This window comes from Mus musculus, chromosome Y, assembly GCF_000001635.26.
Source record: "Mus musculus strain C57BL/6J chromosome Y, GRCm38.p6 C57BL/6J".
Classification (NCBI taxonomy): domain Eukaryota; kingdom Metazoa; phylum Chordata; class Mammalia; order Rodentia; family Muridae; genus Mus; species Mus musculus.
The window spans coordinates 43,926,579-43,998,667 of record NC_000087.7 but is presented as its reverse complement, the minus strand read 5'-3'; the positions used below and the strand labels follow the sequence as shown (position 1 = coordinate 43,998,667).

General features: G+C 37.9%; 1 protein-coding gene across 1 annotated transcript; it reads right to left on the bottom strand.

Moving 5' to 3' along the window:
* Positions 1-21,029: 21,029 nt before the first annotated feature.
* Gm21241 (predicted gene, 21241) lies at positions 21,030-45,049 on the bottom strand. Its single transcript, XM_017318704.1, has 6 exons — positions 44,941-45,049; positions 39,569-39,635; positions 38,923-38,957; positions 23,990-24,107; positions 23,149-23,236; positions 21,030-21,113 (listed from the first exon to the last, which is right to left on the bottom strand). Exons 1-6 carry the CDS (start codon positions 45,047-45,049, stop codon positions 21,030-21,032), a joined length of 501 nt encoding a protein of 166 aa, XP_017174193.1.
* Positions 45,050-72,089: the final 27,040 nt, after the last annotated feature.

The window sequence follows — 72,089 nt, the reverse complement described above, 5'->3', positions numbered from 1 at the left end:
ACAGACTCTTCTGCGTGCAAATCACATCCGATAGCACCATGTTCACATAGGATTGGATCCAGACCCTTCTTTACAGATGGAATCTGTCCTAGAACATCTTTTGAAGATGTCTCATATCCATGAGCCATTTCTAAAGATGGGACTGTGGCTAGAACTCTCTTCTGTAGATTTATCCTGTCCTACAGTCCCTTTATGTGATAGAGTAGTATGCAGAGACTCCTGTACAGGTTTTGGAAATCCTAGAAACTTGGACATATATGGGGAATTCTTCACAGCCTCTAGTGTGCCCAGTGGCAGCTGAGAGGGTGATATCCTCTTAGTTGTGTATTCTACGACAAATATTGAAATTGTTTAGCTCACTGGAAGTGTTTTGGAATAATCTCTCAGGTGTTTGGGGCCTGCTGACAAATCACGAGGGCTCTTTTGGCTGATAAGAGATATCTGAATAATTCTTGATCAGATCAGGACTTTCTGAAGACCCATTGTTTGGACAGAGCATCTTTCAGTCTTCTACTAGAATGACAATGTTTGTGTCACATTTCATAGCAGGAGAATGATATAATCTTCCTTTCTGTGGTAGAGAAAACTTAAGAACTGTCTTTGAATCTGTTCCATAGAGGGGGATAATCTTCTTGGCCCCCTGACAGAATGAGAATTTATCATAACCCCTGGGGAAGTTGCCTATGGTTCTAGTTCACTTTGTGCAGAAGTAAAGTAGAGTCCCTTTGGAGGACTTAAGTGATTCTACCACATCTTGAGTATGTGTGGAACACTCAAGTGCAATTCCATGAATGGCAAAGTACTTGAGCTCCTTGTGGAATTTTTTTCTCTCTGCTTGGGCAGGTATGAGCTGTGTGAGGCTCACTTAGGAAGTTGTGCATTTAATTCCCTTTTACTGTAAGAGATGACATGAGCCCATTTTATAATGATAAATGACTTTGAAATCCCTCTTGGTTTAATGGGGAAGTTTTGAAACCCCCTTGTTCAGCAGGGTCCACTCTCAAACTCATTTTACTAAAAGCAGATTGCATATGGCACTTTGGGGGAGAAAGGGAACATCTTTGGCTGTCATTTTGAGAGGACTTAGCCCTCTGCCCCGCCTTGGCATCTGTCAAACATGTTGAATTCTCCTGGGAAGAGGAGGTGGGACTTGATGCATTAGGGACTAATAAGACATCACTGACATTACCGTTAGGCGAAGAAGGTTTGGAGCCCTCTTTGTCTGATGGGGCCTGTTGCTTGACAAGAGAGTTCTTCTCCAAAATGCTTTGGAGGAGAATTGGAAAGAATACAGTTATGTAGGGTAGGGAACAAACTTTTGAACTCCTTCTGGAAGAGGAGGCATTTATGAATTTCTTTTAAGCACACGTGGGAAGTCTATGGGATGCCTGGGCAGATGTGCAATGTCCCATAGAGTCTTGGAAACTTTGCGTTAGTTCTCAAAACTTTTTGGTGCATAAGGACCTGCCCTGAGAATTTGAAGATCCCAGATCTCCTTGGTTAGATTGGGAAGGGTGTAGGGAACCTTGAATGTGTGGGGAAATTACCTGTCCATGTTGTCCAGCAGACGATGGCCCAGGCACTGTGTTATCTTCTTTGAATTTGTGACTGGTATCTCCAGCCCTGTGTTTGGAAGATGCTGCAGGCACTCTGGCACCCGACTGGTCAACATCCCTAGGTTCTTCAAACCCAGTGGACATAGGCTGACTTCTTTTCACCTGTCTATGCATGGACACAGCAGATGAGGCCACTCATTTTCTGGTGGAAGGTGGTAAAACAGATTGTCTGGTACCCTGCTCAGTGGGTTACTCATGAACTCAGGAAACATCAGAGAAAGTGTAACTGTCTTTTTTTTTTTTGTTCTCTTTTAGCTCCTTCAGAGGGCCCAGGGTCGTGTTAATGGCTGAACGCTTTATAAGAGCTTTGGGTTTCTGTAGCTCTTCTGCAACATGAGCATCAGATTTTTTTGAATGTGTGGTCTTCATAGGGCTTTAGGCACCTGAACTTGTGCCGTTTCTGTATAAGGAGCCCTGGAGTCACAAAGTCCCTCGGGTCTCTGCTGGTCAAATGCTTCCCCTGTTGGCTTAAGGTGTTAAATACAGCTGGGGGTCAGTGAAGTGGGCCCCAGGCTATTCCCCGATTGGGGTAGGGTATCACTATTCTTTGGGCGACACTGAAGGCAGTACCAGGCTCTGGAAGCAGGGAAACCTGTGGTCTGTGGTCATAGGGTCAAGTCTGTGCTGAGGCTCGCTGCCATCTCTCCACATGTCTTGCCATTTAATCATTAAGAAAATTGTTCAAGAAACATGAAATGGGCGACTGACCCTTAACGGGGCAAGGAATGGACTTGCCAATGGTGACTTGCAGAAAGAAACAATGAAGCAGCATCCTTTAAGAGTGATGCTCTCTCCTGAAAATTTTGGACATATCGTAAGGCAAATCGCACAGAATATAAGTAACAGTGGTCTCAGGAATCAAGCAAATTTTGAGAATGGCTGTCCTCATGCCTTCTCGGGCCTGTCCCGAGCCTAGATAATGGCTATCCTCTTGCCTGCACAGGCGAATCTGGAACCTGTAGATTGGTTGTCCTTGTTCTTGCACTGGCCAATCCTAGGCTGCCTCACTTTGCAGTTCTGCTTCAGGTAGCACGGCAATCGCCCAAAGTTTCTGAATGAGGAGGGACCCCGAGGACTCTTCTTTAGGGTTCAGAATGCTACCTGGTCTGGTGCCCACTCTAAGGGGTCATGACAAGGAATTGTTGAAGTCAGAGCATGATATGAAATAATGGACATGTTCTTAGGAGGCTGTGATCTCAAGTCCATTTTACACCAGGATAGATCCCTATAACCTGAGGTAGTCAGTGAGATTTTCAGTGACGTCAGTTTCCATCTCATAAATGAATGGGTAAGTTTTATCCATACAATTCCTCCTCAGAGGCTATGGGGATAGACAAACACTGGCATACTTGCTAGGGAAAGAACAGGTGATAGTATTTGAATAGAGCAAAGAATGCATGGAATTGATATCACAGATATTATTCTGTATTTTAAAAACGACCTCTCCTAGATAAATTTGTGACAACTGTGAGTCTAACTGGATGCTGAAAGACATCTCTGAATGACTAATACTTACTGAAATATTACTGTGCAATTAACATGTTATTGTTCAGAGAATAAGGGCAAAACAGTAATCTATTTATAGTACAGATGCAAGTTTTATTTCCAATATTTTAACTGTTTTTGACTAGATTCAGAACACAGACAAAGTTGGACTCCTGAATGTAGCACTAGTGGCCTTAAAGAATTGTTTTGTCTGTCACAGTTAGCAAGTTGGGTTCTTATTCATTTTCATATTTGGATTGCTTGTTGAAGGTCATATAAATCTCCTGAAGCACAACAGGATAATGGCTCACATCAGTGGCAACACATGGAAAATTCAGTTTGAGTCCAATGATGCAGCTGGAATATAGTTGCACAGGATTGTTTATTAAACACTTAGTCAAGCTGATTCTTTGAAAGGTCATGTTTTATAGAAATTGGTACACTGAGAAAGTGTAAAATTGAGGCTATAAGTGAAGATCCTACTTTACTGACACAGAAACTTGTTTTGCCTGTTTTGTACACTTTGCCAGTTTTCTAAGAGCAGTTTTTGATCTTGCTAGATGAAAGGTGTTTATTTGGCTCCTCTCTTTGATTTTTGTGAAAGATTTCTGTTTCCCTTTGGCTATGCAGCAATAAAGGCTTGCATTATTCAGAAACTCAGGGACACTTTCTATCAACCAGTTATTTCCTTGTGCCATTGCCTCAGTGCTATGCCATAAGTTCTTTCTTCTTGGAATTCTTGAATGCTTTACCACCCCCTCTCTTTTTTTTTTTTAACTCCAACTTATCTCAGGAGTTTATATTTAAAAGCTATTTGCTGTCAGAATATCCACTCTTCTCCTACAATCTGGGGTAACTTGTATTCCTGGCTAATTCTGTATTAACTATTCTTATCTGAATTTCTAGTTGGTCTTTTGCTATCTCTGAAAACATTGAATTTAAGTAACAGAACAATCCTGCTAGGCATGAAGAACTTGCTGCATGGTAAAATGGGTAGGAAATTATATGTATCGATTCAGATAATATACACCTTTTTCTTAATGTCAGAACAAAATAGCTTTCTGGATTTAAGTTACTGTTACTATGTTTCTTTCAGATAATCTATAAAGGCAAAATGAGTAGTGGTTTATAAATGGAGAAATGCTTGTTTTAAGCATGGTGATATTGAAAAGAAAGTTCAATTTTTCACTTTGAAATTAAATCTATGAAGGTGATTACTTGACTTATGTTTTGAAAAGTTTTCGGTGAATTTTTCTAAATATTGGATATGTTTTTAAACATATCATTATTAATAACAGCATTATAATGTTGTTCAAATAAAATGACTTTTATGCATTGTAAATGTAATAATGAAAATAACTGAATAGGTTTGTAGCATTTAACACAGTAATTAATATTCTTTAATAAAGCTTTTAAAATCTATTCCTTTTCTTAAGTTTATTCTCTTACATGAACAAACAACTGAATGACCAGGAAAGACATAAGACCAAGTCTTTTTGTAAACTAAATTAATATCTTTTGACATTTGGCATGTTAAAAGCTTGACACTGGAAGTCAGTCAAACAAAATGTTGGTTTGGATATTTAATAGGGCCTTGGTGTACTTTCTTTTTCATGACTGGAGCTGTATTGATGACACCATTGTGCTTTTATGCTATTTCTCCTAGCAGAGTTTTGTGGGAACAGTAAGACACTCTTGTTTGTCCTGTCTTAATGTTTTCTTACAATTTATCTTTTATGACTCCTCCTCATCCCTTCTCTCTTTCTCTCAGTCTCTGTCTTTCTGTTTTTCTGTCTCTGTCTATCTTTCTCTGTCTCTCTGTCTCTGTCTCTGTCTCTCTCTCTCTCTTTCTCTCTCTCTCTCTCTCTGTGTGTGTGTGTGTGTGTGTGTGTGTGTGTGTGTGTGTGTGAGTGTTTGTGTGTGTGTAGGGTGGATGAGGGAGAATGGAGGTGGATCTTAATGGCATGTATGTATAATGTTTTTTCATGTATGAAGCTTTACATATATGTAAGTGTATATGTTCATGTGTGTGCATGTGCATGTACAGACCACATGTTAAAGCTGTGTAATTTGATGACTTTCACTCTGTTTACTGAGCAGGGTTTGGGTTGTCTAGCAAGGCAGCTTGACCCAGGATTTCCAGTCTTCCTCTGCTCAGAGTATAGGTGAGCAGACACACTCACTCAACACTGGGTACTGGGTTATCTGAACTCTTTTCCTCACATTTGTGTGGCAAGCACAATATCCCCTTAACTATTTCCCAGCTCCTATTATTTTTAAAAAAAATGTTATTAGGAATTGGCTTTTACTTCCTTTATTTCTTTCTCAGCAAGTTCATTGATGGCATATATAAATATGTTGATTTTTTAATGTGACTTTGTATCACTCCAATTTGCTGGAACTGTTTGTATATAAGTTTTCTGTTGAAAATATTAAGGACAGGATTGCATTTTCTACAAATAGGGATCAATTGACTACTTCCTCTCCCATATGTATCCATGGTGGTATGTAAACATGGGCAGCACTGTGTAAATTAGTACACTGGTTTTCAAAACTAGACTTATGAGATAGTCTAGCTGTCACACACCAAGACAAATACTTAAAGATCCCACGTCCTACATCTGATATATGTTCAATGCATGTTTATTGCAATATTCACAATAGCTAGGAAATGGAATCGTTTCTTTTCCATTATGAACTTAATAGATGAAATGTGGTATATAGGGCCGGTGAGATGGCTCAGTGGTTGAGCGCTCTGACTGCTTTTCTGAAGGTCCAGATTTCAAATCCCAGTAACTACTAGGTGGCTCACAACCATCCATAATGAGATCTAATACCTTCTCCTGGGGTACCTGAATAGAGCTGGAGTGTATATATATATATGATATAATTTTAGTCAACTGAAAGGTAGCTTGCCACAGACAAACCTCACTTGGGTCCTTGCTCCATGGGCATATCTTGGATTCTGAGTAAAGGTGGGCAAGGATTTAACAAGAAGAGAGGCTGAGAAACAGACAGGACACAAAGGAGTGTGGATCTGAATGTAATTTGTCTCAAAGGGAGCAATAGTCTTATAAGTGACTTTTACACAAAATAGAGGAATGCCTACAAAGGACTGGCAGGGACCAATTGGGATAAAATTCAATGTTAAAAACTGGGATCAAAAGTAGCCTTCCCTAAGGTTTGCTTAATCTTAGAAGTCATAGGCAATGGTTTTGTGCCCTTGCAATAGTTCCTCTTCTAGTCTATCATATAATACCCCGGGCCCCTAGGTCATTGCAAATTCCTGTGTATGTTTGAAGCTCAACTATCTATAGTTCTAATTATCTATTCTGGTTTCTTCTTATAACACAACCTTTCTTATTCCTAGATAATAGTAAATTCTTGCATATGGTAGTAGTTTGCCCTGAGAATTCTAACTCTGTGGAACAGATAGTAATGCCTGATTTCTTTCATTATCTCTCTTACAGTACTAGAGGTAAATCTGAATGTCACTGAATAGGCAGCATCCTAGGTGAATTCAAAGACCATAGTTTGCTCAAGGAATGCCTAGGACAGGAATTCCTAGATGAGGTATCTAACTTAGCAATATGTCAAAATCAATCCTTAGAGGCACTTACAAAAAAGCAATATTAAGGGAAAGCACACAGATCCATTTACCGACTAAAGCAAGGACATTGGAACATTCATTATACAGGTTACCATGAATACAGGAGACTAAGTTTCCGTGAAGTTTTCGCCTCGGGACCATGTCTAGGCTTTTCGGCCTGTCAGGTGGGTCACTACTGGTGTGTTTGTAGCAGTAGCTGAAATCAAGGCATTTGGAGGAAAATGGATGGAAGGAGAGTGTTTTGTTAGGTGAGTTAACACAGATTTGGAATAAGGTAATTAACATAGTTTTGCTCTCCTACGGGTTTGAGGCCATTTTTATATAATTTCGTGCATGTGTGAGGTTGAGTGATAGTATTCTCTTGCAGAAAGATAGAAAACCTAATATATTACTTATCATAATGAACATAAAGGGGAGTTAGCAATTGCTGTATTATTGCTGTGATCAACCACTATTACCAAGTCAACTAGTAGAAGGAAAGCTTTTTTTGTCTTATCATTCCAGAGGGATAAGACTTTATCATGATGCCACAACTCTTCCCTGCAGCAGAGCTGGTGTTCCAGAACTCCTCCCACATACAGAGATATCTTGACTACTAAGAGGTCTGTCATAGCCAAGCTCACAGATGAGATACCGCTTGCCACAATACTGTGCCTACCTGGGACCTCAAGGGGCCCAGTGAAAGCAATCCATATCTGTCTTGCCCTGGTAGAGATACATTTTCCTTCTGGCCGAAAACTGGGCCTGGGCCAGAGCCACTGCTCCAGATCCAGTCCCACAACCATCGACAACTTTGATTTCCGGAAGCTCCACCACAACCAGTTCACAATCAGCTCGTTGGAGGAACAGGATCGGGTCAGAAACAATAAGGCCAGTAAAAATCTGAGATAAACAAATGGTGAGAGGCAAATATAAAAATTGTAAAAGACCCAAAAAACACTGAAAGTTTAAAAAAATCAAGAAAACCAAAAAAAAAGAAAAGAAATATATATATATGACCCTAAAGCCCTAACAAAATATACCAAATTTCTAAAAAATAAAATAAAATAAACAATGACAAACAAACAAACAAAACAAAAGCCTTAAAAAAAAGAAATTAAAAAAATCCTAAACTCCTTTAAAAGCCCTAAAAGACCCTAATACCCTAAAATACTTTAAAATTCAAAAGAAATCAAGAAACATCCATCCCTCTCCAAATATAGACCTCAAGAAAACCCTAAAATCCCAAAAAATCCAGAAATATTTTTAAATCATAAAAAACTAAAACCCTACATAAAATCCCTGTCATTCAAGCCCCCCATCCTAAAAACTCTAAAATACTTAAAACTCCCTAAAAGACTCCTAAAATCTTAAAAAAGAAAACCCTAAAACACTTTAGAATCTTTAAACAAACACTAAAAGAGACCTAAAAAGCTTTTAAAATAACCTAAAATACTTTATATTTATCTATCTACCTATCTACCTTTCTACCTATCATCTACCTACCTACCTACTTAACTACCTACCTACCTATCTTATCTATGTATCTTATCTATCTATATCTATCTATCTATCTGTCTATCTATCTATCTATCTATCTATCTATCTATCTATCTATCTACCTATCTACCTACCTACCTATCTATCTATCTATATACTTTTTACGGTTTTTCAAGACAGTGTTTCTCTGTGTAATTCTGCCTGTCCTGGAAATCACTTTTTAGACAAGGCTGGCCTTGAAATCAGAAATCTGCCTGCCTCTGCCTGCCATATGCTGGGATTAAAGACATTGGACATCACAGAAAGGAGACCCGAAAATACTTAAACAAACAAACAAAACAAAAAATAAAACAAAAATACAAAACAAAACAAAACAAACAAACAAACAAAAAAACAGGAACTCTAAAAAGACCATTAAAAATTCTAAAAACACTTTAAAAATGCCTTAAAATTCCCCAAAATCTCAAAAACCCTAAAAAGACCTTAAAAATTGTAAAAGCAAAAAAAAAAAACAACAACAACAAAAAAAAAAAACAGAAGAACAAAACAAACAACAACAACAACAACAACAACATGTCTTTAAAAAGTTGACTGAAACACTGAAGAAACCCTAAAATTATTTTTATATGAAAGAACCTTAAAAAAAAATCCTAAAAGCCATAATTAAAACTTTACACACCCTAAAGAAAAATCTAAAATTCTAAAGAGAATTCAAGAAGTCTTACTAAAAAAAACAAATGAAACAAATAAACAAAATATAAAACAAACTAATGAAAAAAAAAACCTAAAACTCTAAAATAACCTTAAAAAAAATAGAACCCCAAAAAAGACACTAAAAACCGCAATGCCCAAAAACCCTGTGTACTGTGGCATGAGAATAGGCACACACGAATATATTAAATAAACAAATGAATTTGAATAAATAAATACAAATATTTTGACTTTAGGCCATGTTTCTGCTATAAGCATTAAAGTTGGCAAAATCAGAGCTGGCAAGAAGGCTCAGCAAGTCAAATTTCTTTTTTTGCTCCCTGGCATCTGGATTTCAAGGACTGAATCCATATGGGAGAAAGGGAGAATTTCACTGAGTTATTCTTATACACAATAAACAAGCAAAAATAATCAATCTGTAATAATTAAGGCCAAATGTTGGCTATTGCATTAACTGTGGTGGAATTAGAACTGGTTATGTTATAAATGTTGCTGAATTCCAAATTGGTTGATGAATGAGTTTTACTGGGATTCCTTACAGGAATATGTGTGAGGGATTACTTACAGGAGCAGAAATGACTCAGGGACAGCTGTACCACCAAAGCCCACCCCACTATGGTCCACAAAAAACGGGAACCTGGAGAATAGAGCAGACAGCTCAACAGGTTGGAGAGAATCCTTTCAATGTAGCTCAGTGGATCTAAACCCCTTCCAGGCAAGGTAGCTCCAGCTCCCTCTTGTTTCTGCTTCTTTCAGACAACTAGTCTCAACTTCACCAAGACTCTGTAAGACCCCCAAAGCTGGGCCTCCACTCAAGTCCCAGGATGAGCTGCCCAGCACCCCAAAGACTCAAGAGAAAACCACACCTAATGCAAACTGCAAGAGGTTTTATTATCAGGTAGCTGAGGAGGAACTCCTTCTGCCGTGCAGGGCAGGGGAGTTTGACCCTGAGCAGTAAAATTACTGGACTTTAACAGCTAGCTGAGGAATTGGAAGAAGTTGGGAGGAGAGTTGGCTATAGGTGGGGGTGTAGTGGGGGAGTAGTCTGCACCTCCTCTCTATATCCATATCCTTGTAGGTCTTCCTACAATTATCGCATCTCTGGCTGTAAGGCACAGAAACAAAAAGCCTTTTGCTGGCAATAGAATACAAAGAGCTTCCTTCTGATGTTTATTTAGAGATCAAGGGAAAAAAAAAGGTTGGGAAATGTCCAGGGGCTCTTCCTTCCAGGGATAAATGCTATAAGACAGGGTCTCACATACCCTACTCCTTCTAGTAAATAGTTCTAATATTAGAACTAGGAAAATTAAACCTCTGGCCCAGCTGTCAAATAAAGCCAACATGAGGTCACATCTTCAGAATTTGTTACATTGAGAGCCCCAGAAGCCCTTTAATGAGACTAAAGAGTTTCTCACCAGAGGTGGGATGGAGGGAGGAGGTTCAGTTCCTGAGCCAAGCCCAGTTAGTGCAAGCAGGGCTGGGCCAGTGGGCCTCGGTGGGGCCAATAGGAGGAGCCAGACACAGGCTGGAGGAGCAGCAGCAGAGCTTGTCACAAGAACCAGTTAGGGTCCTTTTCATCTGGGTTTATGGTTGTTAGAAAGGTGGTGTCAGGCCAGGATAGGATGCTCTATTTGAAATTGATGTGGTCCCATTGTGGTTCCTGGTACCTATGTATTGTTTGTTTGTTTGTTTGTGTGTGTGTGTGTGTCTGTGTGTGTGTCTGTGTGTGTGTCTGTGTGTCTGTGTGTCTGTTTTTTATTTTTTTTCAGGAATTCCCAGGAATCATTTTTGATCAGTTATAGGGCCTTCAAGTGAGCTGGCAGGGGTTGGGAAAAAGGAACACCAGGGTCAAACATTCTCCCTGCTTCATTAGGTCTCCCATGGAGGAGTTCAAAGGGTGTAAGTATAAATTTCCCTGGGAACTAGGAGAAGGTTAGGAGTGTTGTTTAATCTTTTCTGCTGGTCTCTAAAGCCAATCTAGTTAAGGTTTACTTTAATGTTCTATTTATCTGCTCTACCTGTCCTGAAATCTGGGGTCTATAAGCAATTGTCTTATCTGAGCAACGAAGGAGGGGATGTTGTCTGATGAAATTACCTTAGGGATGTCAAATATTGGGAAAATTTCCTCTAATATCTTCTTTACCATGACATTGGTGGTCTCCTTCTTAGTGTGGAAGGCTTCCATTCACCCTGAAAAAGTGTCTAAAAAAACTAATAAATATTTATTACTGTACTTGGCTGGATTAACGTCAGTAGAATTTATTGCCCAGTATGCCCCTAGCAGGTCACCTCTTAGCTGCTTTCCCGGGGTGAAGCCTGAATTTTAACTGCTAGCAACAGAGTATTCCCAGAAGACTGACAAGGGAATAAAACACCCAGTTCTAAGAGCCTTTTGAGGTGAGGTCTGATGCCCTTGAAGGCCTCTTTGTTCATGGGGTATTATCATACCCCAATAGGAGTCGCACCAGCTTTGAGCATCACAACGATGGGGGCACCCTTTTTGTCATTTTTATACCTGCAGTCTCTGGCCAGGCTTGAGGATATCTCTCTAACCAGTTCCCTTCTAGCACTTTTCTCTAACAGGTTTGAGGCTCACTTTATCTATATTAGTTTTCTGATTTTCAAGCTAAAATTATAGAGATGGTGGAATCCAAGAGACTGAAGTTCCTTCTGAAAAGAAACTTATGTGGGCTTTTATTTTGATAGTAAGTCTCTCCCCAACAATGGGGTGGAGCATTCAGGAATGATGAGAAAGTAATGAGTTACTTGGCTTCTTCTTAAATCAACTTTATTATCAGTGGTCCAAGAGTATGGATTCTGACAAGTAGCCACTATTACTACAGTTTTCTTGTTCTTCAATTTCCCCAGTGGCTCTTTCAGAACTAAAAATTCTGCTCTGGTATCAACAAGGAAATATGTTGTGGTCGCCTCCACAGTTAGGATTACCCTAGGCTCGGGGAGGGGGGCCTGAGGCCCATCTGCCCTAGGCATTGTCATCTGGGTTAAGGACCTTGGGAGGACTGATATCTATTTTTTTTTGGGGGGGGGCAGTCTTTTGCCCAGTGTCCATTTTTTTTTATTGGTCCTTATCTAGAGGTGGTTGCGAAGGTCCTCTGGAGTTTTGACATCTTTTTGGTGCTGTGTTACCCAGGTACACTGTCTGCCTACATCCTCCTCCCTTTCTATAATATTCCTTATCACCTGGAATTATATCCAAAACCCTAGTTAAATTTCTTACAGCCTTCTATCTCGTATAATTTATCTTTTTTCAGACTCTCTCTTTACTCTTTCTCTTTTTTCTTCTCCAGTCTCTCTCTTATAGTACACTTTCTCTGTCTCCTTAACCAGATCTTTCAAAGATAATATTTGCAGACTCTATAGACACTGTAACCTTTTAATGTCAGAAGCATACTGGCCAATGAAAGCCATGGCCATCGCTGCATGCTGGCCCTCTGATGTAGGGTCAAAGTGAGTGTAAGGCCTGTATGGTTCTAAGAGGTGCTCAAAAAAACACTGCTGGGTGCTACTTTTCCTCTTGTAGGATCCCTCTTACCTTGGCCAAATTAGTGGGGCACCTGCCAACTCCTTTCAGCCCTGTTACTAGAGCCCAGAGGAAAACTGTCAACTGCCCCCTACTGTGAGGACTTTTAGGGTCCCAGTCAGGACTTGTCAGAGGCAAGCCTGCATCTATTTCATTCAGAAGATGTGACAGCCATTCATTGACCCCTAGCATGTTCTTTCTTGCCTCCAGCAGTATCTTTTTTTTCTCCTCTGTGGTGAAAAGAATGCTCAAATTCTGTTGACAGTTATCCCTAGTGGGCTGATGAGAGAACATGAGAGATTACATTAGATGAGTATGGCTAGAGGGGTTTCCAGAAAAGGGGGCATGATATGCCTTCAAATTATAGGATCAGTAGAGGAAAATGGCCAGTACTAAAGGGACTGCAGTTGTCTGGGTTCTGATGGAGGAGGGCCATAAGTATATAAAGGCAGCACTGTGCAGTCTGTTTCCTCTAGGTTCCGAACTCAACAGCCTCAGGTTCCAGCTGCTGGTCCCACCCCCACATCTCCAGCGGCACCTCAGACATGTTGAGAGGTCTGGGAGGGGACGAGTTGGGGATATGGTGGTAGGGTGTTATGCCATTGTGGAGGTTCTTCTATCTCTGGATATATCTTTGTGGGAGCCAGGGTTGCAGTTCAGACTCCACTATTTTTATCTCGTTTTTTTTTTTTTTTCTCTGAGTGGCAGAGAGTTAGGTCTCAGGAGTCTGGCTTTTTCCACTGAACTCAAGGTTTCAACAAGGATGGGGGGGGGGGTCCTTGGCTAAATTTTTTTAGATGAGATTCTATGGCACTTGATTTGGTTGAGACCCTGGTCCCCTCTGCCTAAACAACATTTTAAAGGGCAGAAATCACAATCAAATCAAGAGTGTCCTATGGTGTTAAACCAACACCAAAAATGTGCCATTCCCTAGAGCAGAAAGTTCTTCAAAATCTCTTTCTGACATCTACAGACAGGTTGTGAATCCTAGTCTTAATTTCAGTCCAAATCCCAAGACTCATACGAGGGGAGTGCTAATAGTCTGTCTCATTGTCAGAGTCACATTCAGGGAGACAAACAAGATATACACACAATAAATTACGATAACTGCAACCAGTACCCAATCAGACAGCCGAGTAAGCACACTCTTAACTTTGCACCCAGTAACAGAAACAGATGACTGAGTGAGCACACTCTCACTTGGCACCCAGTAACAGAAATGGATTGCTGAGTGAGCACCTTTCAATTGGCACACAGTAACAGAAACAGATGGTTGAGTGAGCACCACTCAATTAGCACCTAGTAACAGAAACAGACGGGTGAGTGAGCACAGTCTCAATTGGCTCCCCGATGGGAAATACCCAGGCATCCCTGGAGCTCCCTCAGACCTTCTGGGATGTCTCCCAGGTTGGCAGGCAGTTACTCCTGACACATCTGTCAGTAACCCTCCCCTCCATCCCAGACAGGGAATTTGTTGCTCTCATGTGCACAGGCTACTGTAAACTAAGAATACAAAATTCAAAAAAAGCCTGCAGACAAAGACATAGACAATGACATAGACAAAGGCAGGATCTTACCTCTCAGCGGGGATTTCTGAGAACTGGGGTAGGCCACAAATCTCAGCAAATGAGCACCCACATGTAAGACCACCAAAAGCTGGGCCTCCACTCAAGTCCTAGGATGAGCTGGCCAGCACCCCAAAGACTCAAGAGAAAACCCCCCCTGATGCCAAATTCAAGAGTTTTTACTAAATCTAGCTGAGGACAAACTCCTTCTGCCTTGCAGGGCAGGGGAGTTTGACCCTGAGCAGTAAGAACAGGGGGTTTTAACAGCTAGATGAAGAATTGGGAGGAGTTGGGAGGAGAGTTCGGAGGAGATGGGGAGAGTTGGGAGGAGTTGGGAGTAAACTTGGCTATGGGTGGGGAGTAGTCTGCATATCCTCTCTATCTCCATATTCCTATAGGTCTTCCTACAATTATCACATCTCTGGCTGTAAGGCACCGAAACAAAAAGGCTTTTTGCTGGCTATAGAGAACAAAGAGCTTCCTTCTGGATGTATTTTAGAGATTAGGGAAAACAAGGTTGGGGATTGTCCAGGTTTTTACCTTCCATGGAGAAATGCTCTAAGCCTTGGCCTCATATTTCTATTTTGTACCTCATCTTTCTGCATATGAGAGGGACTCTCAGCTTTTATTCCTTTCTCTGGCAGGGAGAAGCCTACTGACTTTTGTCAGTTTGAGGGACTCCTTGAAGCTCTTTGAAGGTGTTTGCCTTCCTGCTTAAAGAGCTTCCTGGATTTCTTTTGAGTTGTTTATCTCTCTGCTTAAGGAGCTTCCTATAGGGTGGAAGGTTTCAATCCTCTGAGGATACTATTATACAAATGTATATTAAGGGCTTTTGGAGTTATAGTAGTAATAAATTCAATGTTTCTTGTATGTACAGTTAATAATTTTATGTCACAAAATAATATTATACTAATAATTATTTAAACTGTGTCTTATACTGCTAATATGGTTTCACATATACATGGGAGTTTGGTAGCCTCAGGACTCTGTCCAGGTAGCTGGATCATGTTAATGAATTTTACACTCAGATTGCCATTCATTTTATTTTTAGTTGCCAATTTCAAGGGCACACCATTTACTTTGCGACTACCAGTACTTTAGATTTTTTTTTTTTATTTTCATGACAGGGTTTCTGTGTATACCCCCAGCTGTCTTGAAACACACTTTGCACAGCAGCCTGGCCTCGAACTCAAAAATCTGCCTGCCTCTGCCTCCAAAGTGCTGGGATTAAAGTCGAGTGCCACCACCACCTGGCTAGTACTTTAGATTTCTAAATGGTCCCCTCTGGTAAGTTGGAACAGGAAGAAAATTGTACAGCTAGTCCCCAAAACACACAATCCTGATTAGGTGAGAAAAAGTATAATCGAGGCTGTGTACCCAACATATCCAGTATAGCCCACAAAGGGCATGGTACCTGATACCTGCATTGACATTTTTTTCGGTCCTGTCAGAGATTAGAGAAACTAGACAAGGAATAGATGTTTTGTTCAAAGTGGTTTGGGAATCCACACCATTGAATTTCCCAAGTGACTGCATTAAAGAATGTTTGGCCCAGGCATGTGGGGCTTCCAGCTGAAGTTTAAATCACCCTTCCATTAGGTAGGTCAGTTTTCCCCAACAACTTAAGTATTAGTTCAATTTTGGTTTTGGTTTTGTCCAGGATCTCATTATGTAGCTCAGAGTAACCTGGAACACACTGTGTAAACCAGGCTAGCCTCAAAATCACAGAGGATTCTGACTCTGGAGTGCTTAGGTTTAAACACAAGTGCTATTACCACTCCTAGTCCCAATAATTGAAGTTTTAGTGAGTCAAGATTTGTAGCAGGACCGGGGAACCTTGTCTCATACAAAGGATTACAGGAATCCAGTTCTTTTTTTTTTTATCTATCCAGGCCATAGTTCTTCCATGTTAGTTTTTTCACATGCATGGCCAAAATACACCCTTAGCTACTGGACTAGTGTCTACCAGGATGCCGCACATGCACACTGTAGTGAAGTCTGCTTGGCAGTCCAAGAGACCTGGAAGCACTCATAAGTCAAAGAGTTTCAAAAGGAACTCAACTCCTGGAGCTTTGGCATTCTCATAACCCACATATTCATACCCTATCCCCTTGTTAGTCTGGTGTACAGATCCATGTGCTCTCTTTTAGTAATATCTTATCATAAGTGCCCTTTAAGATTGATTTCTGACATAGCTAAGCCTTTGCCAGTGTTCCAATGGCCTAGAAAGTCCTTGAGCTGACCATGGGTTTGGAATTCAATGTTGCCTATTCAGTGACATTCAGAATTGCCTTTGGTATTACACTATCACTTAGAATAAAAGCCAAATCACTCCCACATACAGGAATTTACAATGGTTTAGGCAGTAGATCTGGCTGTGGTTTTAGGGTAATGAGATGGTTAGCTAGAGCCAAACTCCCTAATTAGAAATATGACTTGGGTGTGAAAGCCATTGCCCTAGGAGTGTAAGACCTCACACCTGGCTTCTAAGACTTTAGGTGACCTTAGATAGGGCTGACTTTGTCTCAGTTGTTTTATTGACCAGTTCCTGCCTGTCTTTGTGTTTACATTCCTCTGTTTTGTGTAAGAGCCATTAAGCACCCAGTAACCTCATTTGTACTTTGCCAATGTGTCACCTAACTTCCCTATTTTCTTGTGTATAAAAAGTTTGATGCTCAATTTGACAAATGACATTCAGATAGTACACAATCTCACGTGTTCATCTTTCTGTCATTCGCAGACTCTTTGCCCATCTCGGACTAGTGACTCTTTCCATGCAGAAAGAGGGACCCAGAGGGTCTGTGGCAACAGGACCAAAAACAGATTTCTTGCTATGGGAGCAGTGAGAAATGGGCTAATTTTTATTTCCTCATGAAAAGAATGGAAGATCTGGATGTCACTTAATGCATGATAGAAACTCTCTTGACATTTAACACAGACCCTGTGATCGTGCCCTTTCCAATCTGCTAGCCAGTATTCTGTCAGGGGTTTCTTAAGTTAGTGATATTGAAATTAGAATGTTTCCAGGTCCCTAGTTGACAGTCTGATGCAGAAGGCTCCTTTTGAAGGAGTACCATTTTTGCACTTGTAGTGCCAGGTTGTTCATAAGATGTGTTTCCAGTAGGAAATGTAAAAATGGGCTTTAGGGGTACATCTGGCCAGAGTTGAAGGATGTTCACATATATAGTTATCATTTAGCCTGTATGCCCACTCTGAGTGCTGCCACTGACTCAATGAAGTTGATCAGCCATAATCTAGGTTTGCAGAGACATATAAAATTATTGACACTGGTTGTCCTAGGTTAGAGAATAGTAACTTTTGGATCATTTGTCCCTGTCCTAAGGGATGGCTCTGGTCTTCTTGTCATTCCACTGTTGGGGAAAACTGCATATCAAAAAATAATGTCTCCCATGTTGGTAGATGGAGTATGTGATTTTTTTTATACTTGAAAATGGATGTGACAAATGAAGCTGGGTCCAAGTAAATCCTTATCCCAACTGAGTCAGACAAATACAGTAGATAACAGAATTAGCAGGGCCCACAAAGCAGGGGAAGATCACTCCAAGCAAGTAGTAAAAAAAAAAAAAAATCTGTTCATGCTGTAGGCAGCCAGCACCTAAAAGATGGTGCTGGTCTCAGGTACACCATCGCAGTAAACAACACCACTGAGCAGGTGCTAGACCAAATCTGGCACCAACCCCTCCTGAGTGGGTGCATGCAAATTAACATGTCTGCAGACTGACCAACCCTAGCAGGACGCATAGCCTTCCTTTACCAGGAAGAGGTAGGCGAAACATCACCCCAGCAATTGTGTTCCTCTTTTCTTGCCTTTGGGAGGGCCTCAGCAAACCTAGCGCTTTCTGAGCTTCCTAAAACTTGGAAGTTTTATTTGCTTCTGAGTTGTAGGATCCTCCATCCTCCTTATAGGAAAAAATGTATGAGAATTTTGCTTCCTATAAAAACCCAGCAATGTTATATGTGTAGTTTTTTTTTGTTGTTGTTTTGTTTTAATCTCATGTCTGTCCCCAGCTGCAGATAGTTTTTGTTTGAAATTCTAGTGATTCTTGAGAGTGTATAAAAGAAAGAGCTCCTGAGAGGACCTAGGGCAGATGCTGCTCCTGCTGCACCTGCTTTTGTTATCACAGGATTAAATGAGCAATGCTCTTGTCAATGGAGCAAGTTTGTGGATTTATTTGTGTCAAAGGGCACTGATGGACATACATTGCTGCAAGGAGAAAAACAAGTGCATAATTTAGCATTCTTAGTGATTAGGTAAGGTTAGGTTATCTGAATTTATCTGAAGGCCAAGCCAAATGAAATGTTGTTTTGATTCCTTTTTGGGAATACAAAAATCCATGTCTCAAACTAATATTTATAGATTTTGTCAGTTGCTTTTAATGTGTTAGTGTTATGAAATATTACATGGCAAGGGAATACATTTGCTGGGCCCATGCATGATGTGACCTTCAGAAATTACACCACGGAACAGACCTGGTATAAAGGGAATGATTGGGAGAGGGTAGAGGAATGAGGAAATGGGGGAGGTATAGAGGCTTAGAGACAGAAACAAAACCATTAGTCAGAAAAATATGGGGCAAAGAACAGATAGAGGGGAAGCTGAAAACAAAGAGAGAGACAGAGCTATAGAAACAAGAACAATGGGAACAGAGAGGTTGGGCCTAGAACAGAGAGAGGGGGCTAATCAGTCCTTTTATCCTGCCTTGAAGTTAGCAGTTTAGTTTCTTTCAAGAAGAAATATACTTTCAATGAATTTTGTAAGTTAACAGGAAATATTTTCATCTCTGAGAGCAATGTTAATTTTAAAGTGTTTATAGTACATTTTTGTGGGACTACTTTCTTAAGAACAATATAAGCCAGGTATGTTGTCATATACCTGTAATAATACCTACATGGAATGCTGAGATCACCTGGAACCTAAACATTCTAGAACTTCTTGGACAATACACAACATACTATGTGCCTATTTCAAAAATGAAATGAAGTGAAATAAAATCAACCCAATGTACCTTCTTTATTTGTATCTCTTACCTTTGGAAACTAATAAGATAATGAATCAAAAAATAAATAAATTTCAATTATCTGTATGGATGAAAACAATTTTAAATGTTAAGAAGGTTAAAAAAATCACTACAGTGATGGGGAGGAAAGAGCCTGGGTGGGAAATGGGACAAGAACGTGAACATGATCAGGTATTGTGTGTGTGGGGAACATAACTGAAGTGCTGAGGAAAAGCAAAAAGAATGGAAACAGGCAACTTTTTGAGGTTGGAGGTGAGAAAACCCTCGGTTATATCAGAGACCTGGGAGGTGAGAGACCCTAAGGACTCAAAGGGAGGGACCTTAGAAGAAATGCCCTACAGTGGGGAGAGGGAACTTGTAGAGTCCTCCTCCAGTGGAGGGACAGGACATCAAGTGGAAAGATTGAGTTACCATCCCACAGTAAAAAGCTCTAACCCAGAATTGTTCCTGTCTGAAAGAACTGCAAGGAAAAAACATGGAGAAAAGCCTAAAGAAAAGGAGATCCAGTGACAAGACCAAATTGTGATAAAGCTCAAGGAGAGGCATCAAGGCCTGACACTATTACTGATGCTATTCTGTGCTCACAAAAAATGGGCTTATCATGACTGCTCTCTGAAAGACCAAGCCAGCAGGTGAAAGAGTCAGATGCTCAAATTTATATGCAACCAATAGACAGAAGCTGGGAACCCCTGTGGATGAATTGGGGAAAAGCTGGAAGAAGCTGAGGAAGAGGTCTACCCGGTAGGAGGACCAACAATCTCAAATAACCTGGACCTCCCAGGATGTCTCAGACACTGAGCCAGCAACCAGGCTTCATACACCAGATGATATAAAGCCACCAACACATATACAGAAAAGGACTGCCAGGTCTGGACTCAGTCAGATGAGGTCCATCTAATCCTCAAGGGACTTCAGGCCCCAGGGAGCAGGGAGGTCTGGTGGAGAGGGGACAGGATGGTGGGGACATACTCTTGGAGATGAGGATTGTGGGCTTGGGGCCCTGGGAGCATGGGGGCATGTAGGCAGGAGATATGGGGTGTGGAACAGTAAGAGGGGGAACTAGGAGAAGAATAAAATCTCGACTTTAAAAAAAAGTATAAGAATAAATTTTAAATAATTCAACTATATTAGCGTGTGGAATTTCAGTCCACAGGACTATATACCATTCACATATTCATTTAGATTTCCTTTGGAAGTTAATATAAAGATGCACTTACACTTAAACAAGAAAATGAATAAAGATATTTAAAAATAAAGAAGTTCTATTTTGACTCTAAAGGTATAACTGCTAGTTAACTTTGTAATCACATCACTGGGATTAACTTCCTTCTCAGAATCATCAGAATAACAAGGATTAAAGAAGCTTTAAAACTCTGTTTCATAGGAAACAAAAAAGTTAGAGATTTTTTTATTTGTTTTATATATATATATATATATATAACCAGCAAGTGAAATTTTTTCATGCTTCATTTTTCTGAAGATGGGAAAGTAGAAGAGTACTTCAGATTATTCTCCATGATGGCTCTTTTAAACATAGACATTTTTTTTTCTCAGTTCACCATCTACACCAAAAAGCATATCTTAGTTCTTGGTCCCCAAGTTCATCAAAACCTAAAACAGAAAAGTACCTCTTATTAAATTAATTCCCAAGGATACAAATATGAAAGATTCTGTGCAGATGATGTATAGGGTAAAGGTTAAGGTCAGGATTAGGATTAGGGTTAGTGTTAGGGTTATGTTTAATAAAGCAGGATAATTATAGTGTTATTAAAGTATGAGGTACATCTGAGGTCAAATTCCCATTTTATCATTTCATATCTTTAATAATTCATACAAAGCCATTAGGATTTTATGGATAATAGCAGTCATTTCAGTCAGAAATAATTCAAAATAATAAGTAGTTAAAACTTTATGATTATTAAAACATATTTAGATTCCTAAGGTCATTTTATGGACCATGTGCAACATACCTCCATGGACTTCTCATGCATCTTTAACTGCTTCCAGGGTCTGGTTCTGACTACATTTGGACAGTTTCAATGCTTGTTGTTCTTTTTGACAACTATTCTACAAATGTAAAAGGAAAACATTAGTATAACAATTCTGTTTATTTTTGTTGTTACTGCCATGCAACATGCATGGTAGTCTAACAATAAAACACTAAATGTATATCTAATACTAAAACATTTATGTGAGCAAAAATAATTCTATATGAAAGTTAAAAGGAATAGTTTTCCAACTGATTTAAAATTTTAACAACTATTTTGACTAAATATATGTATATTTTTACAATAACATGAAATAAAATTATGCTACCAATTGTGGGGTAGGAATTTTTTTTAATGTGAAAGAGTTTTTCATAATGCACAGACTGGCCTTAGCCTCTCAAGTTCTTATGTTTATAGGCATGCACCATGTATACATGAACTCGGTAAAATCCTAGTCTTGGAAGCTTAGATTGGTTTTCTCTAGGTTCCAATCTCAAGCAACATATAGAAGTAGTAACATAAAGTTCTCATTGTATTCTTTAGGGTTGCACACAACCATGATAATTTGCATTTAAAAAAAAAATTAAGACAAGCCCTTTACACCTTTTCACCTTGGGCTACTACAATCCTGTTTTGCCCTTTATTCACTGTGATCAATTTTTTACCTCACATTTGCACTCAAATCATCATAATTAAGTAAAATTACCTCTAATTTGCAATGCTTATCTTTAAAAAAAGTGCACCTGCATACATTTGGAGACAAAGGGTTAATATTGGGTGTCATCTTTGATTTCACAGTACTGTTTCAGAGACAGAATCTCACTAAACCTAGAGCTCATCATTTATGCTACACCTGGTGGCTACAAAGATCTGGAGATCTTCTTTTCTCTGAACTAAATCTGAGATTGGTTGTTTTAAAATGCTCACAACCACACCAACTTTTTTTTGTTGTGGTGGTGGTGGTTTGTTTTTAGTTTTGCTAGTTTGTTGTTGTTTATTTTGTTGTTGGTGGTGGTGGTGTGGGCATTCATCCCAATGCAGGGAATATAAGCTGGGGTCTCCATGCCTACACGGGAGAAAGATTACCAACTAAACCATCTTCCAGCCCTGTAAATCAATCTTATTGGGCCCACATGCAGCATATGACACATTTAGGGATCTTTTCTTCTTTAAAACTTTCCTTCACTCATGGTAGTTTTCTTTCTACCAGTGGTTCTCTTCCTTTACTGGCTCCCTCTCACCAGCTGCCATATGCAGAATTACAAATCTTGAAGTACCCTGCTGTTCTGTCTTTAGACTCCTTATTTACAGGGATGATCACTTTCCCTTGAAATGTCATCCAGAGTCCAATGTTTAAAAACTGTCTTCAATTGGAGTATTTATTATTTATCTTTAGTTCCTATCTCTTTCCAGAACTGACTCATAATGGCAGGTTCCTCAATGCCTTCTGAGGCAAGAATGAATTTGCTGTTCCTTTCAAATTGAATACTTTCCAAACTATTAACCAGTAAATAAAATAAAATAGTTAATATGATTATCGTTGTCTCAGATCTTACTTGGAAACCATATGATGACTACAGTGATTGGTAGAGTAATGGAGGCATGATCTAAAATTGTTTGCTGATATGATATTCTTCCACAGGAAAATACTTCCAGGGCTGTTGAGATTGTTTGTTTCCATCCTCTGTTGTTACTAAATCTTTACTAAATTTAGGACTGTAAGAACTGATTTACCAAATTGAGTTGGTTTTTTAATATAAACAACAGAGTCCAGGTGAAACCAATAAATAAGCTTTCTCTCTTCTTTGAACTCTGATATATTGTGTTTTTTTTTTTTTTTGTAGTCACTGGTAATCATCTCTTGATCTTTCTGCAAATGTCTGCCTCTTGAAAATTTATGATCTGGTATACCATAAAATGCCTATTCGTTTTCATTGATAGAGTATGCAATCAATAGTTTATATCTCAGTAAGACTAGAACAGAAGCAAGGATAGATAGATAATGGAACTTAATTTAGTTTCATATGCTGAACTCAAGGCTAGTTGTTCCATTCCTACTTAGTAATACTAGGTTAAATATTAAGTTTTTTTATGGTACCAACCAGTGATTTTTCTTTTTCTTCATTGAATTTCTGTACATCCATATCAGACTTCTGAAATGTAGTTATATACTGCTCACAAAATTTGTTGTTGATGTTCTTCCTGTAAAGCACAGTAACAAAAGCAGGCACATTTCATACCAATATGAAAAAGAACACTCAAAACAAATTCAATTGAACATTTCATACTATAAAAAGAAAAATAGCAGTATAAAATATCTAATGGGAAATCATTATAGATTTTTCCCCTAACATATTATCAGAGAGGTTTTCATTTACGTTTTAGCTTTTCAAAATTAAAGAAATATAAACACACACAACACACACCTAACACACACACACACACACACACACATACACACACACATATATATACATGTACAAAATTTAATTATATTTCAATGTGGTTTTTTTCATTATTTTCTACCAAATATAAGTTCTAATTTATTTTTCATACATTGCCTTAGTAAAGACAGTGCAAAACATGTCAACTAAAATATACAAATTGTCTGCATATGTAATTGTAGTTGTTCCTTTTGAATATTGTTAAACATAATAATCCATAAATTATATTCCTAAGACTATGTGCAAGACTTCTGTATTTCCACAATGAATGTAAATTAAAATTTAAATCTCATTAACATTGACTTAAAGCAGAAAATAAAATTTTCATAGATTTCTATGAATTAGATTTAGTTTGCTTGAAGGCATGATGTTATAGGGTTAACTGTTTAGACAAAATCAAAGCCAAACATTTTTACTAAAGAATCAGACATGATATAATTTTTTTTAAACTTCAGCCACATATAATTTTTAAAATGATACACATTTGACCCTACAAATATAACAACTCTACCTCTCTCGTTCGTTCGTTTTGCAAAATCTTTCTAATTTCTGGTTGCTGCCTTTGAAAGATTCTTTGACATAAGTTTCCATCCATTTTCTCTTTATGTGAAGCGTCTTATAAATGTCATCTATATTAAAAATATAGGGTCATTTTGAAGAAAAAATAGATGATTCCATGTATTCAAGTAAAAATAGATATAGATAAATTTCATTCAATAATGCTATGGAAACTTAAAATTAAATGATAGATATCACAAACATGCTTCATACTTTAGAATACTTAGGGTTTGGTATGTTCAGATGAAGGATGTTCAACCTGTAAAGTCTACAGAAATGTTCCACAATATAGAAAAAAACAGTCCATGTATTTTGGATAAGAAATATCTAATCTTATCTGAATTTTAATTTCTGTAAGGAAAATAATTTTGAGCTTCAAGAACAGTTTTCAAAAGAACAAATGCACAAAACAAAGGATCAAAAGTATACTTAATTCTTCATAGGGAAACACTTTTAATAAAGGCTAATTCTTTTCCAAATCTAAAAAAAGATGATGCAACTGAAAGAACAAACTTGACTGTGGAACTGTTAGACCCATTGTTTAAAATATTCAATTAAAATAAGAGGGCAGCCGGGCATATTGGTTCCCATGTTAATCCTAGTATTCTGGAGGAAAAGGCAGAGAGATATTTGTGTGTTCCAGGTTAACCTGGTCAACATACTGAGTTCCAGGACAGTCAGAGCTACAAATGAGACCCTGTCTGAATCAAACCTGCATTTGATTCCTAGCACCTACATAATGTGCACAAATATCTCCAACTCCAGTTCCAGGGGATGTGATGCCCTGTTCTAAATTCTGCATGCACCAGGTACATATGTATATGACTCACAGACATACTTATAGGCAAAATACCTATATAAATAAAAATAGATAAAAATGTTAAAATCTATGTTTAAAACAATGATCTCCAAGTTTTTTTTAATCAAAATAAAATTATTTCTAAAGTGAATTGGTAATTATATTTCAGAACATATCCTTTAAAAAAACAATTGAAGAAAATTATGGTAGGAACTTTTGATCAGTAACTGCTGCAGTTCATGAAAATTGTAATGCTTCAGAAAATGTTTAGTACCTTTCTAGCATGCACAGTTAGCTTTCAGTAACTAGGATGAAGCTATATTTCGGTATACATGTTTAATATTCTCACCATACATAGTACTAGACAAAATCAGATTATTAAATGATTATTCTGCCTCCTCTAAATAGAGCAAATCCTTCAGTTGAAAAAAAAATAATTTGGTAAAATGGGTAACTTGAAAGAAGCAAAATATTATTTTTTAAAAATATAATATTGTTTCATGGGGGTAGAGATATGGCTCAGCAGTTAAGAGTACTTCCTGTTCTTTGCAAAGGACATAGGTTTGGTGTCTAGCACTCATATGGTGGCTCACAACTATCTGACTCCAGTTCCAGGTATCTGAAATAATCAACTGATATCTGAACAACAGGTACACATGTGGTGCACATATATAACTGTAAGCAAAACACTAATACACATAAATAAGTCCAAAAATAGGTATTAGGATCATTGTTTAGTAAGCCATGTAAGATGTTTTTTTTGTGTATGATCCTAGTATTGGAAGCTTAAGCAGGAGATTTCCAGTGTAAAGACTGCATAGGTTAAATAGGAAAATGCAGGCCAGCCTGAACTACATAATGACACCATATCTCAAAGACAAGTTACTGTCTTCTGAGAAAGCTCACTTAGCATTCAGTTACATATAATTTAAAACAGATACTTCAGAATCTGAGTATCATTCTCTCATTGTTTAGTAAGTTGTCTTCCACTTACAGTTAGATATTTCATTTCATAAAAAGAAAAAAAAAAAAACAATGAAGGGATTGGAGAGATGATTCAGCAGTTAAGAGCACTGGTTCCCTTCCAGATTTCTGAGATTGGAGTACCAAAACCCACAAGGTGGCTCACTACCTATAACTTCAGTTTCAGGGGATTCAATGCCTTCATCTGGCTTCCTCAGGTACAAGACACACTAGTTGTGCACATACACACGTGAAAGAAAAAAAAAAACAATAACCATAACATAAAATTTAAAAATAAGTTATAAGGGTTACATTAAAGAATTCAGTTTTGCATTGTGCCATATAAAGAAGGAAGCACAGAAGACTCCTAGAAAAGAAACTGACTTAATATAAAATTAGCACTGGATCAATGAAAATATGTTTCATGTATAGAATTTTGTATACATATCACTTAGCTATGAGTACATGGAACTGTGAAATTGTTTACATCTATTTTTTTTCCTTTTAAAATTCCTTCAAAGCTGTTACAAAAACGCCTCAGTAGTCAATAGGGCCTACTGTGAAAAGAGGAGGTTCACAAAGTACTTTTTTTTTGTTTTTTAAGGTAAGTAATGTTACTTCATGCTTATCAAAGGATAATTCATCAAAGATGAACTCACAATTCGGAATATCTATGCTCCAAATACAAGGGCAACCAAATTCATAAAGAAATTTTACTAGAACTCAAAGTACATATTGTACCCCATATAATAATAGTGAGAAACTTCAACACCCCACTCTGAGCAATGGAGAGGTCCTGGAAAAAAGAAATGAAAAAGAGACACTGTGAAACTAATGAGAAGTTATGAAACAATCGGATTCATCAGATACATATATATGTATCTGTCACACACACACAGACACACACAAAGAAACACGCACACATATATTGAAGCAAATTCACACACAGTTCTCATTAGATGAAGAGAAATTATTTGAAAAAAAAATCAACAAACCTTCATGATAATAGTCTTGGATAGATTAAGAATTTTAAGCACATACCTAAATATAGAAGCAAACCAGAAGCCAACATCAAATTAAATGGAGAGAAACTTGATGCAATCCCACTAAAATAAGACAAGACAGGACTAGACAAGGCTTCTTACTCTTTCCCTACCAATTCACTATAGTACTACAAGTTCTAGACAGAGCAACTAGAAAACAAAAATTGGTCAAAGGAATAAAAATTGGAAAGGAATAAATCAAAATATCACTATTAGCAGATAATAAAATAGTATACTTAAGTGACCACAAAAATTCCATCAGAGAACCCATAAACCTGAAAAACAACTTCAGCAAAGTGGCTAGATATACAATTAACTCAAACAAAACAGTACCTTTCTTCTACTCAAAAGATAAACAGGCTGAAAGGCAATTATGGAAACAACACCTTTCAAAAGTCACAAATTATAGTTCCTTGATGTGACTCAAACCAAGCAGGTGAAAGATTTCTATGACAAGAACTTCAAGTCTCTGAAGAAAGAAACTGAAAAATCTCAGAAGATGGAAAGGTCTCCCATGGTCATAGATTAAGTTAGTAAAAATGGCTGTCTTCCCAAAAGCAATCTACAGATTCCATGCACTCTCCATCAAAATTTAAACTCAATTCTTCGTAGAGACAGAAAGAGCAATATGCAAAACCATTCGGAATATCAAAACTCCAGAATATCCCAAAACTATTCTCAACAATAAAAGAACTTCAGGGGGAATCATCCCTGAACTTAAGCTGTATTATGCAGAAATAGTGATTAAAAAAATGTATGGTAATGGTACAGAGACAATGCCTTCATGAAATGGAGAGATTTAAATATATCATCCTGTGTGATCTCAAAGGAAAAAAAAAACATGGTATGCACTCACTGACAAGTGGATATTATCCTAAAAGCTCAGAATACCCAAAATGTAATTCACAGACCACATGAAGCTCAAGAAGAAGGAAGACAAAAGTGTAGGTGTTTCAGTCCTTCTTAGAATGGGGAACATAATATTCCTGATAGGAAATGTGGAGATCAGGGCAGAGACTTAAGGAATGACCATCCAGATTCTGTCCAACCTTTGGATCCATCCCATATACTGAAACCAGGCACAGTCACTATTGTGGATACCAACAAGTGCTTGCTGATAGGAGCCTAATATGACTGTCTCCTGAGAGGCTCTGCCAGGGCTTGGCAAGAACAGAGGCTGATGCTCACAGCCAACAATCAGACTGATCATGGGGTCCCCAGGGGAGCAGTTAGAGGAAGAACTGAAGAAGCTGAAGGGGTTTGCAACCTTACAGGAAGAACAACAATATGAACCGAGCATACAGTCCAGAGCACTCAGGGACTAAGCCACCAAACAAAGAGGGGCACCCATGACTCTAGCTGCATATAGAGCAGAGGATGGTATTGTCAGACATCAGTGGGAGGAGAGGTCCTTTGTCCTGTGAAAGCTCCATGCCCCAGTGTAGGCAAATGCCAGGGTAGGGAGGTGGAGTATGTGGGTGAGGGAACAGGCTCATAGAAACAAAGCAAGTGTCAAATGGAATAGGGATTTCCTGGGGTTAAACCAGGAAATGGCTGATATTTGAAATGTAAATAAATACACACACACACACACACACACACACACACACTCTGATGGCTTTAACTGTGACTTCAAGTGGGTTTACATCTAATCACAGGATGATCTAAATTTTTCCCATTCCTGCTAGTTTTTTGATAAATTAGAGTAAATGTGTCTGCATCTCAATCTCCAAATAAAATCATAGTTGCTCTTATCACAACCAAGCTCCTCAACCTTTTTCATCACAATACAAATCTAAGACAAATCTTAAATATAAAATTCTTCCTGGCTGGACAAATATTTTACTGCTACAGCAAGAAGCTCTGGTTTCAATCTTCAGGAATGAAAAATAAAAACCCCCAAAATTTAGATATAAAAAATAAAGAAGGCATGATTCCTCGGGCCCCATTACATTTCTGAGGCTGAGGACTTCAGGTACAAGGCCAGTCCAGGCTGCAATTGAGGTTTCAGACAATCCTGAGATATAGAGCTAGAGCTTACTTTCCTAAACTAAAACAACAAATAAATAAAGACAGCCTGGTCTGAATTATGTCTGAATTCCCAGCACTTCTGAGGCAGAGAGAAGCGTCTAGTATTTGAGGCAGTTTGGAACCTATATATAGAAATTTCGGCAATGTGGCATTTTCACAACACGTTAAAATGTAGACTGGTTTTCAGTTTCATTTTAATAAATTCCTGGTGGGAAGCAGTTGCACAGAAGAGGTTCTTGTCTGTTTCATCCACTAAGTGAAGTCCAGTTTACTCACACCTCACATCCCCAGGCCCCAAGAATACTTTCAGGGTCTCCATTTCCTTGGCCTTCCTGATTTCTGCTAGGAGCTAGTCTGTTCAAACTCTTGCACTTACAGTGAAGTTCTCAGTTTTTCTCAGCAGAGGCCTAAGAGGGAAAGGTCGATTGTGAACCTGGAAGTAGCAACTTCCTGAGTCCAGTGAGGGTCACCTAATCTCATTACTCCTGAAGAAACACCTCCAAAACTCCACCTTCATCCCCACCCAGACCCCTAGCTGAACCAGGATTAACCAACAGACAAATGACTACCTCCACTGAGACTTCATCCTACCATGATTCTTCAAGAATTTTGCTTCCTCAAGAACTCTTTGTAGCCACCATACTGGGTAATAGGGTTTGAACAGCGGGAAATCAATCTCAGCCAAGCCCATTGCTGATTGGCTGTGTTTGCACATGAGTACTAAGGGTAAGAGAGGCTCTTTCAATCATCTGTGATTAAAGCTTCAAAAAGCGGGTAGTATTTTAACTTCCTCTACTACCCAGAGGCTTTCCATTTTCTAAGTTTGCAATACTAACTTGAAAGTTAAAATAAAATGAACTCCAAAGACGACTCTCCTACTTTGTTTCAGATGAAGGGGCTGTTCTGTGTAACTCTAAATTGTTTTTTTTTTGTTTTGTTTGTTTTTTTTTTGTTTTTTTTTAAACTAAAGTGTTTTTGCATGTTTGTATTTATATAACATGTATGACTAGTTCCCCTAGAAACTAGAATAGGATGCCAAAATCCCTGGATCTAAAATTAAAAATGATTTTGAGAATTATCTGGGTTCTAGGAACTAAACCTTGGTTCTGTACAAAAGCAACAAGTGTTCTTAATTTCTAAGCCATCTTTCCATTCCTATCCTGTGTGTGTTTTAAGGTGTGCTGGATCATTTCTAACGATAGATGTTTAATTTTACTATATAATGGATAGTATAAAAAATGACTCTGTTAATGTTGTCTATTTCCAGAAACAGAAAAACAAACAAACAAACAAACAAAACAGCAACAAAAAAAACATAATTTTAATGGATTGTGTAAATCATAAAAAGTTTCAGGATAAAAATGGAGTGTATACATTTCAGTATATGGGTGCATAAGGAGGCCAGATATAGACATCTGTTTTATTCTCAATTATATTCCAAATTTCTTTTTCATTTTCTCTTTTTTTTTTCAAGTCAGGGTTTATCTGAAAAGCTCTGGTTAACCTGGAACTCACCCTGTATACCAGGGTGGCGTCAAAATCAAAAATCTCCCTGCCTCTGCCTCCCAACGTCTGGGATTAAGGCATGTGCCACCACTGACTGACCCAACTTAAAACTTGAGATAGGTTCTCTCTGAATATGCAGCTAACCAATGCCACTACCTCGGCTAGCCAACAAGCTGTCTCCACCTACTCAGCACTGGTTGGCTGCCTGCATTTTAGAAGTGGATTCTAGGCCCCCACTTTTATTTTCAAGGAAAACATTTTACTAAAACAGCCATCTCTCTAGCCTCTCTTCAAGGTTTGTTCTGTTGCTATAGACACTGCAATTTTTTGTTTGTTTGTTTTTTGTTTGTTTGGTTTCTTTTTCTATTTCTCTAATCATGCCTAAGTTTAGGCTCCTAAAATGCTTAGTGGTGGTTTTGCTTGTTTCCTTACAACAGCAAATTGGTTTTCTTGCTCACTTTACAATTTGCAGTTAATTTGGCACACTGGACGAACTGACATTTCATTTACTAGGCTTATTGCTGTGTTTTGTTTCTTTGGTGCTTTTTTTTTTTTTTTTTTTTTTTTGTTAATTTGCTGGGTTTGTTTTTTTTTTTTCTGGTTTTTTGTTTTTGTTTTTGTTTTCACCACTGAAGATGAAATTTATAACTTTTAATGGTGCTTTACCACTGAGCTACATCGTTAGTTAATCTTTAGTTTTGAATGTTGGATGAGAAGTTATCTGTGTGTATTTTTTAAAGAAAACTATAATTTCTGTGAAGCCTACAATTATCCCCCTATGCTATAGGTTCTATAGAGATCTGTTTCCCTCGTTTGGCCTCTTCAAGAAACAGGGAAATATTTTTAAAACACATACCTCCAGATTTATCCAACATACTGCCTACTTCATGTCTGTGAAGACAGAACAATAAAAAATTAAAGCAAGAAATATAGTAGACTGGTAGGCCATTTTTTTTTACCACACACAAAACTTTACACAGAACCTTCTTTAATTTTTTATAATAAATATATAATGTTTGGTTTGGAACAAATGTCATATGCATATAAAATATGTGGTGGACTACCAACTTGAACTTGGATTATTTACTTTTAACAATTCATACGTTTACACCCCACAAGGAGTTTATTCATAACTCTCCCACACTTGCCGAGACCCTTTTTTTTCCCAGATAGTCCCCTACTTATTTTTATGATGTTTCTCCTTTTCTTTGAGTGTGTCAAATATCACATGCAGGTGGTCCTATTGTATGAGTTCCTATGTGTTTGTGATCACAAAGTCTAAAGGATCCCAAGCTGGGCTTGAACTTAACATATAGCAGCATCTGACATTGAAATGCTGATCTTCCTGAATCTACTTTTCCAGTGAAGGTAACACAAACACTACTTTTGAAGTACTCTATTGAACTGGCAAAAAAAAAAAAAAAGAAAAAAAGAAAAAGAATTGAAAATATTACCCCATGTCTTCATCTCCTTTTACTTGAGGCGATATATATCCATCTTTACCAATTGCTGGGTTATTTACTGTATTGACAATAGAAAATGTAAACATTTGAAAGTATGCCATATTAGTAATAGTTAATAAAGTACTATCAATTTGAATTTCTTTGGAAAAACTGCCCGTTTTGAGTTTTTGAAACAGATTTTAAAAACTAAGTAAAATTAAGTACATCCAGGAAATCTAGTACACAAAAAGAAGAAAAATCATAAGGATAACAGGTATAGATGAGAAGTAAGATTTCCAAATTATAGGGTCAGTGAATATCTTCAGTAAAACTATAAAAGAAACCTTTCCTAACCTAATGAAAGAGATGTCCATGAACATACAAGAAGCATGCAGAACTCCAAATAGTTTGGACCAGAAAAACAACAACAAAAACAAAAATCCCTGCCATCATATATTAATCAAAGCACCAAATGCACAAAACAAAGAAAGAATATTAAAAGCAGTAAGGTAAAATGGTCAAGTAACATATACAGGAATTCCTATCAGAATTACACCTAACTTCTCCCCAGAGACTATGAAAGCCATAAGATCCACGGTAGATATCATACAGACACTAAGAGAGCAGAAATAAGAGCCAAAGCTATAATATGCAGCAAAACTATTTTACCATAGATTGAGAAAACAAGGTATTCCGTGAAAAAACAATATTTACACAATATCTTTGAACAAATCAAACCCTTCAAGGGATAATAAAGGGAAAACTCCAATATAAGGAGGGAAATCACATGCTAGCAAAAACAAGATATTAATCTTGAAGTAAACCTAAAAGAAGATAGCTACATGAACAAAGTTCCAACAAAAATAACAGGAAGAAACAAAGACTTTGTCTTAGTATCTCTTAATATCGCCATATTCTATTCACCAATTAGAAAGAAATAGACTAACAGACTGGATGTGTAAGCAAGACCCAGCATACCAGAAACGAACCTCAGGAACAAAGACAGACATTACCTCACAGTAAAAGGCTGGAAAACAATTTTCTAAGCAAATGTTCCAAAGAAACAAATTTGGAGTAGCCATTCTAATATCAAATAAATTTGACTTTCAACCCAATGTTATCAAAAAAGACAAGGAGTGACACTTCATATTCATCAAAGTTAAAATTTACCAAGATGAATTTTCAATTCTAAACATTTATAGTCCAAATGCAATGGCATCCATATTCATATAAGAAACTTTAGTACAGCTCAAAATGCACATTGCACCACACACAATAATAGCAGAAGACTTCAACAACCCTCCCTCATCAATGGAAAGATCCTGGAAAGAAAAATTAAAAAAAAGACACAGTTAAACTAACAGAAGTTATGAAACAAATACATTAGTTGATATCTATAGAACATTTTATTCTAGAACAAAAATTGTCCATTCTGCTCAGCACCTCATGACGCCTTCTCCAAAATTAACAATATAATCAGTCACAAAACATGCCTCAACAGATATAAAAATATCCAAATAATCTCATACATCCTATCTAATCTCCAAGGACTAAGGCTGATCTGAAATAATAATATAAATAATTGAAAACCCATGTAGACGTAGAAGGTGAACAAAAATCCAGTCAGTGATAAATCAGGTAGAGAAGAAATAAAAAAAAATAAATATAAGACTTTTTAGAGTTTAAAAAAAATGAAGTTACTACATACTGAAAGTTGTGGAACACAACTAAAGCAGTGTTAAAGGGAATCTCATAGCTCTGAATGCCTCTAAATAGAAACTGGAGAGAAGATACAGTAGTAGGTTGACAGAACACCTAAAACCCCTTGAATAACAGGAAGGAAATTCACCCAAGAGGAGTTGAAGGCAGGAAATAATCACACTCAGGGCTGAAATCAAACAAGTGGAAACAAAGGAACTATAACATAAAATCAAACAAACTAGGAGCTGGACCTTTGAGAAAGTCAAGAAGATAGATAAAACATTAGCCAGACTAATTACAGGGCACAGGGAAAGTATCAACATTAACAAAACCAGTAATGAAAAGGGAGACATAACAACAGATACTTAGTAAATCCAAAAAAATCATCAGATCCTACTATACAAGCCTGTAACTTAGCAAAAGTGGAAAATCTGGATGAATTGGACAATTATCTAGACAGATGTCAGGTACTAAATTTCAATCAGGTTGAGATAAACCCTGTAAACTCTCCCATAACCCCCAAAGAAATAGAAGCAGTCATTAAGAGCTCCCCCCTCCAAAAAAAAAAAAAAAGCCCCGTATCTGATGGGTTTAGTACAGATTTCTATCAGACTTTCAATGAAACACCAATACCAACAATCTTCAATCTATTATGCAAAAACAAAAGAAAATGAACACTACTTAATTTGTTCTATGAAGCCACATTTACTCTTATACCCAAACCATACAAAATCCCAATGAAGACAGGATACTTCAGACCAATTTAACTTATAAATATTGATGCAAAAATACTCAATAACATCCTGTTAAACACAATCCAAGAACACATCAAAATGATCATCCTACATGATCAAGCGGCTTCATCCCAGCGATACAGGAATGGTTCAATATATGGGAATCCATCAATGTAATCCAATATGTAAAGAATCTCAAGGAAAAAAACACAGTATTATCTCATTAGACACTGAGGAATCATTTAAAAAAAATCAACACACCTTCATGATGAAAGTCTTGGATAGATTCAGAAAGCAAGGCCCATAACTAAACATAGTAGCAAACCAGGATCCAACATCAAAATAAATGGAGAGAAACTTGATGCAATCCCACTAATATATGGCAAGGCTTCCCACTCTCTCCCTACCTATTCACTATAGTACTAGAAGTTCTAGCCAGATTAAATAGACAACAAAAACAGGTCAAAAAGTTAAAAATTGGAAAAGAACAAATGAAAATATCACTATTAATAGGTAATAAGATAGTATATTTAGTGACCCCAAAAAAATCCACTAAAGTACCCTTAAGCCTGAGAAACAACTTTAGCAAAGTGATTGGATATACAATTAACTCAAATAGATCAGTAGCTTTCCTCTACTCAAAGGATAAACAGGCTGAAAAGGAAGTTATGGAAGCAACACTCTTCACAATAGTCTCATAACTTGGTGTGACACGAAAAAAGCAAGTCAAAGTTCTGTAGGACAAGAACTTCATGTCTCTGAAGAAAGAAATTGAAATTCTCAGAAGATGGAAAGATCTCCCAAGGCCATAGATTGGTGTCCCAAATAATTTAATAAGAATGTCTATCTTGCCAAAAGTAAGCTCTGATTCCATGCCCTCTCCATCAATATTCAAACTTAATTTTTTATAAAGATAGAAAGAGCAATATGCAAAATCATTTGGAATAACGAAAATCCAGGATATTGTAAAACTATTCACAACAATAAAAGAACTTCAGGGGGAATCATCCCTGACCTCAAGCTGTATTATAGAGAAATAGTGATAAAAATGTATAGTGACCATAAAGAAAAAATGACTTCAAGAAGTTCACACGCAAACGGATAGGTCTAAAGTATATCATCCTGTATGAGGTAACACAATCCCAAAGAAAAAAATATGGTATGCACTCACTGATAAGTGGATATTATCCTAAAAGTTCAGAATACCCAAAATGTAATTCACAGACCACATAAACCTTAAGAAGGAAGAAAAAAGTGTGCATGTTTCCGTCCTTCTCAGAATGGGGAACAAAATACTACTGGGAGGAAATATGGAGACAAAGTGCAGGGCAGAGACTGAAGGAAAGACCATTCAGAATCTGCCCCACCTGTGGATCCATCCCATATATAAACACCAGACCCTGTCACTATTGTGGATACCAACAAATGATTGCTGAAAGGAGCCTAATATGGCTGTGTCCTTAGGGGCTCTGCCAGAGGTTGGCAAAAACAGAGGCTCATGCTCACAGAGAACAATCAGACTGATTATGGGGTCCACAGTGGAGGAGTTAGAGGAAGGACTGAAGGAGCTGAAGGGGTTTGTAACCTTACAGGAAGAACAATAATATGAACCAAGCAGACCGCCCCCCACCCCAGAGCACTCAGGGACGAAGCCAGCAAACAAAGAGGGGGACCCATGGCTCCAGCTAAATACATAGCAGAGGATGTCCTTGTCAAACATCAATGAGAGGAGAGGTCCTTGGTCATGTGAAGTTTGGTGTCCCAGTGTAGGCAAATACTAGAGCAGGGACATGGGTGTTGGTGGGTGGGGGAACATGCTCATAGAAGCAGAGGGAGGGTGGAATGGTAAAGGGAATTTCTGGGGTGAAACCAGGAAATGACTAATATTTGAAATGTAAATAAACACACACACACACACACACACACACACACACACACACACACACACACACACACACACCTAATATGATGGCTTTAACTGTGACTTCAAGTGGGTTTATATGCAATCACACGATGATCTAAATTTTGGTCCCATTGTTGCTAGGGTTTTGATAAATTAGAGTAAATGTGTTTGCATCTCAATCTCCAAATGAAATCATGGTTGCTTTTATCATAACCAAGCTCCTCAATTTTTTTCATCATAATACAAATCTAAAGCAGATCTAAAATATAAAGTTTTTCTGGCTGGACAAATATGTTACTGCTACAGCAAGAAGCTCTGGTTTCAATCTTCAACAAGGAAAAATGGAATAAAAAACAAACAAACAAACAAACAAACAAATTTTAAATATAAAAAATAAAGAACACATATTTCCTCAGGCCCAGGTACATTTGTAAGGCTGGGGACTTCAGTTTCAAGGCCAGTCAAAGCTGCAGGTGAGGTTTCAGACAATCCTGAGATATAGAGTTAGAGCTTACTGTCCTAAAACAAAACAACAAATAAATAACAACAACCTGGCCTGAATTATGTCTGAAGTCCCAGCACTTCTGAGGCTGAGAGGAGCCTCTGTATTTTGAGGCAATTGGAGCCTATACATAGAAATTTCGGGAATCTGCCATTTTAACAACAGGTAGAGGTAAATGAAGACTGGTTTTCAGTTCGTTTTTAATGAATTCCTGGCAGGCAGCAGCAGCTAAAAGAAGGTTTTAGTCTGTTGGCTCCACTAACTGACTTCCAATTTACTCACTCCTCACCTCCCCAAGCCCCAAGAAGACTTCCAGGGTCTCCAATTCCCTGGCCTTCCTGCTTTCTGTTAGAAAATAATTCTGTTCAAACCCCTGCCCTTAGCGAAGTTCTCTGTTTTTCTCAGCAGAGACCTAAGTGGGAAAAGTTGATTGTGAGCCTGGAAGCAGTACCTTCCTGAGTCCAGTGAGGGTCACCTCCTCTCCTTACTCCTAAAGTAACACCTCCACCCCTCCACCTTCTTCCCCACACAGGCCCCCAGCTCAAACAGGATTAATCATCTTTCAACAGACAATTGACTACCTCTACTGAGACTTCTCCCTACCATGCTTCCTCAAGAACCTTGCTTCCACAAGAACTCGGCTTGATGACTACCACAAAGCATACTGGGTAACAGGGTTTGGATAGCGGAAAACAATCTCAGCCAAGGCCCTTGCTGATTGGCAGTGTTTGCACATGTGTACTAAGGGTGAGAAAGGCTCAATCAGTCGTCTGTCATTGAAGAGCAAAAAGGAGGTAGTATTTTAGCTGCCACTACTACCCAGAGGCTTTCCATTTTCCAAGTTTACAATACTAACTTGAAAGCTAAAATAAAACGGACCCCAAACAAGACTCTCCTACTTTGTTTCAGATGAAGGTGCTGTTGTTTGTAATTTTCAATTGTTTTATTTATTTAAGTAATTTGTTTTTGCATGTTTGTATTTATAAACATGCATGTGTGGTGCACATAGAAACTAGAAGAGAATTCCAAAACCCATGGATATAGAATTAAAAATGGGTTTGAGCCATTGTGTGGGTCCTAGGAACTAAAACTAGGTTCTGTCCAAAAACAAGTGCTCTTAATTTCTAAGCCATCTTTCCATCCCTGTCCTTTGTGTCTTTTAAGGTGTGCTGATCATTTTTCTTGAAACATGTTTATTTGTACTATACAGTGGAGATTACAAAATTATAACACTTTCTTAATATTGACAATTTCCTCATAGAGAAAAAACAAAAAGACAAAAACCATCATTTTAATGGATTGTGTAAATCAGATAAAGAGTATTGTAAAAAACTGATGCATATACATTTCAGTATAAGTATGCATAAGAAGGCGACAAATAGACATTTGCTTCATTCTCAATCACATTCCAACTTCCTTTTTTTTTTTTTTTTTTTTTTCAAGGCAGGGTTGTAGTCCTGGACCTCACCCTGGTTACCAACTGCTGGGATTAAGGCATGAACCACCTCTGACTGCCCAAACTTAAAACTTGAGACAGGTTCTCTCTGATTGTGCAGCTCACCAATGCCACTAGCCTGGCTAGCAGCAAGCTGTCTCCACCTACTTTTCACTGGGTTGCAGCCTGCATTTTTAAAGCCGATTTAAGACCCCCTCCTTAATTTATATACTTTCAAGGAAAGCACATTACCAAAACAGCCATCTCTCTAGCCCCTCTGAGAGGTTTGTTCTCTTGTGGTAGCCACTGTATATTTTTTTTTTTCTTCTCTAATCATGCCTAAGTTTAGGCTCCTAAAATGCTTATTGCTGGTTTTGCTTGTTTCCTTACAAGAGCAAACTCGGTTTCTTGCTCATTTTACAATTTGCAGTTAATTTGGCAAACTGGACAACCTAACATTTCATTTGCAAGACTTATAACTGTGTTTTGCTTGTTTGGTAGGATTTTTGTTAATTTGGTGCATTTGTTGGTTTGTTTGGGGTTTTTATTGTTATTGTTTTGTTTTGTTTATTTGTTTGTTTTTGTTTGTTTATTTTTGCCACTGAAGATGAAACTCATCACTTTTAAATGGTGATTTACCACTGAGCTACATCTTCAGCTAATCTTGCATTCTGAATGTTTGCTGAGAAGTTATCTCATATGTGTTTTAAAGGAAACTACAATTACTGTGAACCCTAAAATTGTCCCCTTTTGCTATACAGTCTAGAAATCTGATGCCCTCTTCCGACCTCTTTAAAAAACAGGCAAATACCTCCAAAAACACATACCTTCAGATTTATCCAACATACTGTCTACTTCATCTCTGTGAAGAAAGGAAAATAAAAAATTAATGCAAGAAATATAGTGGACTGGTAGGACATTTTTCTTACCCACACAAAACTTTAAAAAGAACTTTCTTTTAATTATTTATAATAAATATATAATGTTTGGTTAAGAACAAATGTCATATATATATATATATATATACATATACATATGTGTATATATATATATGTATATATATATATATATATATATATATATATATATATTACATGGTGGAGTATCAAAGTGATCTTGTATCCTTTACTTTTACCAATTCATACATTTACACCCACAGTAGTTTATTCATTAGTCTCCCACTCTTGCTGAGACCCTTCTTCTTGCCAGATGGTCCCCCTCTTATTTTCATGATTTTTCTCCTTTTCTTTGTGTGTATATCTTGGAAGATCTCAGGCAGGTGGTCATATTGTACTAGTTGCTATGTGTTTGTTATCACAAGGTCTGAAGGCCCTCAAGCTGGGCTTGAACTCAACATATAGCAGTGTCTGATTTGTATTGCTATCTTCCTGAATCTACTTCTCCAGTGAAGGGAATACAAACACTACTTATGAAGTAATCTATTGAGCTGGCAAAAAATATTGAAAATGTTACCCCATATCTTCATCTGCTTCTGCTTGAGGCGATATATTCTCATTTTTATCAAACGCTGGGCTCTTTACTGTATTAACAATAGAAAACAGAAACATTTGAAAGGATTCTATATAAGTAATAGTTAATAAAGTACTATCGATTTGAATTTCTCTGGAAAAACTCTCCATGTAAATTTTTGGAAGAGATTTTAGAAAGGAAATATTTACACCGAGAAAATCCAGGACACAAGGAGATGACAAAACTTAAGGATAATAGGTATCAATGACAAGTAAGTTTTTCAAATTTAGGGACAGTGAATATATTCAACAAAATTATAGAAGAAAACTTCCCTAACCTAAAGAAAGAGTTGCCTATGAATATACAAGTAGCCTACAAAACTCCAAATAGTTTGGACCACAAGAGAAATTTCTTCCATCATATAGAACTCAAAACTCCAAATGCATAATAAAAAAAAAAAGAAAAGAAAAAGAAGAATATTAAAAGCACTAAGGGAAAATGGTCAAGTGACTTATAAAGGAAATCCTATCAAAACTATACCTAACTTATCCCCAGAGATTATGAAAGCCATAATATCCAGGGCAGATGTCATACAGACCCTAAGGGAAAAGAAATGCCAGACAAGGCTACTAGACGCATCAAAAAATTTTACAATAGATTGAGAAAACAAAACGATATCTACACAATATGCTCGAACAAATCCAGCCCATCAAGTGGGTAATAATGGGAAAACTCCAATATAAGGAGGGAAATTACACTCTAGAAAAACCAAGAAATTGATCTTGAAGCAAACCTAAAAGAAGAAAGCTACATGAATCACATTCCAACTCTAACAACAAAAATAACAGGAAGCAACAACTACTTTTCCTTAATATCTCATAATATCAGCGGACACAATTCACCAATAAAAAGACATAGAATAACGGACAGGATGTGTAAGCAAGACCAAGCATACTAGAAACAAATCTCAGGGACAAATACAGATATTACCTTAGAGTAAAAGGCTGGAAAACAATTATCCAAGGAAATGTTCCAAAGAAACAAGTTGGAGTAGCCATTCTAATATCAAATAAATTCGACTTTCAACCCAAAGTTATCAAAAAAAAAGAGGAGGGACACTTCATATTCATCAATGTTAAAATTTGCCAAGATGAATTCCCAATTCTGAACATTTATACGCCAAATACAATGTCATCCACACTCATAAAAGAAACTTTAGTAAAGCTCAAAAACACACATGAATAGAGCATTAAAAGAAACCTTGACTAAATTGGTTTTAGAGACCTGCAGAAAAGATTATGCAGCTCTTTTTCCCTTCACCTTGTTCTGAGTATGGAACACCACAGGGAAATTTAAACTTACACCATTCGAACTCCTCAACTGGGGACCCCCCCCCCTTTAACAGAAGCAGGGGGAATGTTTGACCCTCATGTTTCTTTTTCAGAACTCCCACTAGCTCACTTGAAGGACCTACAACTGGTCAGAAAAGATGCCTTGGAAATGTTGAAACACAATAAAAAACTAAAACAAAAACACAAAAACAAAAAACATACGAACCAGAAACCATCTTGGTGCCACATAAATTTCAAACAGGAGTACCTGTCCTGGTCTGGTGCCACCATTCTGGCAAACTTGAACTCAGATCAAAAGGACTCTCCCTGATGATTCTCACAAGCCCTGCTGCCACACCTCCAGCATGTGCCCAGTTCTGGCATCCAGCCTGCCATGGCCCACTGGCCTGGCACTGCTCACGCACAGTGGGCACTGCACAGGAACCTCCCTCCCTCCCTCCTCCCACTGGCAAGAGGCTCTTTTGTCTCATTCAAGGGGCTTCTGAGGTTCTCAATCTTACATATCCTAAAGCTGTGACCTCATGTTGGCTTTGTTTGGCAGCTGGGCCAGAGGTTTAATTTTCTAACTTATAAGATCAGAACTATGTACTAGAAGGAGTGGGAAATGTGAGACTACAACTTAGAGCGTTTCTCCCTGGAAGGTAAAGCACCTGGATATTCTCCAAGATTGTTTTCCCTGATTTATAAAAATACAGCCAGAAAGAGACTCTATGTTATCTACAGCCACCAAAAAGCCTTTTGGTTTCTGAGCCTTACAGCTAGAGATTCGAAAATTGGAGTTTTGCCAAGGACATCCGGGCAGAGAAGAACACTCCTCCCAACTCTTCCCAACTCCTCCAAACTCTCCTCCCAACTCATCCCAATTCCTCAGCTAGCTAATAAAAACCTTCTTCTGTCACATCTCAGAGTCATACGCCCCTGCCCTGCACAGTGGAAGGAGTTTGTCCTTAGCTAGCTGATAATAAAACCTCTTGCAGTTTGCATCAGGTGTGGATTTCTCTCAAGTCATTGGGGTGCTGGCCAGCTCATCCCGGGACTTTACTGGACTTGAGAGGAGGTCCATCTTCGGGGTCTTACACATGGAGACCTAATACCAAAACTCTTCAAACTATTATGCAAAATCAAAAGAGAAGGAACACTATTGAATTTGTTCTATGAAGCCAGATTACAATTATATTCAAACCATACAAAAACTCAATGAAGAAAGGAAACTTCAGACCATTTTCCCTTATGAATTTCGAAGCAAAAATACTCAATAAAATCACTGCAAATCAAATAAAAGAATACATCAAAACGATCATCCATCATGGTCAAGTAGGCTTCATCCCTGTAATGCAGGGATGGTTTAATATATGGAAATCTGTCAACTTAATCCACTATAGAAACAAACTCAAAGACGAAAACAACATGATCACCTCATTAGATGCTGAGAAAACATTTGACAAAACACAACACCCATTCATAATAAAAGTCCAGGAAAGGTCAGGAATTCAAGGCCCATATCTAAACATAAAAAAAAAAACAATAGACAGCAAACGAGTAGGAAACATTAAACTAAATGAAACAATCCCATTAAAATCAGGGACTAGACAAGGCTGCCCACTTTCTTCATACCTATTGAATATAGTAGTTGAAGTCCTAACTAGAGCAATTAGACAACAAAAGGAAAACAAATGAATACAAATTGGAAAGGAAAAAGTCAAAATATCACTATTTCCAGAATATATGATAGCATGTATCAGTGACCCAAAAATGTACCAGAGAAATCGTAACCATATATATGACTTCAGTGCAGTAGGTGAATATAAAATTAACTCAAACATATCAGTGACCTTTCTCTACTCAAAGGAAAAAGAGGATGAGAAAGAAATTAGGGAAAAATCACCCTTCACAATACTCACAAATAATATAAAATAGCTTGGTGTGACTCTAACTTAGAAAGTGAAAGATATATATGATAAAAACTTCATGTCTCTGAAGAAAGAAATGAAACAAGATCTCAGAACATGGAATGAACTCCCATGCTCATGGATTGGAAGGATTAATATAGTAAAAATGGCTGTTCTGCCAAAAGTAGTTTATAGATTCAATACAATCCCCATCAAAATTCCAACTCAATTCTTTACTGAGTTAGAAAGGGCAATTTACAAATTCTCCTGGAATTTGATAAAAACAAACAAACAAACAAACAAAAAAAACAAACCAACAACAACAACAACAAAAAACCTGGTATAGGAACAACTATTCCCAACAATAAAAGAACCTCTTGTGGAATCACCATGCCTGACCTCAAGCTGCACTACAAAGCAATTGTGATAAACACTACATGGTACAGGTATAGTGGTAGACAGGTAGATAAATGAAATAGAACTGAAGTTAGAGAAATAACCCTATAGTCACTTGATCTTTGACAAAGGAGCTAAAACCATCTAGTGGAAAGGAGACAGCATTTTCAACAAATGGTGTTGGTTCAATTGGCAGTTAGCATGTAGTAGAATGTAAATTGATCTATTCTCATCCCCTGTGCAATGCTCAAGTCTAAGTCGATCAAGGGACTGCACATAAAACCAGAGACACTGAAACTTATAGAGGAGAAAGTGGGGAATAGCCTGGAATACATGGGCAAAGGGGGAATATTCTTGAAAAAAAATACCACCAATGTCTTGTGCTATAAGATTAAAAATGGACAAATGGGACCTCATAAAATTGATAAGGTTATACCCAGAAGTTCAAACTTGTAATAAGGAAACATGCTTCACTTTGTCCATAGCAGCCTTATGTATAATAACAAGAAGCTGAAATGAACCCAGATGACTCTCTTTAGAGGAATGTATATAGAAAATATGGTACATTTACTTAATGAATTACTACACAGCTATTAAAAACAATGAATTCATGAAATTTTTATACAAATGGATGGATCTGGATGATATCTTCCTAAGAGAGTTAACCCAATCACAAAAAACACACATGATATTCACACATTGATGAGTGGATATTATCCCTGAAGCTCAGAATAACCAAGGTAAAATGTGCAAAACCCATGAAACTGAAGAAAGAAGACCAAAGTGTGGATATGCCATTCCTTCTTAGAATGGGGAACCAAATAATCATGGAGGGAGTTACAGAGACAAAGATTGGAGCTGAGAATAAAAGAATACAGAGACTGCCTCACTTGGGGATCCATCCCATATACAACCACCAAATCCAGACACTACTGAAGATGCCAACAAGGGCTTGGGTGCAGGAGAATGATATAGTTGTCTCCTGAGAGGATCTGCTAATGCCTGACAAATAAAAAAGTGGATGTTCACAGACATCCTTTGGACTTAGCACAGGGTCCCCAATTATGGAGCTGGAGAAAATACCTAAGGAGCTTAAGAAGTTTGCAGGCCCCTAGAAGAAAAAACAACATGAACTAACAAGTACCCCACAATTCCATGGGATTAAACCACCAATCAATGAAAACAAATAATGGGACATATGACTCCAGCTTCATATGTAGCAGAGGATGGACTAGTCAGGCATCAATGGGAGGAGAGACACTTGTTCCTGTAAAGATCCTATGCCCCAGTATGGGGAAATACCTGGGTTAGGAATTGGTAGATGGTGTGTTGGGGAGATGGGGGAGAGGGGAGAGGACAGGAGATTTTTTGGAGTGGAAACTAGAAACGGGGATAATATTTGAAATGTAAATAAGGAAAATATATAATAGAAAAAGAAAGGAAATAATTTATTTGCAGGTTTTATGAAATAAATTCATGTTTGGCAAACATATTATACGAACAATGTTCACGTCTTTTCTTGAGGTGAAATCAAGAAAGTTCTTCTCTCTCAACATATGCTGATATAGTTCCAAGAGTAGGTTTATGTGCTGCAAAACCTTGTATATAGGAATAGAGAGATATAGGTAAAATTAGAAATGAAGTATATGTAAGCTCTTAACAAAGACTTCTTCCATTTCAGGTGACTAGGTAAAGTCTAATGAACTGCAGGACACAATTAATACTGGAAATGCTATACCTTCCGAAAGAGCCTCCTCTGAAACTTTTATGTCATCATCCTCATCATCAAAGTCCAAAAGTAATAAGTAACCTTCCTTTGGTATCACCTTCAATTTCTTAAGAGCCATTCTTCTCATAAGAACTCAGTAGTCTTCTTAGTTAATAAAAAAGAAAAAAAAAACAATAAAAAAAACAATAAAAATAAAAAGGAAAAAAAAAGAACTTAGTTACCTGATTAAAAATTATCATTTAAATAATTAAAAATAACAAAACATCAAATAATTATTTTAGCTCAATGAAAGATCATTTCTTTTTTACTTAACATGTATATTTTTAATCAATTGCCTTTATCAGAGAGTTCTGTGTACATATTCAATATGGTGATGCATATATATATATATATACACTTACCCGTACCATTTCCTCCGTGTATCCCATTTATCATGTCCCTCTCCCTCACAACTTGTTTTAAAAACTTCTTTAACTCACTTCTTTAAAAACCTCCTTTAGAACCTAAGTTATCAATCTGCCATTTCTCAGTTTAAAAAGAGACAAAAACTGGCCAACCTTCAACATATGAGTCCTCCCCTCCTCCCAAAAAAATGATGAGCAACATCCTTTAACCTTTGAGGCATCTGAATTTTGGTCCTATCTCCCACAGAATATTTTTAAACAAAACATCAGCAATTCTGTTTACCAGTTTATCTCAGTGTAACGTAAACTCACAGTTCTATCCAGAAAGATAAAGAACATGGTAACTGTATATTCATATCAAAAAGATCCACCACTAAGTCTACAAAAAAACATGAACTACCACCACCACCCACACAGAAAGACCTTATATTGGAGAAATTAGGGATTTGGGGAAGCCGAGGATTTCAAACATCTGAAGATTCTAAGTTCAAGGCCAGGCCAAGCCGGGCCAGCTGAAACTACAAAGATAGATCCCATCCTACAGAAACTAAACTGAGAGAAAAAGCTGAACTTGGTGGTGCAAGTCTTTAATCCCAATACATGGGAGACTGAGACAGAACGATCTGTGGTCAGAATCCATCCCCAATGACTTATGAATCTCTTACAATATCTCCTCTTCTTCTTTTCATTCATCTTCCTATGCCATTCTACTGTCTGCAATGTTCATACAGTCTATACCAAAGGAACACACCATAGAGAAGACAATGAGGAGGGAGGAATCCTCAGTGTGTTTCTAAGGGATCCTGAACATCACACAGGACAATCGCCAAGGCATCTCACCAATGGCTCCCTGTTCCCTGACCCACAGTCCTGTGGCTGGTTCTCTGATCCTATCCCCAGGCCCCAAGCTTTTCTCTTCCAAGGGTTCCCAATTCTCTATGGCCCTGACCTGTTCGATCCTCTTCCATGAATACGGTCCTCCACCTTCCATTCACCCTCAGATTCCACAGAAAATGGCGATCAGGAGGCTTTTCCTCACATAGTGGCCTCCTGGGCCTGAGATTCCCCACCCTGTCACACCTCGATTAACTGTCCAACAACCCTGATCAGGGCAGACTATCACTTACAGCTCATCTAAGAGGAGAACACCTTCCCAACCGCACCCTTCTGTGCTTAGCTCCTCAATGGCAAAAAAAAAAAAAAAAAAAAAAAAAAAAAAAAAACCGTTGTCAGGGGCCACACCCGGACAGAAGCCTCAGAGGATCCTTTGTGATGCCAGCTGGAGCAAATAGGTCTCACCAAAGAACTGTTCTGATTGGCTGAATACACCCTGCGCATGCGTTCACGGAATACCAAGTACTTTGAAGGGAGATTTTAGAAGGTGGGAGTAATCTACTGGCTTTAAGACAAATGATTTCCAGTTTGTTGGTTGACAAGTGCTTACAAACTTGAAAATCCAGAACAAATATGTAACATATGAAATACAGCAAATGGCTCTACTTAATTTCAGCTGTAGAGGCTCTTGTAAGCATTTTTGGTTTTTTATTTATTTATGTGCATAAACATTTAATAATGTGGACTTCTGCATGTACACATGCACACCAGAAGAGTCTATGCTGCCCTAAGAGTTCAGAAGGGAACATGCATATTTCCTACAACCTCTGGTACTCTCCTCTCTCTACTTTCCTAGTCCTCAGCTTGATAGAAGAGTGTGCTAGGCAGTGCAGGCCCTCTCTCTCTCACCTATGTGCTTGGCCGCTCAGGCCCTCTCTCTCACTTAGGCGTTAGGCTGGGCAGGTCCTCTCTTTCTCTCTCTCTCTCTCTCTCTCTCTCTCTCTCTCTCTCTCTCTCTCTCTCTCTCTCTCTCTCTCTCTCTCTTAGGTGCTAGGCTTCACATGTTCTCTCTCTCTCTCTTATGTGCTACACAGCCCAGGGCCCTTCTCTCTCTTATGTGCTAGGCTTCCCAGGACCTCTCTCTCACTTAGATGTTAGTCCTTGCAGGCCCTCTTTTTCACTTATGTGCTAGGCTGGGCAGGGTCTCTCTCTCACTTATATGCTAGGCTGCCCAGGTCCCCTCTCTCACTTATGTGCTAGGCTGAGCAGCCCCTCTCTCTCACTTATGCCTCTGTTGCCTACAGAGGCCGCAAGAGAGCACTGTTTCTCTGAAACTGTGATTGTGCATATGTTATGAGCCACAATGTGGGTGCTTTGTGCCTGGTCCTCCGCATAGAATAGGTGCTATTATTATTATTATTATTATTATTATTATTATTATTATTATTACTAAATTTCAAGACAGGGTTTCTCAGTGTAGCACTGTCTGTCCTGGAACTTACACCAGGCTGATTTTGAACTCAAAAATCATTGTCCTCTGCCTCCCAAGTGCTGTGATTGAAGGCATGAACCACCACTGCCCAACCAAAAGTTGCCCTTAACAGCTAGTTTTTCCATTTTTTTCAACTAGTCTAGTGTGTATTTCATGTATCCAAGAGCATTCCGCCCATTTACTTGCAGTGTTTTCCTACTTGTGCATTAGATTTCCAAGGCTGGTTTGGTGGAAAGAAATGAAAGGAAGTAGTTAGACACTTTCATAATAATAATAATAATAATAATAATAATAATAATAATAATAATAATTATAGAACCATTTTAATGTGTTTAAGTCTATCATTTTTAAAATGTATGAGTCCTCTTCTTATGGGATCACCTTCATGAAAGAAGGGGACATCAGATCACTTTATATATGGTAGTAAGCCACCATGTGGTTGCTGGGAATTGAACTCAGGAACTGTAAAATAATAGCCCGTTCTCATAACTGCTGAGCAATCCCACCAGTTCTAGAAATATGTTTTGATTTAATTTTTATTGCATTATGATAAAATATACATAATTTCAATTTATCTGAATTTGTTAACATCTAAAAACATATTTTGAGTAAACAGACTTACATCACATTCTTCTTTTTATTTTGTACCACAACTCCTCCAGCTGATGCCCACTCAAAACCTATCAAACCTTCCATTTTTTATCATGTTCCTTAATATTTCTAAAATATTGTAACAATAACAATGAATATTAAAAATGTTGTTTGATAGAAACAACAATCAATGATTAGTCTTATTTATATATTTGTCTGCAGCAATACTGAAAATACTTTTTTCTCATAAATTTTAAATAAATCCAAATATATTAACTGTATGATATATTAAAATAATATATCACTATTAGTTTTTTTGGTGAACATAAATAGTCTTTTGGTTTGTTTGTTGTTTGTTTGTTTGTTTGTTTGTTGTGTTTTTAGGAGATCTTAAAATTCTTGACTTACAGATTATGCTAACAGGACCCTGAAGTTGTCTTGTGTGAGGATAGTCCAGTGAATGGCAAATACAGAAGTGGATGCTCACAATCATCTATTGGATGGAACACAGGACTCCCAATGGACGAGCTGGAGAAAGTACCCAAGGAACTGAGATGGTTTGAAACCCTAAATAAGAACAACAATATTAACTAACCAGTACCTCCAGAGCTCATGTCTCTAGTTGAATGTGTAGCAGGAGATGGCCTGGTAGGCCATCTGTGGGGGAAGAGGCCTATGGTTTTGTGAAGGTTATATGCCTCAGCTCAGGGTACTGCTAGGGCCTGGAGGTGGGAGTAGGTATGTTGGGGATCAAGGAGAGGTAAGGGGGGAGGCAGGAGGGGACTTTTGGAATGTATACGAAGAAAGTATATAATAATTGTAAAATTAAAAAAAAATCTTGGCTTACTGTGATACAAAAAAAAAACAAAAAGAAAAAAAGAAGAACAATTTATGGACACTGGATTTCATTGTAATAAGGCTGTACTTGAATGTCCCTCACATCACCAAAGTATTTTACCTTCATAGTACTAAGGGTAGAGTTGACATATCTGCTGTGGCAAGGAATGAACTGTAGGCATGATTTTTGGATACTAATTTCCTGCTATGTTCAAAGCTATTTGATTTGAGTAATTGTTGTCATTCTCAGGCCACAGGTAACAGGGTACATTCACTTAAGGAATGGGTGTTTATTAAGATGGTCTATCCATGAAGTCATTGATCAACTGTTTCAATGAAGAATTGTTCTGCTTGGAGAGTGTCACAGAAGTTAGTTGATGATAGAATTCAGTTTCATTGGATGTGATGTTTTTTCAAAAGCATTCATCTTAGAATAATAGTAACTTATAAAGTCCTCTTCAGAATTTATACAATAATAATAAATATCAAGCAAACCCTTTAGTCTCACTCTTTGCTGTTCTCTTATAAGCCACCTCCCAAATTAATTGTCTACATTTATTTTGGTTTATAAAGTGTTTTGAAAAATTTAAGCTGTTCTGAAAACCATAGTATAGTGTAAAAATATCAAATAAACAATCCTACTAATACAGAGGCTGAGATAGGGGAAGCATGTTTTCAAGACCATTATGTGGCACACAGCAATACAGTGTTATGTACAAAAAAGAAGAAAGAATATATGGATTATACAATATTGGACTTATTAATCCTATTTACCAAATTAGGAACAACATAATGAAAAACGGACAATTTCTAATTCCTCATATTTTTGAATTTCATTCAATTAGGTTATGATGGTAATATTAATTTTCATATTAATAGATATTAAGGTAAAGTGATTGTTACTTTCTATTAGTTTTATTCTTAGAGGTGGAAGCATGTTTTTGTGGATTTGTTGTAAGATTACTTTCTTGTTTCTTCTATGGTGTAGTTTCACTCCTTGTGTTGTTGTTTTCCACCTATTATTCTTTGTAGGGCTGGATTTAAGGAAAGATTATGTGTAAAATTGGCTTTGTCTTTGTATATATTGTTTTCTCCGTCTATGGTGATTGAGAGTTTTGTTAGGTATAGGAGCCTAGGCTGGCATTCATGTTCTCTAGAGGTGGAATAGATGCTGGGATTAATATCTTTTTTATGAAAATACATCCATGAGTTGAGAGAGGAGGACTTCCACTGGCCTTTGTACCCTAGTGCCATGTTCTAGGTGCTGCTAGTGAATGGGGAACTAAGTGACACCCCAGTGACAACAGAAACCACCTCTTTCAGAATCCAACCTAAGAATGTCAGGCAGAGTTTATTTTGGCTGACTCATGGTAAACAGATCTTATATAGAGAGGGTGGAACTCATGTATCACTTCAGAAAATGCTTTTAAGTTTAGTCTTATATATTTTACAGAGAAGGAAAAGAGAGAAATAACTTCATGAAGGATAACACCCAAGAAAGCAAATGATCAAGGCAGCTTTATAGCAACACACAAATCTGCCCAACACTAGTGTTTACTAGTGGTTTGTTGGTGTTAAATAGCCATGGAGGCTACTGGACCATAGAGGGGCTGGAGAAAGTCAGATTGCTTTTTGTTATTGTTTTATTTTATTTTAACATTTCCCTTTTGAATTCAGGCAGTCTCATTTTTGATTTTTCCTGCTGCTAAGACCACTAGTGTTCTCTGGTACATTCAACCTTACTGATCTCCAGGCGACTAGACTTGTCAGGATCAGAGTGGAAACTGGATATTTTACAACCAATTATCTGGTCCACTTGCCTACCTCTGGTTATCCCAGTTTCTCCACCTAAATTCGTTACTGATAATTTCCTCAGTATGCAGCCTGCCATGATTCACAGACAGGTACAACAACTGCTTCTGCCTCAGTATTAAATTCAAGTCCTTTCTCTTCTTCAGGAATGTTAATATTTGACGATATACAAATGTATTTATCTAAGGAAGAATGGGCTATGCTAACCCATGGAAGAAGACACTTTACAGTGTTGTAATGCTGGCCATCTACAAGCTAACCACCTGACTAGTTTATCTGGTTAAGTATAACTCCTTTCCTTTATGTATACATTGTGTAACCTGGACTGTAACAGTGAAAAATATACTCTGGGAGATATTGCCTTTTGGGTTATAATTGATTTAGATTGCTTCTTCACTGTTGAATCAGGAACTGCTACAGAAAAAAAAATATTTTCTATGTTATTTTTTGTTTTGGGGTTGTTTGTTTTCTTTGTTTTTTTAACATACAATTTCTCTGCATAACCCTGGCTCTCCTCAAGATCAATCTGTACAGCATGTTTACCACAAACTCACCTGCCTTTGTCTCCCAAGTTCTGGGTTTAAAACACACACCACCACCATCCAGCTCAGCGTGAAAGTTCTTAATTTTAGTGAGGATCAATTATTTCTCTTAGAATGAATATTTCTTCCATGAAATCTAGAACTCTTAACTCTCTTAATCATACATATACTCCAATTTTCCTAAATCTTTTTTGTTCTTACATGCCCTTGTGAATTATTTTACATACAGTACGAAGTTGAGATTGAGTGTGAGGCTGACTCTTTTACCTATTATGTGTCACTGCTCTCGGGTGAAACAAAACATACAGCACAAATTATATATATGCATAATTTTATAAAACTATGGTGTATATATTATATATAATTTATTTTATATGTAATATATTTTATCATTTATAATATTTTGTTATATAATATACTTTAAATGTAGTTTAAATATACTTTAAAGTGAATTACAGGGTGTGATCCAACAATAGCTGTCTACCAACTGATATTCTAAGAACCTCATAGTTATTCAGTCAATGAGGTGGATTGTCTCAGGTAGTCTCCAGTGTATTATGGAATACTGAAAATGGCCTGTATTGACAGTGAAGGAATGGGCTTCCCAATGAGGGCAAACAGGCAAAGAAAACAAACTTTCTTCTTCCATGTCTTTCATATAAGTTGCAGAATATTTATATAAGTGTGTGCCAGGTTTACGGTGACTTTTCCCACTTGAAAGATTCAGATTCAAAATGGATCTTGCCATTTCAAATTATTAAGAAAAAAATCCTTTAAGGACTTGCCCAGTCAGTTGGATTTTAATTAATTCTTGATGCAGTAAAGTTCAAACCCAAGAACACTCATCACATTGTCCAATTGGCTCCCCATCATTTATTGACATTTATAGCCTTTCTTCATTGAATTGCTTGTGTGTTTTGTTAAAAGTTACTTGGCAATTTGTATACATATGTCCAGACTGAGCTGTTTGACTTTTTGTTGTTATTATTTAACTCTTAAACAATTATAGATAAGCCCTCATATCTATTATACAATATTTTTCTACTTTATTCATTCTTGTTATTCTTTGCATTGTGAAGAAAGAGATGGCTCAATTCTTAAACAGTACATGTTAAACTTCCCGTTCTGTTTATAGCATCAAATATAGTTTAACAAAAAAACTGTCTAATGTCAGGCAGTGTGGGAACAGGTCTTCAATCCCAGCATTTGGGGGGTGGGGTCATAGGCAGGCGAATTTCTGAGTTTGAGGCCACCTTGGTCTACAGAGTGAGTTTTTGGAAAGCCAGGGGTAAACAAACAAACTTTGTCTAGAAAACAAAACAAAACAAAACAAAACAAAAGAACAAAAAAACAAGAAGAAAAACCTACTTGTGTCTCTAAGTCTTCTGGTCTCTTTGGACCCTGAATACATATCACACACACACACACACACACACACACACACACATGCACCCTCACACACAGAAAAACATCGTTCAGATTTTAAAATATATTATCTGACTCACTAAGAAATAAAACTACATCTGTGTTCCTGGTGCCAGAAAACCTTTAATCATAATACAAATTTAGTTGAACATCAATGATTTTATACAGGAGAGAATCCTGTTTAACTGTATTGAATGTGGGAGACCATTCCTTCAAAAATGTCACCTCATTAAGCACCAGCTGACCCACATTGCTGACCATCCCTATACATGTAACCTGTGTGAGAAAATGTTTAACAGATGATCAAGGCTTCTCAGACACCAGAATGTACTTAGTCAGAAAACTCAGACAGAATTGCCAAGCTAAGGAAAATTAGCATATTGCAGGGACAGAATGTAAAGAAGGTTTAAAATCTAGAAAATTTGGGAGAGTTATGTTTCATATCATAAAAAAAGATACAATAGAATTCTACGTTGTTTCCCACTGTCTTTCATTATCTGTGTTATCCACACATTTTTTTTGTATTAGTAATAAAAGAAATGAGTATTTGTTTAACATTTGTATCCATACCTATGTTTTTGTTAGACATCTGTGTCCATAGCAATGTTTTCTTAGACACTATCCTCTGGTTTCAGGTACCATGGACTATGATTTAATTCTTCACTTTTCTCAGAAGAGATGTAAAATGCTATTAGGGCCCTTGAAGTCAGAAAGAATTAATATTCATGGCATAGTTTCAGTGGCTATAATGTTGACTGTCATAGAATACCAAAACAAAGATTCAGGTAAATTTATGAACAAGATGATAAGACTGTGTCTTCCTTCAGTGTAAGCATGGTAGTTGTCACCTCAGTTTCTCCCTTGACATTGTCTATTTTCAAGGAAGCTTGGGGAACACAAGAAGACCTGAAAGCCAACACAAACCTAAGAAACTTGTAAGCATTTGAAGTCCACTTACAGATCTCACTGTCCATACTAGTTATCCATCTCTGTGGAAGTAAAAGAGAGCAGTAAAGTGACTTTGATTATTTTGGCTTTTATTACACACACTGGAATTTTTAAATGATTGCATACTACTCCTGTGCCTAAAGGGATGTACAACTTGTGATTTCTTAATTTTAAATGAGTATAGCAGTTTTCTCTATAGAAAAGTTTGAGCATTTAATTTATTGATAAGGTCAGTGCATGGGAGCTTATGTACCCTCTCCAACATGGTATGCATCTGGGATACTCGAGGGTCTCATCCACTAGTAGTCTGGCAGAGAAACACATGTGGCTTATACTTTTGGTCCCAATTAGAAGCAGGGTAGATTGAATCCCAGGTTTATGTTTAAATAACAACTGCTTGGCCAGGAGGATTCTTCTTAAGATGGCCATGTAGTCAGAGAAGTGAATCCTGGCTTGTGAGTTCATGAAAGACAAATTATATTGTGCTAGCTACTTTAAGCAACATGGTAGGTTCACACACCGAGACACACCGACACAGACACACACACCAATACGAATTCACTCTAGGATCACAGAGAATAAAATTCTCCTTAATAATAATTGTTGAGATGAGTTTTCTCTAAAACCAGAAAATAATCTGTCCTGGAGCTGATTTTTTAAATTAGTTAATCAATCAACATCCCAAAACTAGTATTCCTTCTGTTCTCTGCTCCCCGACTTCTCATCCACTCTTGCTACCCCTATCCACTCTTCCTCAATTTTTCTTCAGAAAAGAGATCTTCCATGATAACTCCTAGTTTTGGCTATTGTAGTTGCACATCCACTCATATTGATGATAGACAGGCCTGGCAGAATTTCATCCCATTGGCTATGGAAATAGAGCTAAGTGGAAGACAGGCTATGTGAACAAATCTTAACAAAAATGTACCCTCATTAACCATAAACTCTTTTTTATCTCTCTTTTTTTTTAATTAGGTATTTTCCTCGTTTCATTTCCAATGCTATCCCAAAATTCGCCCATACCCATCCCCCCAATCCCCTACCCACCCACTCCCCCTTTTTGGCCCTGGTGTTTCCCTGTACTGGAGCATATAAAGTTTGCAAGTCCAAAGGGCCTCTCTTTCCAGTGATGGCTCACTAGTCCATCTTTTGATACATATGCAACTAGAGTCAAGAGCTCTGGGGTACTGGTTAGTTCATATTGTTGTTCCACCTACAGGGTTGCAGTTCCCTTTAGCTCCTTGGGCACTTTCTCTAGCTCCTGCATTGGGGGCTGTGTGACCCATTCCAATAGGTAACTGTGAGCATCCACTTCTGTGTTTGCTAGGCCTCGGCATAGTCTCACAAGAGACAGCTATATCTGGGTCCTTTCAGCAAAATCTTGCTAGTGTATGCAGTGATGTCAGCGTTTGGAAGCTGATTATGGGATGTATCCCTGGATATGGCAATCACTAGATGCTCCATCTTTTCGTCACAGCTCCAAATTTTGTCTCTGTAACTCCTTCCATGGGTGTTTTGTTAACTATATTACAAGTACAGCTTTGCATTTTTCTCTTTAATATTTTTACATTTTTTACATCTTCCAAGCCTGGTGGACAAAGTGTTCTTTTAGTCAAATTGTACTAATTCATACCAATATTGTCCAGGGAAGTTTCTTGGAAAGCCCTTTAGAGCATCAGTTTCTTGCTTTCAGCTGTTCCTTCATCGTGAGAAATAAAGTATAAACACAGTACATAGCCACAGTTTCTGTCATCGATGAGTACTTGGTCTGTGAAACATACTATGCAGATTCTTTGCCTCTGAACTTGGCAATGGTTTACCGATGCTGATGTGAGCAAAATGAGGAACTAAAGGACAACTTTGTTAGGTCTCAGGTCTGCTTGTGCACACTGTTACCAGATAATAATATGGGTAATGAGATCTAGTTTTTTAGTGCAGAGTCATTTGTCCCTGGTCAATATGAAAAGTTTTATACATTTCTTGAACATCACCTACTGAAATTTAATAAATTTTAAATTTAAATTATTTAATTACAACAAAAAGAAAAACAACAGCAATTATTAATAATAATAATAATAATAATAATAATAATAATAATAATAATAATAAATACAGTGAGACTGATGAGCCTGCAGTGACAGGACTTTAGCATCTATGATAGAATTTGAGTCAGGCATTGTGTACTAACACATTAATTATGAGGATCTTGCTTAATTTTGTGTACATAGAACTGGATTATCGCATGGATCATTTCCCCCTCTTAAATTCTGAGCATGTGAAGAAAAGTGATGTTTCTCTTTCTTATACAATTAAGCAGATTCCATAAAAGCTTATCTTTTCCCACTTCTAAATAAGCATTTTCTTTTAATTTATTGGCATGTTGTATGCTTTAACTGTTTGGTAGTTGTCTGTTAATTTTTGGTTGATCTTACATATAAAGCAAGTTTGATAAAAATTTGGTAAGGAATTTTATGCATTTTATAATTGTAAAAATTTTTTCCACTCACCTCAAAGTGCTCTGTGGTTATAAATTGGTCTCTCAGTTAGTAATACACAACACAAATTCAATTCCACTTAACCCTTCTGAAAATGAACTTTCATTGTATTGTCTGATTTGAAGCTAATAAATCTATTTAACTAAACCAGAGACATTTGTATTAGGAAGGAAACTACTACTGTCTGTTGTTTAGAAAATGGAAAAGATACTTCTACAGTAAAAGAAAGAAAGGAGGGACTGCCTTCAGCAATTGTGGGAAGTCTGTGTTACATGTGCATTTTTCAATTCAGCAGCATCTAGGGCACTCAGAATACACAGAGGATTCTTCATATGTGGTGAGAAAAACCAACTCTACAGGAATCCCAGGCAAGTGCTTCAAGCGAAGACTTACTCGTGAGAAAGTAGATGTAAAACCTCCCATCTGCATGGAAGGTTTGTAGGAAACAAACAAGCTCCAAATCCTATAAATGCAGTCTCCCTGAAACTTCCAGTAGGAGGTCTGCTTGTTTTTATATGATTTTATACATTTTAATGTACTTACATTATGGGTACATGTGTTTGATTAAGTACAGATGTGTGTAACTGTGCACAAACCACTGCACATGTGTAGAGATTGCAGGACGGTGTGGAAGAGCCAATCCTCTTCTTCTACCATGTATATTATTTCAGAGATGAAGTTCAGGCACGCGGTCTTGAGTGGCTAGTAACCTTACCTGAGTGGCTAGTGGGCCACCTCATACATTCCTTGAGCTTTAATTCTTTACATCCTCTGAAGATTGCCTGTTCATTCATCATGTCAAAACTCACAGAGACTATGAAGGTGGTCATGCTGCAAACCAGCATGAGTATAGAAAATGAAACAATCAAAGTTTAAATGAACCATTGATATTTCTTATCATCCTATTACTCCCATAGGTCGAAGTGGTTAAAACTCTCACCCAAGGCCTTCTAATATGAGTTGCATTGAACTAAAAGTGTCTGTAGCAGTATCTGCATGCACAGCGCCTGCAAGGTCTGAGATAGAAAGAGCCCACGCAATGAGAGGGAAGGACATGCATGCCACTATCTTTATCTCAGAAGTTATTTCTAGTTTGTAGCTTGGAAAGGAAAACATTCGAATTTCCACTAGGGTATCACTGGGTATGCAAACCATGCTTAAATCTAAGTCTCTAGTTCAGCATTGCCTGGCAAATGAAAGTCGAACTGGATAACAATCTTGGAGGTCCTTTATATAATAAGGTATTGGCAGGGTTCTTTAAAGAATACCTTAAGGGTCCTTTGTTTATATATTATGGTTTGCAGTTTTTTTGTTTTTATGGGATTTCTGAGTGTTTGTGAACATATATGTCTCTGTGTCTACATGTATATTTCTTGTGCTTTTTCTTCGCCTCTTTTTTATTATGTTTGCTTTGTTCTGTTCTGGTTCATTTGTTTTTTTGTGTTTTTTTTTGTATCTTAATCTTCATTATTATTGTTATTAGTATCATTAATAGTGTCATTATTATTTAGATGCCTGTTTGTATTTTAATAAAGGAGAAAGAAAAAGTGTGAATTTGGGTGGGTCGAGAAGTGGAGAGGTTGTAGAAGGATTTGGGGGGACAGTAATCTGAATCTATTGAATGAAAAGCTGTATTTTAAATGAAAAGTCTCTTCCCAGAAATTTTGATCTTAATACTAGTACAAAGGAATCAAAAACTGATTTTTTTAAGAATTATATTTTATACAGAGGACAAAAATGAAAGCTTTTCCAACTGAGAAAAGTTTCATTTTGCAAGTATGGTAAGGACCCTAGAGTTAATAATCAAGAACACAGAACACAACACAAAGCAGAAAAAAGTACAAAGCACACACAAATATACAGGCAGGAATCAAATTAGTCAATTTATTGACCTTTTTAATGGAACAAAAATCCTCATCCATTCTCCATGCGGACAAAACAGATTTGCTGTTGTTTCCAATGACTTTGAGTAGGAATTCATCCAGTAACCTTTCTCATCTATTTCATTAGAGCTGACTCATCCCTGCCAAGATTCCAAGACAGGAAAAATAGACTCCATCATCCACTTGGGTATGTGTTTCCAAGTAGTTTTACAGATGATCACATGATTAAACAACTTAAATAGACCACATCTATTGTAGTACAGTTCTGGAAGGCAGAAAGTGTAAATATCAAGGAGCTGGCTAGTCTTACTAGTATTGCCTGGCACTGTGAATGGCAACCTACAAGTTGTAAGTCCTTGTGACACTTTCATGGGAGTTGTCTAAGACTATCTTTATGTCAGGTATGTATGTTAGGATTTATAACAGTAGGAAATTACAGTTATGAAGTAGGAAAAAATAATTTTATGTAGGGGCTCACCAAGCATGAGGAAGAATATATATGAAGGAACTGTAGCATTAGAAAGGTTGAGAACCACTCTCTGGATGCTTGAAAACAGAAAACATGATGGAGTCATAGGCTCGTCTTGGCATCAGTCTGGTATCTGCTTCAAACTATTATCTTGCTTCCTTTTGTTTCTTGTGACCATGAGGGGAATAACCTAGATAGTATAGTCAAAGGACCAATCTGAGGACATGTTCAGAATCCATTTTGTGAAAACATGTGCTGTTGTATCATTTGGACAGGGCTGTCTTTGGAACCAGTGCTATTCTGCATGCACATGAGTGCTTTGGTGCTTTGCTCTTTCTTTCTTTCTTTCTTTCTTTCTTTCTTTCTTTCTTTCTTTCTTTCTTTCTTTCTTTCTTTCTTTCTTTCTTTCTTTCTCTCTCTCTCTCTCTCTCTCTTTCTCTCTCTCTCTCTCTCTCTCTCTTTCTTTCTTTCTTTCTTTCTTTCTTTCTTTCTTTCTCTTTAATTTTTTAATTTTTTTCGAGGCAGGTTTTCTCTGTGTAGGCCTGGCTGTTGTAGAACTCATCCTGAAGACCTGGTTGGCCTTGAACTCATAAATTTGCCTGCCTCTGCCTACCAAGTCAAGGGAATAAAGGCTTGCAACACCACACCCAGCTTCTCTGATTTTTTTTATTCTGCTATTAAAATATTGTTCCCAAGGTTGTTTATTTTATTATTTTATTTTATTAGATATTTTCTATATTTACATTTTAAATGTTATCCCATTTCATGTTTTCCCCTCTAAAAACCCATTAACATGCCCCTCCTCCTCCTACTGACCAACCTAAGCACTCCTGCTTCCCTGTTCTGCCATTCCCTTACACTGGGGTATAGAGTCTTTCAGAACCAGGATCCCCTTTTCTCAGTGTGTCCAACTAGGCCATCATTTGCTACATATTCGGTGGCAGTGATGGGCCCCTCACTTTGAATTATATGGTTGGTCTTTTTTTTTTAATTACATATATTTTAACTTACATTTCAAATGTTGTATTCTTTCCCAGTTTCCCACTCCTCCAGAAACCCCCTATCACATCCCCTGTCCCCCTTCTTCCACGAGGGTGTTCCTTCACCTGTGCACCCATTCCCACCTCACAGTGTGGTGGCTAGCAAGTTTATATCTCTGTATCCTCATCATTCAACACCATATTGGGGATCCTGCAGCTTATAGGGAAGAGATGTCCAGATTCTGAGTATTGCAGGGTACCATCCAATACATCAAACTCAAGCCACATGTGGGTACATCTTCCTCAAAAACATTTCATCCTGTTAATAGCTTTCAGTTGGATCTTTAAGTACCTCAGCCAAGATTGAGGTGTCTGCTCCCAGCACAATCACTTCCCACTTCATTTTGGGGAGCATCTGTGCCAGGAAGTCAGGGTAGATCTCCACATAGTTGATGCAGATTTCAGTGGCCTGCAGGCACAGATGGAAGTCATGCATGCCCAAGACCTACACATTTGAGCTTAGGAGATTGTAGGTGAGCAGTTTCATGTTGTCACTTTTGATTTCTGCACAGGACTTATATTTTCTTTCATTAATTTTGGGATTTATTTACATTTTAAATGATAGCTCCCTTCCCATTTTCCATTCAACAAATCCCCATCCCACCCACCATCTCCTCCCTTCCCTTTGAAAAAAAGGCTTAGTTTGTATTATATTTCTACATTGCACTCCATCACTGAGTGAAATCAAGACAGGACACATGTAGGAGTATAGGAAGGGTACATGGAGAAAGGCTGCTTATTGGATTGCTTTCTCAGCACAGTTTTCTCAGCTTTTCTTCTTACAAAATTTCAAAGCTTTTTTAAACTTTTATTTTAATAACATACCCACAAACATACACACACACACACACACACACACACACACACACACACACACACACAAGACATAAGATCACTAAGGAACAAGCGAAATGATTGTAAAGCAATGTCCTAAATGTATTTCATTATCTCCAGTGCCACATTTATAAGTCAATTCTAGAGGCCTTATGTCTAATCATATTTGGCAAATGGATATAACCCATTATGCAGAATTTGGAAAACTAAAATATGAACATGTTTGTATAGATACTTGTTCAGGATTTCTTTTTTGCCTTTTTCTGCTTCTCTGCATAAAGGAGAGGTTTCTAAAAAGGTAATTGATCATTGCCCACAAGCATTTAATGCAATAAGATTTCCTAAACATATCAAAACAGATAACGGGCCATCCTATTCTAGTAAAAATTTTATTTCATTCTGTAAGGAATTTGGAATCAAATATAAAACTTGAATTCCTTATAAGCCCATGGCAAATGGAATAGTTCAATGTGCTCATCACACCTTAAAGAATTGGCCTTTTATGACAAAACAGTGGCAGTTATATCCCCCAAGGTCACCAAAGGCACATCTTGCCTTTACTTTATTTGAACTAAATTTTTGGCAAACTGATATTAAAGGTCAGTCTGCAGCAAATCACCACTGGCATCCAGTTACTACTAATTCGTATGCATTGATAAAATGAAAGGACCCACTAACTAAGGATTGGAAGGGTCCAGATCCGATTCTAATCTGGGGAAGGTACTCGGTTTGTGTTTTTTCACGAGAAGATGGAGTACAGAGGCTGCCCAAGAGATTAATTTGTTAGCTGAACACAGATCCTGAATCTTCTTATAAGTATCACTCTGAGAACTAAAATTCCTCTTTTGCATAGAATTTAGTTGGGGACTCAGCCTCCCAGAAAAGCTGTTTTCCTGCTACTCTCAGAGCTTTGCAATTTGCAACTGAATAAAGTACCTGGACTTCCCCAAAAGAAGCTTTGCATTGCTACTTTCTCATTGTCTGGGTCTCTTTTTCTCAAGCAGGTCAATCAACATCCTCCAATCAGACTGCAGTGGGAGTGCATCCCTGCAAACAAAGGCTTAAGGTGGCAACTGCTATTTTTCATTCTAAAGACATTCTACCATGCATTTTGGCTTTAGGTCTGATTTGAGAAATAGGTTTATTAGAAGGGCTAGAAAGGCAGATATTTCAAATATTAGAAGAGATTGGTTTTTATTCTGATAGACGGTCTTAGTCCCTTTGCTGGTCTCTGGTTTTCCACCCTTGCTGTTACTGCATGCTCCCATAATTTCCTCAGGCTGTGGGAATAACAGAGATGAGGAGGATGACCTCCAGCTCCTAATATAGCCTAAAAGCCACAAATTGTGGTGTTACCAGTGATATAATTCTTGTTGAGGCCTTGCTAAATCTGAGGTTGGCAATTCTCCTTTAGGAGATGCACAGTACTGAGAACTGTGCATACTGATTCGTGATGATATGAATACAGTATGGGTACTGCTTCGGTGCAGATGTTTACTGTATAATATCATGGGTATTCTGTGTTCTTTGTCTAATATCCACATAACAGTGAGTGCATACCATGTGTGTTCTTGTTTTAGGGAGAGATGTTCCACATGTATCTGTTAAATCCATTTGGTCCATGACTTCTATAAGTTTCACAGTGTCTCTGAGTTGAATGGTAGGGATATAAAGTAGGGAAAGAATTTGTTCAACCCATATTACATGAAAAAATTAAATTAAAATATACTTTTATTTAATCCAAAAAGCATGCCTATAGACCCATCTAATGTAGGAAGATCCTATTTGATGTTCCCTCTTCGTAGGTGACTCTAGGTTTTTCACAAGTTGGCATAAGATTACTAGCACACTCAGATTAACATAAAAGCATTTTCAGTCATGTCTAAAACCATCACACCAATCGACCGAGATATTCTCTGTACATTCCATGGGATAAATGTCCGAACCACGTGTGTTTTTACAGTGTGTCTCGGCTTTAAAGTGTAAATCCTGAAAGGAGGGCCATGGTCAACCTTCCTACTTCCTGCTCCTAGGCCACTATTTGCTGCTCTGTGGCACTACAAAGGCTTCTTTGTTAATCAGGTACCACTGTGCCACAGATATCTTGAAGTGACAGAGTGTACAAGCATCCATGGGGACCTAGATGCTGATGAGAACACTCTTACACCATCTCCTGCCTTCACAACGTACTTACTAAGATGGTGACATAGTGGAAAGAAATGGTGGAACAAATTCTTTAAAGCCCTGTGCTGTTCTCAACAGTCATCTCCTGATTTTCTATATGGACCTCATATGTTACACTTTGAAGTCAACCTACAATCTCATGTTTCTTGTGCCAGTCATTAGAGTGTCAATTAAAGCTAGACTTTGGAAATATATTAATAAGTCTGCCTTATCTTCATATTCCCTGCCCTTAATTATGGTAACCTTGCCAAGAATATATGTCTCACCATTCTCACTGACAGTTTACCTGGTAAATAGATAGTTGAGAAAAAGACATTCTTCTAAGGCCCAAATAGCCTAGTTAATCAGTATATGAGAAGCAGGGCTGACATCACTCAGCACAAAAGCTAAAGAGAGTCTCTTGTTTTGTGGAGAACTGAGAGAGCAGCAGGGGCAGGGACAGGGGCCTTAATGATAGTGAGGCCAGACCTGGAGGCTGGGTCTAACAGCATCCAAAGGAATACAGGCCAATTTCCTCCAGCTTCCTGGAGGAGCACTGTTTCTCTTCAAAATGTGACAGGGATGGCACCCACAAGGGGGAAGAATGCAGTGTGTTCTAGACTTATTTTGAGCCATCAGGGTACTGATCATCCCACCTTCCCCTTGCTATTACAAATGATCAACCTCAATAGGGATCATGTAAGCTCTGCTGACACCAGAATATCTAATTGCAAAACCCTTACAGGAAAAACCAGTTTTCCTCCACTCTCAGGATAAAAAGCAAGGATTGGGCTCATATGGCTAAGCATTTTCTGACTAGCTTTGAGAGAACAGCATGTTCCAAGGCCCAAATTTCAGATTTAGTGATTACTGACAGTTTAAAAAGTAAGTACCTGTAATGTTTGCTCTGTGGTACTAAAAAATATTGTCCCCAAATGTATGAGGACAAAACAATGAGCATGTAGCCTAAGGAGCAACATTTCCCTGATAGAACACCAGGCACTTGTCATTCATTCTATACACAGAAATACCCCCCGAGTCTCCAGACCACCTTCCTCAACTGTACATTACAAGCATTCCAAGTTTTTGTTATAGCCCATGAGATACAAGTCTTCAAGAAAACACAATCTGACACAAGGCAGAAACAAGAACTCATGTATTGATCAAATTGCATTATCAATAAAAAATGTCAGCAATGGGTTGACATTGCTTAGTGTCTGCATAAAATTGGTATAAATGGAACTAAAAGTTCTGTAACAGTTCATGAGTACAAGAAAAACAAGATTATAATTTCTTAGTAATAAAGAGAGAAATACTTTCTGTTAAAGTATTCAAAACCATGTCTAAGGTAGATTTGTCACTCAATGGTAGAATTTGATTTGTAACTTCAAAAGCTGACCCGTCCAGCAGGTCCAGTTATTCGAGGGTCTCGAGAGGACTTTCTCCTAAGAAATTCATGGGGGGTAGAGAGAGATGAGGGTATTGTGCGAACAAAGATATGGATACGTTCTGAATTACATCAGGACCCCAATGTATTTACCATGACCAAGGTTTAAATGCACAAGCAAAAAGGGAAGTGCCTTTCAGCAGGAGGAATGGGGCAGAAGCAATGCACCTCAGCAGGAGGGATGGGGCAGCGGGGTAGGGAGGGGGGAGAGGAAGTACCTCTCAGCAGGAAGGAAGGGGCAGCGGAAATTTTTCTTTTGGCGACTACTGGTGGAAGCAGGAAACTGGTGTTATCAGGGTACATCTTGAGGTCAGGACATCCAGCACTGACTTAGGGTTGGAACAATCTGTTGTTGTTCTCGGAGCAGCGTGTCTGTGGCCTGCTTTTGACCCTCTTTTCTTATCGGGGGTGGGGTGGGAGAGACCCAATTCAGAGATCAGGACAATAGCGTTGCAGTAATAGCTCCCAACAAAAAGCATAGATGCACTCCCCACCACCAGAAAACAAAACAAAACAAAACAAAACAAAACAAAACAAAAACAAACAAACAAACAAACAAGCAAAAAAAGCAAAAGATATTCCAATGCACTGTATCTGCTTTGTTGTGAGTAAATCCACAAACATGAATGGATAGCAACACAGGAAGGAATTATGCACAGCAAGGCACACACACACACACACACACACACAAAAGTAAAAAGAAACAGTCCAGTCAAGAAGCTATTGAAGAGAGTCCTTTAAAATTTATGACAAAGAAGATGAAGTGTATTTCTTCACAGTTGATGATTTCTGGTGGAGGGCAAGGAAGATTCACTTTTATAGCTTGTGTTTGATATTTTCTAAGTTCTTCTTTTTATAACCCAAAACACTAGATAGGACAGAAATAAGGGTAGAGAGAGGAATTAGAAAGTCTCTGAGTCTAATTATTTTTCCTAGTGCTTCTTCTTTAACTATGGCTACGAAAACACCACAAGCAACTTGCATAACCAACCACCAAACACCAGACAAAAAGTACTAGCTTTGACACTCAATCTTGTGCAAAGTTAATGCAGCAGGAGTTTTTCACTAATGTATGTTGTATGTAAATATAGTATTCCACCAAACTTAGTAACTCTGTATTCCATACTTCCTGCATTCAGCTGTTTACTATTTTAATATTAGTCATACCTGTTCCATGCTTTGCCATGTGTTTTGATGCAATTAAGTTTCATCTGGGGACCTCATATGAAATGCAAATATTGTGTGTAAATCTCCCTTAGTGTTACTTCATAAATATGTTTCATCTATGGAGTAACAGTACTAATGCTTTCTGTTTGAAGTACACTTTCAGTGTGCATAGTAGATACTCCTCTTTAGTATTTTATGATACACTAAATATAACATATAGTGTATACTTAGAAGATGAATCCAGTAAAGGATTTTTAAAATGTTGTGTGAGGGCTTTGTGATTTAAAAAAAAAGTGTTCTCAATAGCGTTGGCTGAGATTCTGCAGTCTTGTGTGTGCTCTTTTCTAATGAATTATAATTAACGTTTATGCTGAGACTCGGGGAGTCAGGCTTATCAGTAGGAAGAAAGCCATTATCTTGGAATCTCTCCTTTTATAAGTATTCCTTGTGTCTGCGTGGCCAATTAGATAGAAACCATGTCTTGGTATACTTGTTGCAATCTGATAGCTTTGTCGTAACTAATCACCCCACCTCTCAGGACTTGAATTAATGTAACTTCCTAAAATGTCCAAGAATTACAAAGACACACACCAGGTACATGCACACCACAAATTCTGACTCATTCTCTGATTCTGAATCTTCCTATGACTGTCCTTGTGACTCTGCCTCTCTTTCTTTTTCTGCCTCTACATTCTCTACCTCAGCCTGTATCTGAACCTCTGCCTCTGCACCTTCCTATGCCTTTGATTGTCCCACTGCTACTTATTAGTGCTGAGATAACATACAGGTTAGTTTAGTTTTAGAATTGATCTACTGTGGAATTGGTTTTCTATGAACATTAAGTTGCCTCTCTACCTTGTACTAAAACCATTTGATTGAATTTGAATCTTCAGTATAATGAGAGATGTAACCCAAATTCATAGGGCAACAATTGCTAGGTAACTGTCTGGCATTCAACAGTCACTCCACTGTTCTGAACAAGCTGTTTGTAACCAGTAGTTTAAGCACAGGCAGATAGCATAAGTGTAAGTATGCAAGCCTGTCTTGATTTCAATGTGATAAAGATCGGGGCCCAAAACTACAAAAGGAGGTAATGGTTTCCTTCTGTTTACAAGTCTTAGCTTGTAAATTGCATGACCTAGGAAAGTCAGGACAGAACTTGATTCAGAGCTGGTAAGTAGAGGCAGAAACTGAAGCAGAGACTATGGAAGAACTCTGGATTACTTTCCTCCAAGTCATAGGGATGCGAGGTCCTAGGGGATGCAAAACAGAAAAGAAAGAGAAAATAAGTACCAAACATATCACAATGGTTGACCTGCATGCATACTTTAAAGTCTTCTCTTGATAATATGTGTGTTCATTTGGAAATCAAGTTCTACATGGCGATTGGTAAACAGCATACTTTTCATTATTTTTATTGGATAAACATTTTTACCTGAAGGAGTGTATTTGTTGGATGTGAACATTCCTGGACTACATGGAGGTCTGTTGGGAGCCATTAAGGCAACGCTATTGTCCTGATCTCTGAATTGGGCCTCTCCCCCCGAGAAGAGGGTCAAAAGCGGGCCACCGACACATGGATTCCGAGAACCATGGGAGGTTCCAGCCCTAGGTCATCACCGATGTCCTGACCACACCCTGATACCACCAAGTTCCTGCTTCCCCGTGTAGCTGCCAAAAGAAAGAATTTCTATTGCCCCCCTCCCACTGATAAATACTTCTCCTTTTGCTTGTATTGCCCTACCCCTCCCACTGATAAGTATCTGTACTTCCCCCTTTGCTTGTGCATTTAAACCTTGGACCTTTCTCAATACATGGGGGTCTTGATACAACTTCAGAACGGTTTCCGTGTCGTTACTCGTACAAGACCCTCGTCTCTCTCTACCCCCCATTTGGTTATTAGGAGGAGGTCCCCTCGAGATCCTCGAATAACTGGACCTGCTGGACGGGTCAAGTGGCGCCCGACGTGGAGCACGAGGTACGACTGCCCTCCGGACAACGGATTAAGGATTAAAGAGGTACCGCGCAACAGTGAGACAGTCCACTGACACTTCACTCGAGTGTCGAGTACGGACGTCAGGAGGTAAGCCTAGGCATTCAGTTGTTGTCCCATTAACCATGGGGCATTTAGTGAAGAGATAAAGGGTTCTCTTAAGGAGAGAGGGATAAGAGTTTTAAAAAAAGGGAAATTTAATAATATATTTTTGTTTTGTGGACAAGAGATGTCCATGGCTGGTATTAAATGGTTCTGAAACTTAGAATAAAGTAGGCAAAGAAGTCAATAGTTTAATAAAACAAGGAGGAGATGTCCATGAGTCCTTTTTTAGTTATTGGGGAATCATCAGAGATCTCTTTGAGCAGGCAGAAAAGGGCGGAAAAGGTGCTCGCCTCCTAGCCCTTACTGAAGATTTTTTAGAAAACGACCAATCGCCATCTCACAAAAGCAAAACTAAGCTGCCAGCGCACAGTATCTCTATTGGAAGGTTTAGCAGAAGGCTACTTGGTACCCAATAAATGAAATAAAGTTATTCAGTCTGTCCTCACTAGAGGCCAATATTTAACTTGAAAGTCAGAGTTTGTGGAAGACAGCCTCCTGGACTGCTGACAAAATCTGTGGTTAAGGCAATTTCGCTACAGACATAAAACAATTAGGGCTCTCCCCTGTTGTCCTCGCCCAGACAGCACAAGCGGCCCTGAGAGCTTGGCGCGCTGTCCCTACTACAGGGGCACTAACTATGCTCCTAACCAAGATTATACAAGGGCCCCAAGAGTCCTATGGGCAGTTCGTTGCCAGATTGCAGGAAGCAGCTGAGAAAATTTTGGGACCTGAGGGTCTGTTAGTCCGACAACTTGCTCTTGAAAATGCCAATTCAGCATGTAGGGCTGCTCTGAGAGGTAAAACCAAGAGTTTAGATATAAATGGTATGATCAAGCTTTGTAATGAGGTAGATGTGTTTTCTCAACAAGTTTCTAAGTCTATTAACCTGGCCATTGGGACTGCTCTAACTCCAGCTCCAAGACTGGTGCCGAGCCCCATTGGCCCAAGTTAAAAGTAGACATCTGTGTCCTCACATTGGGTGCAGATGCCGCCTGGGGCACCCCTGATTATTATATGCCTCAATTAACAGCAGTTAACACAGGTGAATTTGAGCCCCCTCCCCAAAAGACGTTTTTTCTCATCATCGGCCGAGTGTCCAGACTTTTACGAGGCCTAACGGTGACTCCTACAGTGGTTGACACCGACTACCATGGGGAGATGAAAATCTTAGTCACCGCCATGCAGGAACCACTTACCCTTAGGGCTGGAGAGCACATAGCCCGAGCCCTACCACTCCCACTATTCGGCCGTTTCCCTTATATGAAAGAAGAGCGAGGACCATCCTCCCCAGGATCCTCAGAAGTCTCCTGGGCACAGAAAATAACTGATTCACAGCCCATGCTGACTTTGTTTCTAGAGGACAAACAGTTTCAAGGGCTCCTAGATACTGGGGCAGATGTGACAGTAATTTCCTCAACACACTGGCCTGCAGCCTGGCCCTTAGAGCCCACTAAGAGATGGTGTAATCCACTGATCATAAAATTTACTGCTAAGGGGAGAAACTTAGAGGCTTGAGAAAGTTCTCGCCCTCTCACCTGGGGCCTAAGATTGTATCAAGATAACTATGACAATGGCCTGACCTTTAAGGTTCTGCTTCCTAAAACCATCCCTAGCAATCATAAAGCATCCATAGGACTACCAGGTACCCGCCCCCCTGTTCCTGCCCCAGGGTGTGCTACGACCCTGTTTCAGCCCACTCTCCCTGCGGGGAGGCCCCCCTCTTCCACTGATTTACTGTGGTCAATATTGAATGCTTCTGCTTTAGCCTTGTTGTATAAGACACAAAGAGATAATGCGTCAGAATCTGAAGATTGTTGGATGTGCTTTTCTGCTTCCCCGCCCTTTTATGAGGGCATAGCCTTATTTGAAAATTTTACCCTGCTTTCAGACGCTAGGCAGCTTCCCCTTGAGTCAGTTCAGCTTACCTTGACAGAACTCTCTGGGGTAAGAAGTTGTGTGTTGGGCCCAGGCATGCTTCGAGGCCCTTGCTAGAGATTTGCAATAACACATTTATAGTAAATAAAAATGGGTTTTAAAGAGACTTCGTAAAGGTCAAAAAATTCATAGATTAGGTTTTATTGGAAGTTAAGAAATCATTTCCTAAAACTATATAATTCATTTTGTCAATGGTGTTTTTGTTGGTTGCAGAAAATAGAGAGCGTCTTTACAGATGGCTATAAAATATTTAACTAAGTGTGGACTGAAAATGACTTCAAAAAAGATTTAGCATGGTAAACTTTTAGGTTATTTGAGACATTTAATGTATAGAGATTGTGTGTTTTCTCAAAAATTTGGCCTCAGATTAAATAAATTAAAAGTTTTAGATGCTTGCCAGAAACTGTTAGAAAATTTTGGATTTTAATCTTGGTTTGACAAGCTACCTCTTACAAGCAGGAAAGGAAAGGAAGGAATAAAGGAAAATGGATTTTAGAACTCTCCCAGGGACAGAGAGAAATCGGGGGACGCCCTGTTTTATTCTCTCTGGCCCCTACAGGAGAAGCTCTCTACCCTCTTTCTATTGTCTATGGTTGGTGACCAATCACGTGTCAATTCATGTATGTTTTCTGTTTCGTTGTCTAAATGATTGTTTCGTTGTCTGAATGACTGGCTGTTTTATGTTTCATGTTAAAAAGAAGAAAAAAAAATGGTTAAAACTTTACCTGCTGAATCACTCTCAGTTTGCACAACGGAGGCTGAGAGAGGCCCCTCCCTTTAGCTAAAAATCAAGCACAGCAGGAGAGGTCCTGCTGAAAAACTTAGAATCGACAACCTCTTAGTTCTAAGGCAAGCTGATAGTTGTTTTTTCCTAAAAAATTCTCTGTAATTTTGTGATTATTGTGTTTAGCAAATGACAAAGTGTGTCTTTATAAGTATAGCTATAAAAAGTAAAAGTCTTTAATTGAACTAAATTTATAAGATTCGTGAAGCAACTTCATTTGGTTTTTAATTGATCTTAAAGGTATAAATATGATCTACATATCTTGGTCATAGAGAATTGGCTTATAAGTTATTTGGGTATGATTAAAAAGGTATAACACTGGTTACAAAGTTAGCTTAAGTAGTAACTCAAGGCTAGAGTCATTTTCAAACAAAAGCACCTGGCATAAAACAGCCCAGAAAACTAGTCCTCTAAAGATACTTCTAAAGTGAGATAAAATTTTGTGTAATTCTTATCCCAGAAAGTAGACTTATAGAGATAAGATTTTAAAACAATGTCTCTTTAATAGAACATTAAAATTTACACTGTCATGCATTCATGAATTAGCAACCAAACTTCGTAACGTGATAGAGATGTTCCTAGTATTGATTTTAAGGAAAATAAATTGTTTAAAATTGGGTCTTGCTTTCCAAAAGTTATAGATACATTCTAATATTACAACGGAAACTTAAAAATTAGGGTTAAAATTGCCAGTGTTCCATTGACTGCCACTTGCAGTTTGATTACAAATTTAAGGTCTTTAATTCACCTGTATATTGTAGTTAAGATAATTATAAGAGTAATCATCCTTAAGAAAGAGTATCAAAAATTAGAGGCATAGATAGTTAAATTGTTCCTCTAAAACTGGTCCTTATTACAGGAGGGCCAAGATGCTCAGATTAAAAAATATTCTACGTTTAAGTTAATGTAGCCCAGAGAAGATTGCGGCCTTCTTTTATTTTTGCAAACAGTGCCTAAGAAAGTTTTTCCCTGTGTTCAAAAAAAAGTTCTTTTTAGCTTTGTTACAGATCTATTCAAATGTTTAAAATAATGCTTAAATTCAAAGAGTTTTACTTTTAGTGAACTGGTGATCACTAGATAATTTTGCCTGTAGGTATGGCTAACATAGCTTTACAATATGTATGAAATTTTTATTGTCTGCTTCAATACAAGAAACAAAGTTTAAATCTTTCAGTGTATATTGTTTCCTAAGTGAAAAAAAAAAGTATTCTATTAGCTAATGCCTCCAAAGAGAAGTTTAAAGTTCTGAAAAGTAATTGTTGCTCCATAAGATTTAGAGGCAACATATTTTTAATATTTAGGATTTTAGTTACAAAAAATCTAAAAAAGAAAAATTTATTTGCTTCAAAATTTTTATTTTCAAAACCTCCAAAAGATGTTTTGTCAACAATTTAATGTTACACATGTTACTGAGATATTTTATAATTCTCAAAGACAAGGTATTGTAAAACTTTAAAAACTATACCTTCTTTAAAAACAAAGAAGGGGGGAGGGAAATTATATCCCCGTGCATATTATTTGGATCACATATTTGTTTTGGAAAAACTGGATAAAATAGTGTCTAGGGCAGATAAAAAGGATCCACTTATTGGCACTTGCCATGATCCTGTTCAGATACTTAATATGGGGAAAAGGGGGAATGTTTCTGTTTTTTCCACAGAATGCTACAAGAGCATGCTAGCTTCCAATGTGACAGGCTGACCTGTGACCTGTGAGTGCCCTGACAGTGGTGACCAAAAAGCTGTGCTGAGTACACAAAAGAGGAGAAATCGGAGAGCATCCACTTACAAACAGATAAAGAAACTTCGTATCTCCACCATGGGCTGCAACAAGGAGTACCAACCTGGTGCCAACTTAAAATACAAACAACTAAAAAAGCTGACTCGTGAGGCAAAAATACTGGTACAGAGAATGTACAAGATGCTTTCGTCAGAGACACTGTTTTTTGCCATTCAGGC

What these genes read in the sequence shown, in the direction of transcription:
- Gm21241 (XM_017318704.1), bottom strand. Translation starts at nt 45,049, where the DNA reads ATGGCTCTTAAGAAATTGAAGGTGATACCAAAGGAAGGTTACTTATTA. An exon ending in GAAGCAGATGAAGATATGGG is followed by an intron (nt 38,958 to 39,568) that starts GTAACATTTTCA and finishes CTTTCTTCACAG; the next exon opens with AGATGAAGTAGACAGTATGT. An exon ending in AAAACGAACGAACGAGAGAG is followed by an intron (nt 23,237 to 23,989) that starts GTAGAGTTGTTA and finishes TGTGCTTTACAG; the next exon opens with GAAGAACATCAACAACAAAT.